The sequence below is a fragment of the Rattus norvegicus genome, chromosome 7, assembly GCF_036323735.1.
Source record: "Rattus norvegicus strain BN/NHsdMcwi chromosome 7, GRCr8, whole genome shotgun sequence".
Lineage (NCBI taxonomy): Eukaryota > Metazoa > Chordata > Mammalia > Rodentia > Muridae > Rattus > Rattus norvegicus.
Window position 1 is genome coordinate 65,900,834 of NC_086025.1, and position 72,089 is coordinate 65,972,922.

Here is a 72,089-nt window from a genome sequence, read left to right on the forward strand (position 1 = left end):
AGCCTTTCACTCTGAGGTAGTGTCTGTCTTTGTCTCTGAGGTGTGTTTCCTGTAGGCAGCAGAATTCAGGGTCCTCGTTGTGTATCCAGTTTGTTAATCTATGTCTCTTTATTGGGGAGTTGAGGCCATTGATGTTGAGAGATATTAAAGAATAGTGATTATTGCTTCCTGTTATATTCATATTTGGATGTGAGGTTATGTTTGTGTGCTTTTCTTCTCTTTGTTTTGTTGCCAAGATGATTAGTTTCTTGCTTCTTCTAGGGTATAGCTTGCCTCCTTATGTTGGGCTTTACCCTTTATTATCCTTTGTAGTGCTGGATTTGTAGAAAGGTATTGTGTAAATTTGTTTTTGTCATGGAATATCTTGGTTTCTCCATCTATGTTAATTGAGAGTTTTGCAGGAAAACTCCTAAGGAAATAGAAGCAGTCATTAAAGGTCTCCCAACCGAAAAGAGCCCAGGTCCAGACGGGTTTGGTGCAGAATTCTATCAGACCTTCATAGAAGACCTCATACCAATATTCTCCAACTATTCCACAAAATTGAAACAGATGGATCACTCCCGAATTCCTTCTATGAAGCCACAATTACTCTTATACCTAAACCACACAAAGACCCAACAAAGAAAGAGAACTTCAGACCAATTTCCCTTATGAATATCGACGCAAAAATACTCAATAAAATTCTGGCAAACCGAATCCAAGAGCACATCAAAACCATCATCCACCATGATCAAGTAAGCTTCATCCCAGGCATGCAGGGATGGTTTAACATACGGAAAACCATTAACGTGATCCATTATATAAACAAACTGAAAGAACAAAACCACATGATCATTTCATTAGATGCTGAGAAAGCATTTGACAAAATTCAACACTCCTTCATGATAAAAGTCCTGGAAAGAATAGGAATTCAAGGCCCATACCTAAACATAGTAAAAGCCATATACAGCAAACCAGTTGCTAACATTAAACTAAATGGAGAGAAACTTGAAGCAATCCCACTAAAATCAGGGACTAGACAAGCCTGCTCACTCTCTCCCTACTTATTCAATATAGTTCTTGAAGTTCTAGCCAGAGCAATCAGACAACAAAAGGAGGTCAAGGGGATACAGATCGGAAAAGAAGAAGTCAAAATATCACTATTTGCAGATGATATGATAGTATATTTAAGTGATCCCAAAAGTTCCACCAGAGAACTACTAAAGCTGATAAACAACTTCAGCAAAGTGGCTGGGTATAAAATTAACTCAAATAAATCAGTAGCCTTCCTCTACACAAAAGAGAAACAAGCCAAGAAAGAAATTAGGGAAACGACACCCTTCATCATAGACCCAAATAATATAAAGTACCTTGGTGTGACTTTAACCAAGCAAGTAAAAGATCTGTACAATAAGAACTTCAAGACACTGAAGAAAGAAATTGAAGAAGACCTTAGAAGATGGAAAGATCTCCTATGCTCATGGATTGGCAGGATCAATATAGTAAAAATGGCCATTTTACCAAAAGCGATCTACAGATTCAATGCAATCCCCATCAAAATACCAATCCAATTCTTCAAAGAGTTAGACAGAACAATTTGCAAATTCATCTGGAATAACAAAAAACCCAGGATAGCTAAAACTATCCTCAACAATAAAAGGACTTCAGGGGGAATCACTATCCCTGAACTCAAGCAGTATTACAGAGCAATAGTGATAAAAACTGCATGGTATTGGTACAGAGACAGACAGATAGACCAATGGAATAGAATTGAAGACCGAGAAATGAACCCACACACCTATGGGCACTTGATTTTTGACAAAGGAGCCAAAACCATCCAATGGAAAAAAGATAGCATTTTCAGCAAATGGTGCTGGTTCAACTGGAGGTCAATATGTAGAAGAATGCAGATTGATCCATGCTTATCACCCTGTACAAAGCTTAAGTCCAAGTGGATCAAGGAGCTCCACATCAAAGCAGACACACTCAAACTAATAGAAGAAAAACTAGGGAAGCATCTGGAACACAGGGGCACTGGAAAAAATTTCCTGAACAAAACACCAATGGCTTATGCTCTAAGATCAAGAATCGACAAATGGGATCTCATAAAACTGCAAAGCTTCTGTAAGGCAAAGGACACTGTGGTTAGGACAAAACGGCAACCAACAGATTGGGAAAAGATCTTTACCAATCCTACAACAGATAGAGGCCTTATATCCAAAATATACAAAGAACTCAAGAAGTTAGACCGCAGGGAAACAAATAACCCTATTAAAAAATGGGGTTCAGAGCTAAACAAAGAATTCACAGCTGAGGAATGCCGAATGGCTGAGAAACACCTAAAGAAATGTTCAACATCTTTAGTCATAAGGGAAATGCAAATCAAAACAACCCTGAGATTTCACCTCACACCAGTGAGAATGGCTAAGATCAAAAACTCAGGTGACAGCAGATGCTGGCGAGGATGTGGAGAAAGAGGAACACTCCTCCATTGTTGGTGGGATTGCAGACTGGTACAACCATTCTGGAAATCAGTCTGGAGGTTCCTCAGAAAATTGGACATTGAACTGCCTGTGGATCCAGCTATACCTCTCTTGGGCATATACCCAAAAGATGCCTCAACATATAAAAGAGACACGTGCTCCACTATGTTCATCGCAGCCTTATTTATAATAGCCAGAAAATGGAAAGAACCCACATGCCCTTCAACAGAGGAATGGATACAGAAAATGTGGTACATCTACACAGTGGAATATTACTCAGCTATCAAAAACAACGAGTTTATGAAATTCGTAGGCAAATGGTTGGAACTGGAAAATATCATCCTGAGTGAGCTAACCCAATCACAGAAAGACATACATGGTATGCACTCATTGATAAGTGGCTATTAGCCCAAATGCTTGAATTACCCTAGATCCCTAGAACAAACGAAACTCAAGATGGATGATCAAAATGTGAATGCTTCACTCCTTCTTTAAATGAGGAAAAAGAATACCCTTGGCAGGGAAGGGAGAGGCAAAGATTAAAACAGAGACTGAAGGAACACCCATTCAGAGCCTGCCCCACATGTGGCCCATACATATAGAGCCACCCAATTAGACAAGATGGATGAAGCAAAGAAGTGCAGACCGACAGGAGCCGGATGTAGATCGCTCCTGAGAGACACAGCCAGAATACAGCAAATACAGAGGCGAATGCCAGCAGCAAACCACTGAACTGAGAATAGGTCCCTCGTTGAAGGAATCAGAGAAAGAACTGGAAGAGCTTGAAGGGGCTCGAGACCCCAAAAGTACAACAATGCCAAGCAACCAGAGCTTCCAGGGACTAAGCCACTACCTAAATACTATACATGGACTGACCCTGGACTCTGACCCCATAGGTAGCAATGAATATCCTAGTAAGAGCACCAGTGGAAGGGGAAGCCCTGGGTCCTGCTAAGACTGAACCCCCAGTGAACTAGACTATGGTGGGAGGGCGGCAATGGGGGTATGGTTGGGAGGGGAACACCCATAAGGAAGGGGAGGGGGGAGGGGGATGTTTGCCCGGAAACCGGGAAAGGGAATAACACTTGAAATGTATATAAGAAATACTCAAGTTAATAAAAAAAAAATGGGTTTCAGAGCTAAACAAACAATTCACAGCTGAGGAATGCCGAATGGCTGAGAAACACCTAAAGAAATGTTCAACATCTTTAGTCATAAGGGAAATGCAAATCAAAACAACCCTGAGATTTCACCTCACACCAGTGAGAATGGCTAAGATTAAAAACTCAGGTGACAGCAGATGCTGGTGAGGATGTGGAGAAAGAGGAAACACTCCTCCATTGTTGGTGGGATTGCAAGCTGGTACAACCACTCTGGAAATCACTCTGGGGCTTCCTCAGAAAATTGGACATAGTACTACCTGAGGACCCAGCTATACCTCTCTTGGGCATATACCCAAAAGACGCCCCAACATATAACAAGGACACATGCTCCACTATGTTCATAGCAACCCTATTTATAATAGTCAGAAGCTGGAAAGAACCTGATGTCCTTCAACAGAGGAATGGATACAGAAAATGTGGTACATCTACACAATGGAGTACTACTCAACTATCAAAAGCAATGACTGCATGGAATTCATAGGCAAATGAATTGAACTAGAAAATATTATCCTGAGTGAGGTCACCCAGTAACAAAAGAACACACATGGTATGCATTCACTCATAAGTGGATATTAGCCCAAAAGCTTGGAATACCCAACAATTCACAGACTATATGAAGCTCAAGAAGAAGGATGACCAAAATGTGGATGCATCAGTCCTTAAACGGGGGAACAAAATACATGAGAGGAAATACAGGGACAATGAGTGGAGCAGAGACTGAAGGAAAGGCTATCCAGAGACTGCCCCACCTAGGAATCCATCCCACATGCAGCCACCAAACCCAGTAACTATTGCTGATGCCAAAAAGTACTTGCTGACAGGAGCCTGATATGGACGTCTCCTGAGAGGCTTTGCCAGAGCCTTACTGATACAGATTAAGATGCTTGCAGCTAACCATCAGACTGAGCACAGGGACCCCAATGGAGGAGTTAGAGAAGGGACTGAAGGAGCTGAAGGGGTTTGAAACTCCATAGGAAAAACAACACTGTCAACAAACCAAACTCCCCAGAGCTTCTAGTGACTAAACCGCCAACCCTAGAGTACACATGGATGGACCTATGGCTCCAGCCACATATGTAGCAGAGGATGGTATAGTCTGCCATCAATAGGAGAAAAAGCCCTTGGTCCTGTGAATTTCTCCCAGGAAAAGTCCTTGGTTCCTCAATTCTCCCTAGAGTGTTGAGGTGGGAGTGGGTGTGTGGGAGTGGGAACATCCCCACAGAAGCAGGGAGAGATGGGATGGGAGAGGGAGGAACCTCTGGGAAGGGGAGGACATTTAAAATGTAAATACATAAACTACCCAATAAAAAAGGAGTCAGGACTAGAAGACAGGGTGCATGTGTACCAACTTTTGGAGCCCTTTGCTGGGAATAAAGAGACCCATGTCTTGGCCTAGATGCCTCTGAGGGGTATTGGAATATATTGTCCTGGGCGTCTTCTACTCAGAGGCAATTAAGGCTGGTGAGAAATAGTGAAAGTTACTCAATGTCTGATCTGGTTAGTCTTTTCCTCACACCTTTGGCAGAAGGAAGGTGAACATGGAAAAAAAATAATGAAACTGGGGGGAGTCCAAGAAACTTCTGTGGGGAGCTCTGGAAGCCTAGGATAGTAGGGATGACATATTTTCCTTTCTTTTTCCCACTCATTCCTCTCCTCTTTGTCCCCCTTGCCTCTATTTCATCTCTCCTGCCTCTCGCCCTTTCTTTCCCTTCTTCTCCATCTATTCCTTACTTTTTCCCCTCGTCTGTCTTCCCACCGCTTCATCCCTCCTTTGACAGCCTCCAATTGCTCTTCCCTGTAAGCACAATAGAAAGCATGGAATGAGATGGGGGAATTTCTTTTTTTTTTGATTTTTTTAATTTATTTAATACTTAATAATAATTCTTTGGTTTCCGGGCAAATATCCCCCTCCCCCCTCCCCTTCCTTATGGGTGTTCCCCTCCCAACCCTCCCCCCATTGCCGCCCTCCCCCAACAGTCTAGTTCACTGGGGGTTCAGTCTTAGCAGGACCCAGGGCTTCCCCTTCCACTGGTGCTCTTACTAGGATATTCATTGCTACCTATGAGGTCAGAGTCCAGGGTCAGTCCATGTATAGTCTTTAGGTAGTGGCTTAGTCCCTGGAAGCTCTGGTTGCTTGGCATTGTTGTACATATGGGGTCTCGAGCCCCTTCAAGCTCTTCCAGTTCTTTCTCTGATTCCTTCAACGGGGGTCCTATTCTCAGTTCAGTGGTTTGCTGCTGGCATTCGCCTCTGTATTTGCTGTATTCTGGCTGTGTCTCTCAGGAGAGATCTACATCTGGCTCCTGTCGGTCTGCACTTCTTTGCTTCATCCATCTTGTCTAATTGGATGGCTGTATATGTATGGGCCACATGTGGGGCAGGCTCTGAATGGGAGTTCCTTCAGTCTCTGTTTTAATCTTTGCCTCTCTCTTCCCTGCCAAGGGTATTCTTGTTCCCCTTTTAGAGAAGGAGTGAAGCATTCACATTTTGATCATCCGTCTTGAGTTTCATTTGTTCTAGGCATCTAGGGTAATTCAAGCATTTGGGCTAATACCACTTATCAGTGAGTGCATACCATGTATGTCTTTCTGTGTTTGGGTTAGCTCACTCAGGATGATATTTTCCAGTTCCAACCATTTGCCTACGAATTTCATAAACTCGTTGTTTTTGATAGCTGAGTAATATTCCACTGTGTAGATGTACCACATTTTCTGTATCCATTCCTCTGTTGAAGGGGATCTGGGTTCTTTCCAGTTTCTGGCTATTATAAATAAGGCTGCGATGAACATAGTGGAGCACGTGTCTCTTTTATATGTTGAGGCATCTTTTGGGTATATGCCCAAGAGAGGTATAGCTGGATCCTCAGGCAGTTCAATGTCCAATTTTCTGAGGAACCTCCAGACTGATTTCCAGAATGGTTGTACCAGTCTGCAATCCCACCAACAATGGAGGAGTGTTCCTCTTTCTCCGCATCCTCGCCAGCATCTGCTGTCACCTGAGTTTTTGATCTTAACCATTCTCACTGGTGTGAGGTGAAAACTCAGGGTTGTTTTGATTTGCATTTCCCTTATGACTAAAGATGTTGAACATTTCTTTATGTGTTTCTCAGCCATTCGGCATTCCACAGCTGTGAATTCTTTGTTTAGCTCTGAACCCCATTTTTTAATAGGGTTATTTGTCTCCCTGCGGTCTAACTTCTTGAGTTCTTTGTATAGTTTGGATATAAGGCCTCTATCTGTTGTAGGATTGGTAAAGATCTTTTCCCAATCTGTTGGTTGCCGATTTGTCCTAACCACAGTGTCCTTTGCCTTACAGAAGCTTTGCAGTTTTATGAGATCCCATTTATCGATTCTTGATCTTAGAGCATAAGCCATTGGTGTTTTGTTCAGGAAATTTTTTCCAGTGCCCATGTGTTCCAGATGCTTCCCTAGTTTTTCTTCTACTAGTTTGAGTGTATCTTGTTTGATGTGGAGGCCCATGATCCACTTGGACTTAAGCTTTGTACAGGGTGATAAGCATGGATCAATCTGCATTCTTCTACATGTTGACCTCCAGTTGAACCAGCACCATTTGCTGAAAATGCTATCTTTATTCCATTGGATGGTTTTGACTCCTTTGTCAAAAATCAAGTGACCATAGGTGTGTGAGTTCATTTCTGGGTCTTCAATTCTATTCCATTGGTCTATCTGTCTGTCTCTGTACCAATACCATGCAGTTTTTATCACTATTGCTCTGTAATACTGCTTGAGTTCAGGGATAGTGATTCCCCCTGAAGTCCTTTTATTGTTGAGGATAGTTTTAGCTATCCTGGGTTTTTTGTTATTCCAGATGAATTTGCAAATTGTTCTGTCTAACTCTTTGAAGAATTGGATTGGTATTTTGATGGGGATTGCATTGAATCTGTAGATCGCTTTTGGTAAAATGGCCATTTTTACTATATTAATCCTGCCAATCCATGAGCATGGGAGATCTTTCCATCTTCTGAGGTCTTCTTCAGTTTCTTTCTTCAGTGTCTTGAAGTTCTTATTGTACTTGCTTGGTTAAAGTCACACCGAGGTACTTTATATTATTTGGGTCTATTATGAAGGGTGTTGTTTCCCTAATTTCTTTCTCGGCTTGTTTCTCTTTTGTGTAGAGGAAGGCTACTGATTTATTTGAGTTAATTTTATACCCAGCCACTGTGCTGAAGTTGTTTATCAGCTTTAGTAGTTCTCTGGTGGAACTTTTGGGATCACTTAAATATACTATCATATCATCTGCAAATAGTGATATTTTGACTTCTTCTTTTCCGATCTGTATCCCCTTGACCTCCTTTTGTTGTCTGATTGCTCTGGCTAGAACTTCAAGAACTATATTGAATAAGTAGGGAGAGAGTGGGCAGCCTTGTCTAGTCCCTGATTTTAGTGGGATTGCTTCAAGTTTCTCTCCATTTAGTTTAATGTTAGCAACTGGTTTGCTGTATATGGCTTTTACTATGTTTAGGCATGGGCCTTGAATTCCTATTCTTTCCAGGACTTTTATCATGAAGGGGTATTGAATTTTGTCAAATGCTTTCTCAGCATCTAATGAAATGATCATGTGGTTTTGTTCTTTCAGTTTGTTTATATAATGGATCACGTTGATGGTTTTCCGTATATTAAACCATCCCTGCATGCCTGGGATGAAGCCTACTTGATCATGGTGGATGATGGTTTTGATATGCTCTTGGATTCGGTTTGCCTGAATTTTATTGAGTATTTTTGCGTCGATATTCATAAGGGAAATTGGTCTGAAGTTCTCTTTCTTTGTTGGGTCTTTGTGTGGTTTAGGTATAAGAGTAATTGTGGCTTCATAGAAGGAATTCGGGAGTGATCCATCTGTTTCAATTTTGTGGAATAGTTTGGAGAATATTGGTATGAGGTCTTCTATGAAGGTTTGATAGAATTCTGCACTAAACCCATCTGGACCTGGGCTCTTTTTGGTTGGGAGACCTTTAATGACTGCTTCTTTTCCTTAGGAGTTATGGGGTTGTTTAACTGGTTTATCTGTTCCTGATTTAACTTCCGTACCTGATATTTGTCTAGGAAATAGTCCATTTCCTGTAGATTTTCAAGTTTTGTTGAATATAGGCTCTTATAGTAAGATCTGATGATTTTTTGAATTTCCTCTGAATCTGTAGTTATGTCTCCCTTTTCATTTCTGATTTTGTTAATTTGGACACACTCTCTGGGTCCTCTCGTTAGTCTGGCTAAGGGTTTATCTATCTTGTTGATTTTCTCAAAGAACCAACTTTTGGTTCTATTGATTCTTTCAATGGTGCTTTTTGTTTCTACTTGGTTGATTTCAGCTCTGAGTTTGATTATTTCCTGCCTTCTACTCCTCCTGGGTGTATTTGCTTCTTTTTGCTCTAGAGCTTTTAGGTGTGCTGTCAAGCTGCTGACATATGCTCTTTCCTGTTTCTTTCTGCAGGCACTCAGCGCTATGAGTTTTCCTCTTAGCACAGCTTTCATTGTGTCCCATAAGTTTGGGTATGTTGTACCTTCATTTTCATTAAATTCTAAAAAGTTTTTAATTTCTTTCTTTATTTCTTCCTTGACCAGGTTATCATTGAGTAGAGCATTGTTCAATTTCCACGTATATGTGGGCATTCTTCCCTTATTGTTATTGAAGACCAGTTTTAGGCCGTGGAGGTCCGATAGCACGCATGGGATTATTTCTATCTTTCTGTACCTGTTGAGGCCCGTTTTTTTGACCAATTATATGGTCAATTTTGGAGAAAGTACCATGAGGAGCTGAGAAGAAGGTATATCCTTTTGCTTTAGGATAGAATGTTCTATAAATATCTGTTAAGTCCATTTGGCTCATGACTTCTCTTAGTCTGTCTACATCTCTGTTAATTTCTGTTTCCATGATCTGTCCATTGATGAGAGTGGGGTGTTGAAATCTCCCACTATTATTGTGTGAGGTGCAATGTGTGTTTTGAGCTTTAGTAAGGTTTCTGTTACGTATGTAGGTGCCCTTGTATTTGGGGCATAGATATTTAGGATTGAGAGTTCATCTTGGTGGATTTTTCCTTTGATGAATATGAAGTGTCCTTCCTTATCTTTTTTGATGACTTTTAATTGAAAATTGATTTTATTTGATATTAGAATGGCTACTCCAGCTTGCTTCTTCTGACCATTTGCTTGGAAAATTGTTTTCCAGCCTTTCACTCTGAGGTAGTGTCTGTCTTTGTCTCTGAGGTGTGTTTCCTGTAGGTAGCAGAATGCAGGATCCTCATTGCGTATCCAGTTTGTTAATCTATGTCTTTTTATTGGGGAGTTGAGGCCATTGATGTTGAGAGATATTAAAGAATAGTGATTATTGCTTCCTGTTATATTCATATTTGGATGTGAGGTTATGTTTGTGTGCTTTTCTTCTCTTTGTTTTGTTGCCAAGACGATTAGTTTCTTGCTTCTTCTAGGGTATAGCTTGCCTCCTTATGTTGGGCTTTACCATTTATTATCCTTTGTAGTGCTGGATTTGTAGAAAGATATTGTGTAAATTTGTTTTTGTCATGGAATATCTTGGTTTCTCCATCTATGTTAATTGAGAGTTTTGCAGGATACAGTAACCTGGGCTGGCACTTGTGTTCTCTTAGGGTCTGTATGACATCTGTCCAGGATCTTCTGGCCTTCATAGTTTCTGGCGAGAAGTCTGGTGTGATTCTGATAGGTCTGCCTTTATATGTTACTTGACCTTTTTCCCTTACTGCTTTTAATATTCTCTCTTTATTTTGTGCGTTTGGTGTTTTGACTATTATGTGACGGGAGGTGTTTCTTTTCTGGTCCAATCTATTTGGAGTTCTGTAGGCTTCTTGTATGCCTATGGGTATCTCTTTTTTTAGGCTAGGGAAGTTTTCTTCTATGATTTTGTTGAAGATATTTACTGGTCCTTTGAGCTGGGAGTCTTCACTCTCTTCTATACCTATTATCCTTAGGTTTGATCTTCTCATTGTGTCCTGGATTTCCTGTATGTTTTGGACCAGTAGCTTTTTCTGCTTTACATTATCTTTGACAGTTGAGTCAATGATTTCTATGGAATCTTCTGCTCCTGAGATTCTCTCTTCCATCTCTTGTATTCTGTTGGTGAGGCTTCTATCTACAGCTCCTTGTCTCTTCTTTTGATTTTCTATATCCAGGGTTGTTTCCATGTGTTCTTTCTTGGTTGCTTCTTTTTCCATTTTTAATTCTTTCAACTGTTTGATTGTATTTTCCTGGAATTCTTTCAGGCATTTTTGCGATTCCTCTCTATAGGCTTCTACTTGTTCTCTAAGGGAGTTCTTCACGTCTTTCTTGAAGTCCTCTAGCATCATGATCAAATATGATTTTGAAACTAGATCTTGCTTTTCTGGTGTGTTTGGACATTTCATGTTTGTTTTGGTGGGAGAATTGGGCTCCGATGATGCCATGTAGTCTTGGTTTCTGTTGCTTGGGTTCCTGCGCTTGCCTCCCGCCATCAGATTATCTCTAGTGTTACTTTGTTCTGCTATTTCTGACAGTGGCTAGACTGTCCTATAAGCCTGTGTGTCAGGAGTGCTGTAGACCTGTTTTCCTATTTTCTTTCAGCCAGTTATGGGGACAGAGTGTTCTGCTTTCGGGCGTGTAGTTTTTCCTCTCTACAGGTCTTCAGCTGTTCCTGTGGGCCTGTGTCTTGAGTTCACCAGGCAGGTCACTTGCAGGGGAAAAGTTGGTCCTACCTGAGGTTCCGAGGCTCAAGTGTGCTCGTGGGGTACTGCCTAAGTCCTCTCCGCGGCGGCAGCAACTGAGGAGATCTGCGCCGCTCTTTCCGGGAGCCTCCGTGCACCAGGGTTCTAGATGGCGTTTGGTGTTTTCCTCTGGCGTCTGGATGTGCACAGAGTTCAGTCTCTTCTGGTTTCTCAGGCGTGTCTGCCTCTCTGTAGTTTTAGCTCTCCCTCCCACGGGATTTGTGTGCAGAGAACTGTTTATCCGGTCTGTTTCCTTCAGGTTCCGGCACTGTCTCAGGCGCAGGGGTCCTGCCGCTCCTGGGCCCTCCCCTACGGGAGCCCAGAGGCCTTATACAGTTTCCTCTTGGGCCAGGGATGTGGGCAGGGGTGGGCAGTGTTGGTGGTCTCCTCCGCTCTGCAGCCTCAGGAGTGCCCACCTGACCAGGCGGTGAGGTCTCTCTTCCACGGGGTTTGGGAGCAGAGAGCTCGTTACAACAGTCTTAAACAAAGACTAAACTGCGAGATGAGGGAATTTCAACATGATGATCACTTTTGTCCATCGATTTGAGAGATGTTCCAGTCCTCATTCTCCCTCAGTTTGTATTGAGTTAAATTTGAAATAGCTAGCACTTTCTGCCTCTCTGTCTACCTGTCCCCATGGGCCAAGATATTACTCATATTTACTTGTCCTCCAGGTTGGTGACAGGAGCCATCATGGAGGGAGGTTTCTATGTGGTTCAGATCCCCTAGCTCAAATTTCCAAGTTGTTCTGTGCCTTGCTCATGGGACACCTACTCCTTTGACTGTGGTCATTTAAACTTACTCCCTCTTGTTTCTCAACAACTGTGTTTGGAATGGGACACTTAGATGTGTTTCCTTCTCTCTAACTGATATAAAATTGTAGAAATGACATGCATTAGCTAGCATATTAGGTGATAGGCCTATAATTTTAGCTCTCAGGAATGTAAGACAAGAAGATGGGAGTTTGAGTCCAGCCTAGGCTACCCATTGAGACCATGGAGAGAGAGAGAAAAGAAAAACTGGGTACATAATTTTGACATTTTACCTCTTTGTCCACGATTTGATCATAGTACTTCTTTTTTTTTTTTTTTTTTTTTTACAATTTCTTTTTTTTTTTTTTTATTAACTTGAGTATTTCTTATATACATTTCAAGTGTTATTCCCTTTCCCGGTTTCCGGGCAAACATCCCCCTCCCCCCTCCCCTTTCTTATAGGTGTTCCCCTCCCAACCCTCCCCCCATTGCCGCCCTCCCCCCATAGTCTAGTTCACTGGGGGTTCAGTCTTAGCAGGACCCAGGGCTTCCCCTTCCACTGGTGCTCTTACTAGGATATTCATTGCTACCTATGAGGTCAGAGTCCAGGGTCAGTCCATGTATAGTCTTTAGGTAGTGGCTTAGTCCCTGGAAGCTCTGGTTGCTTGGCATTGTTGTACATATGGGGACTCGAGCCCCTTCAAGCTCTTCCAGTTCTTTCTCTGATTCCTTCAACGGGGGTCCTATTCTCAGTTCAGTGGTTTGCTGCTGGCATTCGCCTCTGTATTTGCTGTATTCTGGCTGTGTCTCTCAGGAGCGATCTACATCCGGCTCCTGTCGGTCTGCACTTCTTTGCTTCATCCATCTTGTCTAATTTGGTGGCTGTATATGTATGGGCCACATGTGGGGCAGGCTCTGAATGGGTGTTCCTTCAGTCTCTGTTTTAATCTTTGCCTCTCCCTTCCCTGCCAAGGGTATTCTTTTTCCTCATTTAAAGAAGGAGTGAAGCATTCACATTTTGATCATCCGTCTTGAGTTTCGTTTCATAGTACTTCTTTTATCTCACCAGAAATATTTCTTAGGAGAGACTGATACACATGTAGTCTGTGCATAAGAGTTTATGTCTGTTCAAATTCTGCCCCAAACTTCATGAGGTAATGCTAATTCTTATTTTCCACATGAAGGCCAAAAATGGATTGGGGAGCTTAAGTAACCCAGCTCCATCTTGCATGTTGGGCCAGGACTTGCCTTGATCCCTTCTGCCGCATTTGTCCTTCTGCCTCTCTGATCAGAATATAATACTGTGAAGGGCAATGGTAGCTTTCTGCATTCTCCTTTCTGTTCATCCAGCCTTTCAGACTGCACAAAATGCCTTTTAATCCAGGTCCAAGTATATCACATATTCTTAGGGAATGTTAGCTGTTGTTAGTACAAACTACTTACTGACACTGTACCAGTCCATGGAGTCTGGCAAATGATGGGACACAGTGTGTGTTAAGTTCCATGGCACGCAGGATAGAAGAAAGACATTCACCCCTCAGTGAATTACATATGCTCCAGTAATTATTGGGACAGAACAATACTCCTGGGCTGAGATCATGGAGAATTCCTGGAGAAGGGGTGTGGCATAGAGGTTTCAGATAGGGCAAACAAGCTGGCCTTTTACAAGTATGAGAGAGAAGTCATTCTCCCCAAGGGACCTCAAGTTTCAGAATCACAGTGAAACAAAAGCTGAAGTAAGGGCTCCACAGGACAGAAATTTCTGGGGTAATCAGTGTTGGCATTATATATGAGCCCCAGGGAGGCTGTCGAGTTGGTGCCCTATATTTCTGTACCACAGAGAAGCTTCAGGGTCTGTTTACTTGGGGTTCAGGGATGTATGTATTGTCTGGTATTTCATCATGTACAAGTTTTAGAGTTGATTTCACCATTAACTTTATTGGCCTTTTAGTTTGTTTCTCAAGTCTTTTACTATTATGAACAGTATGTTGAGGTAGGGTGGCAGGATATATGGACTTGACTATTGGAGAAGTTTGGGTTTGAATTCTTCCTCTGTCATGGGTGGAAAGTTTTCAACACCTGCAAAGCTCATTTTCATTATCTATAAGTCAAAGGCAGTGTTTTTGGTACAGCTGACTTCATGTGTTGGGAAGGTTTTAAGTCCTTGAGGCATGTCCTTGAAAGGGATTCAAGATCATGTTCTCTTTTTCTTTATTCTTTAGTTTTGTCTTTTCTCATTCTGGCTGTGTGCTGAAAGATTTTGTTCTCCTGTTATGTTCCCACTCTGTTCAGCTACCATAGGCCCCAATACAATAGGACCAACGAACCGCAGACAGAAGTCTTTGTAGTGTGATTGTCCCAAGTATCTGTTGCAACACTGAAAAGCTATCAATATTTGACTGCTATTATGCATTTATAATGTGTCTGGCCCTGTGCAATGTGCACATTTAGACTCTGCCATCCTTATATATACTTTGGTGGGAAAATAGTATTACTTGTATCCTCATGTGTCATTAAAAAAAATACCTCAGGAAGAGCCTAAGGCATGTAGCCAAAACAAGAAAGCACTGAGGCGAGTAGTCTAAGCCCAGAGACACATGGTTCATTTTCCGTTCGCTCATTGCTGAGTGCTTGTTGTCCCTGACATCATTACTACTATGCAGATGTTTCTTAGGCTCAGTAAGATTCATAGCCACTTCTGGGCTTTGAAGCCCCTAGAAATGAGAAAATGTTAAAATTCTGCATTTTTAAAATGTAGTGTTCTTTAAATATTAAACAAGTCTGCACTAGCAAATACTTAGATGTACAAGAATACAATACCTGGAAAAACAATAAACACCAAAGAGAAGTCCCCATGATGTTTCTCTAATAGTATGTCATAAGGTTCTTGATGGCCCCCTTTTGACTGCAAGATTTCACTGACATTCTCAGCGTCAGAGGCTGGAATGAAAGTGAGAAGCACATCTAGGTTCTGACAAGGAGCTTGTCAGTATTTTTGCAGAGCTGACTTAGGGAGAAAAAAAGCATAAATGTGGACAAGAGGGAAATAGCATAAAATAGATGTAATTGTCACAGTGTAAATATTAACATTCCACAGTCCTAAGAACACCACTTTTCCATTCATTCACAGAGTTGGTTATTATTTTGTATTCTTAGAAAACTCTGTTTTCATGGGCACTGGAAAAAATTTCCTGAACAAAACACCAATGGCTTATGCTCTAAGATCAAGAATTGACAAATGGGATCTCATAAAACTGCAAAGCTTCTGTAAGGCAAAGGACACTGTGGTTAGGACAAAACGGCAACCAACAGATTGGGAAAAGATCTTTACCAATCCTACAACAGATAGAGGCCTTATATCCAAAATATACAAAGAACTCAAGAAGTTAGACCGCAGGGAGACAGATAACCCTATTAAAAAATGGGGTTCAGAGCTAAACAAAGAATTCACAGCTGAGGAATGCCGAATGGTTGAGAAACACCTAAAGAAATGTTCAACATCTTTAGTCATAAGGGAAATGCAAATCAAAACAACCCTGAGATTTCACCTCACACCAGTGAGAATGGCTAAGATCAAAAACTCAGGTGACAGCAGATGCTGGCGAGGATGTGGAGAAAGAGGAACACTCCTCCATTGTTGGTGGGATTGCAGACTGGTACAACCATTCTGGAAATCAGTCTGGAGGTTCCTCAGAAAATTGGACATTGAACTGCCTGAGGATCCAGCTATACCTCTCTTGGGCATATACCCAAAAGATGCCCCAACATATAAAAAAGACACGTGCTCCACTATGTTCATCGCAGCCTTATTTATAATAGCCAGAAGCTGGAAAGAACCCAGATGCCCTTCAACAGAGGAATGGATACAGAAAATGTGGTACATCTACACAATGGAATATTACTCAGCTATCAAAAACAATGACTTTATGAAATTCGTAGGCAAATGGTTGGAACTGGAAAATATCATCCTGAGTGAGCTAACCCAATCACAGAAAGACATACATGGTATGCACTCATTGATAAGTGGCTATTAGCCCAAATGCTTGAATTACCCTAGATGCCTAGAACAAATGAAACTCAAGATGGATGATCAAAATGTGAATGCTTCACTCCTTCTTTAAAAGGGGAACAAGAATACCCTTGGCAGGGAAGAGAGAGGCAAAGATTAAAACAGAGACTGAAGGAACACTCATTCAGAGCCTGCCCCACATGTGGCTGATACATATACAGCCACCCAATTAGACAAGATGGATGAAGCAAAGAAGTGCAGACCGACAGGAGCCGGATGTAGATCGCTCCTGAGAGACACAGCCAGAATACAGGAAATACAGAGGCGAATGCCAGCAGCAAACCACTGAACTGAGAATAGGACCCCCGTTGAAGGAATCAGAGAAAGAACTGAAAGAGCTTGAAGGGGCTCGAGACCCCAAAAGTACAACAATGCCAAGCAACCAGAGCTTCCAGGGACTAAGCCACTACCTAAAGACTATACATGGACTGACCCTGGACTCTGACCCCATAGGTAGCAATGAATGGCCTAGTAAGAGCACCAGTGGAAGGGGAAGCCCTGGGTCCTGCTAAGACTGAACCCCCAGTGAACTAGACTGTTGGGGGGAGGGCGGCAATGGGGGGAGGGTTGGGAGGGGAACACCTATAAGGAAGGGGAGGGGTTGGGGGGATGTTTGCCCGGAAACCGGGAAAGGGAATAACACTCGAAATGTATATAAGAAATACTCAAGTCAATAAAAAAAAAAAAAGAAAGAAAGAAAAAAAAAAGAAAACTCTGTTTTGAACAGGTACTATCATTGTACTTGCTGCTATCAATTCAGAAGTCAAGAGATGTGTCCCCCATCTCTTGTGAAATGACAGTGTAGTACAGAACTCAGCAATCACTTCATGGACAACTCCTGGTACAAAGCTCTGTGCCTTGGCCATTCACAAGATCAGTGGCATGGGCAAGGACAGACAATAATAGCCGGTTACTAAGCAGTTGTCTGGTAAGGGGCAGGCTCAGTGCTGGCCCGGCATCATCTTTAGGCAACTCCCTCTGAGGTTTATTATATATGATTGCAACTTCATAGATGAAGAAGTAGAGATTCAAAGATCAGATGTATCAGTTCTGGGTCTGTTGGGAATCTGGTCTCCAGGCCACTAAATGAAGTGATGCTTATTGACCCTTTCTGATTGGGTTTTGTCCACTATAAAAATGTGAGAACTGGACCAGGTTATTTCACAGACTCCACTAAATTTTTAACTTCTTCTCTTCTAAAGTAGGAGACATTCCATATAATGTAGAAATTCATGCTTCAAATTATAATTTCATAAGGGCTTTTATATTTTGATCTTTTTATTGGAAACTTCTAACATGTGTTGAGAAATATGTCTTGGTGAATGAACAGAAAGAGCGCCCACTGTTGAATACACCTAGATTGGAACCATTAGCCTCTATATTTCATTTCAGATGTTTTTCATTAAATAATTAATTCCTTTAATTAATATTCATTGGGCATCTATATTTGGCAAAAAATTATACAGAGTGAAGAGAATAAAGACAGATTATAGAATTTTTTTTGTAAAAAGACCTTTCTGATAAAGGATTTGCAAAGGACTCCTAAAATCCAACAATAAGGCAGTGAATAATACAATTTAAACTGAACCAAAGTTAGGCAGACACCTCAATGAAGAATTATTAATAAAGCGTGTGAAAATATGTTAAACAGTGTATGTCATTAGGTGACCCCATGAGCAAGCACAATACCTCTATCAGAGTGGCAAAAACTGGGCTGTTGAGATGGCGCAACAGGTAATGGTGCTTCCCACCGGGCCCAGCCTCCTAAGGATGATAACTGGAAGCAAGATAGTGGAAAGAAAGGAATGAGTCCCCCAATCTCTCCTCTATTCTCCACATATATGGTGTTACACATGTATCCATACCGCTCCAAATGAATAAATTAATTAATTAGCCTAACAATTGTAGTGATTTGAATAGGAATGGCCTCTCTGAGCTCATAGATTAGAATGCTTGGTCACCAGGAAATGGCACTATTAGGAGGTGTGGCCTTGTTGGAAGAAGTGTATCACTAGGGGTGGGCTTTGAGGTTTCAAATGCTCAAGCCAGCCCTAATGTGTTCTCTCTCTCTCTCTCTCTCTCTCTCTCTCTCTCTCTCTCTCTCTCTCTCTCTCTCTCCTCCTTGATGATCCAAACTTAGAACTCTCAGCTACCTCTCCAACACCATGTCAGCCTGCATGCCTCCATGCTTCCTGCCATGCTGATAACGAAGTAAGTCTCTAAATCTGTAAGCAAATCCAAATTAAATGCTTTCTTTCATGAGAGTTTCCGTGGTCAAGGTGTCTCTTCACAGCAATAGAGCATTGACTAAGACAAAACTTTACAGTAGTAAAAATCAATAACACTAAAAATATCAAAGTTAGCAAGGATATAAAGAAGATATTTTCACTGCTGGAAGAATGGATAGTTTGGCAGTTTCTTTGAGAAATTTTGCCACATAACACAGAAGTCGTATTGGTTGATAACTGCCTGATGGCAGTGGAAGCGTCTCTTCCCAAAAACCCCCTCGTGATGTTTGTAAGAGCTTCGTCATAATAATCCAAACTTAGCAGAAAGTATTATGTCCTTCTGAGGACGAATGGATACATCCATCAACTGTGATTTCTTGGTTTATAAAATACTTCTCAGCAGCGAAAGGAAACAAGATATTGAGCTACGGAAAGACTCTGAGGAGAGTTAAATGTGTATTAGGCAATCTGAAAAGGCTCCACTGTACAATTCCAACTACATGAAAGGGCGAACGATGGAGGCAGTTAAAAGTATAGTGGTTGCCAAGAGTGGGAGGAGGGTGGGTGAAGACAGAGTACAGGGAATTTTCTTTTCTTTACCATATAAAGCTTCTCTGCACAACACTATAACAGTAGACACGTGTCCTCTGGTCACATGTGTCCAAGCCTAAAGACTGTATTTTGCAACAGCATCAGGCAACTCTAATGTAATCTAGTCCCACTGGGTGTCACTAATTGATTCATATAGGTTTATCGACTGTGTGAATGAACCTGTCCTTGACAGACATTGCTAGCGGAAGAGTCTGGTGGTTTGAATAAGAATGGCGTTCCCATAAGCTCAGATATTTGAATAGTCACTAGGGAGTGAACTGTTTGAAAGGCTATAAGGGTTAGGACATGCTGGAGGAAGTCACTGGAGGTGAGCTTTGAGGTTTCGAAAGCCCATGACAGGCCTAGTAGGCCTCTCTTCCTGTTGCCTGTAGATCAGGATGTAGTTTCAGCTACTTCTCCAGGACTGTGTCTACCTGCTTGCTGCCATGTACCCTGCAGCGCTGTTAATGGACTAGACCTCTAAACTGTAATCAAGACTTCAATTAAGTCCTTTGGTCATGGTCTCTCCTCGTAGAAATAGAATAAGTACTAAAAGAGGGAGGTTTTGCTGTGAAGGCAAAGAATACACAGAGGATCTGAACTGCTCCATTTTTACGGAAACTAAAAGTTCTCTAAAAATAAAGTCTATCTGTTAAAGAAAATAACAAGGTGGAAAATGTCATTAAGAAATGTTAATACGAGCCTCATGACTCTAAGAGCTGGTACAAGTTACTTAATCCTTTCTGAGAATTGATCAGAATCCCTATGTTAACTTCAGATCTGGGGTGATAAAAATTTTATCCAGGAACTTAAATTATTCCACAAAGCATTTTGTCTTTGCCCAACTGAGCCCTGTTCATTTTTAATTTTCCCCTGTAACAATGACAAGAAAAGTTAATCAATTTATAATCACATTATATGACCTTTCTAAAATTGTGACTAGTACGTGGAATACAAACGTCAACAAAGTCAGGAAGGAAAAAGAGCCTCTTATCCCACCAAACCTCCTTTCCTTACACAATCTATGTCTCCCTGGAACCCAGGATCTTCACGTTCTTCTCTTCTTCTTTACAAGGACTTGCTGTCAGGAGGGCATCTCTGTTTCTTTCAGACACACTTCCTTCCTTCACTTCTGGGAAGAATGAACATGGTTCCCAGCTTTTCCCCATTGGTCTGACATGATGATCGGCCAGCTATGGAGAGGTATCTACGGTTCTGGCATGTTTGTCCACACCCCACCTCTGAGTCAGGTTCCAAGCTCCTTGAATGTCAGGACCATCGTTCATTCGGAGGCTGTGAGCCTCACACCTGCACCTTGCCTTCCTCCCAGCAAGGTACCAGGGCTGCTGGTCAGGGCCAACAAATCATCAATGTCTAAACTTCTGTCTCAGGGTTTTACTTCTGTGAACAGACACCATGACCAAGGCAAGTCTTATAAAGGACAACATTTAATTGGGACTGGTTTACAGGTTCAGAGGTTTAATTCAGTATCATTAAGGGAGGAACATGGTAGTGTCCGGGCAGGCATGGTGCAGCAGGAACTGGGACTTCTTCACCTGAAGACTGCTAGCAGAATACTGACTTCTGGGCAGCTAGGATGAGGGTCTTAAAGCCACAGTGACATACCTACTCCAACAAAACCAAACCTACTCAACAGGGCCATACCTTCTAATAGTGCCACTTGGGCTGAGGATATACAAACTATCCCAGCATCTTTAATCAGAGACACCCAGGAAGTGAGGTTTCTTATTGCTCAAATGTTGGGACCAGAGTGGGGAGAACCTAACCTTGCATTTCTCCTGGGATCACTATGAGGCTCATAGTCCTCTCATTCACTGTTTATAGAGATATCCAGATCATTGCTAACAAAAATGTGAGACTCTAGAGAATATGTAGGTTTTGCCAGGAGAAAAGGCCTAGTTCTCCACAGAGACCCTCTATGTGATCTTTATAAAGTCAGGCAAGGCCAGTGGCATGCCTTTGTAGTCACAATCCACCCCAACTCCATGCCTTAGAACATTCTAGACAGTTGTCCTAGAAAAGTGGAAGATAGGTGTGCGGCAGTGGACCAGGCCATCAGACTGAAGAACTGGTAAGTTTGTAGCAAGTTCAGGACCCCAATAAATCACATAATTGAGAAGGGCAGGAGTTCGAACCAGTTCCCAATCAGGTCCCACTAGGAGGACATGACAATAAGTCACACAGGGACAACACCTGAAGTCCTTCCCCATGCAAATAGAGGATTCCCTAACATCTTAAAGTGAGTCAATGGGAAGATCTACTCCTAGATTTCACCTGACCTAAAAAATGTTCATAAGGTCCCTTTCACCAAAGATCATCTGAGAATGCCTACTTTAGCAGTCCAGGAAAGAGTCATCATTAATGGATGATGATGATGATGATGATGATGATGATGATGATGATGATGATGTGTATGATTAAACAACTTACTTTAAGAAAAATAAAATAGATTTTTAACCTACCCTTCAGATCTACAATATTCTACATCCTTATTCTTTACTAAGGATCAAAATAGAGATAAGCATTAGAATTTGAACTTATACCAAAGTTCCATAAAACTCATGAGAAGATTAATATTAAGCAAAATGGTTCTTCATTGCTTGGTAAATACAAATAAAAGGCTACAAAATTTGCTACTGATAACTTCAATCAAAGCTTTCTTAATTTTACATAATATTTACCTCAATAGAATCAGGAAAATAAGAGAAACTACATTACAAGCAAAGAACAATAATTAAACAGTTATTATGGCCACAGTAATAATTTCAACAAATAGTTAAGTGATATATTAGTTTCCTGTGGCCTCTATAACAAATCCCCATAGCTTGGTTCCTTTTAAACAAGACAAAGGTAGTTCCTCCAGGTTCTTCAGGCTTGGAGCCCAGACTTACTCTGACTTGAGGAAGAACCCCTTCCTCCAGAGACTGTAGAAAGACCATATTCCTGTTTCTCCCAGTTTCCAGTAGCTGGTGGTATTCTTTGCTTGCAACCACAACCCTATTTCCAATCTCTCTTGGTACAAAGTTTTGCTCTCCCTACCTCCTCTGAGGGTTTTTATGATACCTTGGAGGGCCCAGTTTACTAATCCAAGATCATCTCTCCTTACTGCAATCATATTTGTGGTATTTATTTTGCTTCGTAAGTAAATCTCTGTAGGTTTCTGTGAGTAGGTCATGAATTTCTTTGGGACGAAAAGAGGGAGTTATTTTCCTACTAGAAGTGGCAAAACCAATATTAAATACATCTGCTCATCAATGACCTAGGGCAATGAAAACTGAGGCATATGCCTGGTAGAAAACTTCCTCTGATTCCGATCCTCATACACTGTGGCAAGTTGGGACTCTCAAAGCCACAGTAAGGATTGGAATTAATTTTGTCCCAGTGCCTACTGTGTGCCTGCTCCTGTCCTAGGCTCCTATATTTTACTTCAAGGTCCTGAAAGTCTCCCAGGAGACATATGAGTTCCCAAACTTAACACATGTGGCAATGGAAGATGCTAAATCTGTGCCCATGGATGGCATCACTAGGATTCACTGCTGGTAGGTGTATCACCTCACCCTTCCTCTGGCTAAGATATACTCTGCTTTCAGAAGAAGAATCCCAGTAGGCAAGGATATCATTAATATCGACAGATAGTATCTAAAATGCTAAACCAAGAGACTGACATTGTCACTTGATGCCACAATGGTACAGCTTTTCTGGAGGTCATTTTCAGGATATGGAGCCCAGACAGAGTTTACTTTTCTACAGCTCAAAGAATTGTGTCTAATGTACAACCTTCCATCTTTCCTCTCAGACTTCTAGGCATAGCCAGGGTCTTGACACAGGGTCAAGGGCTGCACAAGCAGCAGCTTCTGTTACAATGTGCTTGAGCAGGACAGGAGTCAGCAAATCTAGAAAACACTGCTAAAAAGTGTCAGACGCACCACTGAAATTGATTAAATGTGCTGAAAAATCATTTTTTTTCTGATCCAAAATGCCCATTCAATATCCTAAAACATGGGGTCTCTATATATGCACACACCCAGTCTTCTTCTTACCAATTTCCCCGTTCTTTGAAGCTTACCAACATCACACATTGAACCCATAATGCATGGTAGGATGTTCCTGGGCTAGCACTGCTCAGAGTAAAGCAATTAATTAGGAGTCTGCCCAAGAGTTATATCGCAGAGGAAAAGAGGCAAGCAATTTATTCCAACACTCTTACCCTGCTAAGAGTTACTCTTCCATTCAGAAAATTATTAGAGCCATCCACAATTTATCCGGTAAATAAAGAAATAAAAATGGAAATAGAAACTTCATCCAGGTTAAGAAAAAGGGAGCCAGTACTTTCCAGAGGGCTGCAGATTTCCCTTGATATGAAAGGCATACGGGAATCATCTAGACCCATTTAGAGGATTTCCCAGATAGCAGAGTAACCCCAAAGGCTACTCAAAGGACCTGCTAGGATTAGCCTGACAGGGCAAGAGCTTGTGGGACATCAATAGCAGGTAGAGAATTCCAACTTACACTAATGGGAAAAGAAATCTTAAAAAGTTTGAACTTTTAATCAAATTTATTTTATTCACAAGAAGCAGTTAGATATACCACATACTACCTATGAACAGAAGTTGGAAAAATGTATTATTCATTTTATATTGAAGCTTCACCATATAATTATTGCTGCTTTATAAATTTTAAACACCCACAGGAACCAGGGAAGCAGGAACCCCCACCCAGCCAGAAGCATGGGTTCCATATGGCTTGTACCTGTGGCCAGAGCAGACCCAGGGCTCTGGATCCTCACCCACTCCTGCAACACCCAGAGAAAATTTGACTCCCAAGAGCTCTGACACACCAGCATCTCAGGATCCCTGAGGCAGCTTGACTTCCAGGAATTCTGCCACACCCAAGATCTTAGGATCATAGTTATCTCAGAATAACAGGATCACAGAGACAGCTAGATTCCCAGTAGTTCTGACACAACCAAGATCTGAGCAGTGACAGGTTCTAGTCAGAGGCAGCAAGGGTAGTTAGCACTAGAGATAATCAGATGTCCAGAGGCAAACACAACACCATAAGGAACAGAAACCAATGTTACTTGATAACATCAGAGCCCAGTTCTTTCATCACACCAAGCCCAAGATACCTGAACAGACCTAAAAAGCAAGATTCAGATCTAAAATCCCATCTCATGAATATGATAAAGGAATTTAAGAAGGACATAAATAACTCCCTTAAAGAAACACAGAACACAGATAAACGAGTAGAAGCCCTTAAAAAGGAAACAAATAAATCTTTTAAAGAAAATAGAAAAATGGAAATAGAAACATTAAAACACACACACACACACACACACACACACACACACACACACACACACGCACGCACACACACAAAGGGAGACAATCCTGGAGAAAGAAAACATAGGAAAGAGAACAATAGTCACAAATGCAAGCATCACCAACAGAATACAAGAGATAGAAGAGAGAATCTCAGGCATAGTAGATACTTTAGAAGACACTGACACAGTCAAAGAAAAGACAAAAATCAAAAAGCTCCTAACTCAAAATATTCAAGAAATCCAGGACACAAGAGAAAGAACAAACCTAAGAATAATAGCTATAGAAGAGCATGAAGATTCCCAACTCAAAGGGCCAGCAAACATCTTCAACATAATTACAGAAGAAAACTTCCCTAACATAAAGACAGAGATGTCCATAAACCTACAAGAAGCCTACAGAGCAGCAAAATGGACCCAGAAAAGAAATTCCTCCCGTTACATAATAATTAAAACACCAAATGCACAAAACAAAGAATATTGAAAGCAGTAACGAAAAAGGTATACCAGACTTCTCAACAGAAAATCTAAACACCAGAAGATCTTGGGCAGATGTCATACAGACCCTAAGAGAACAAAAATGCCAGGCCAAGCTACTATACCCAGCAAAACTCTCAATTACATAGAGGGAGAAACCAAAGTATTCCATGACAAAACCAAAAGTAAACAATATCTTTCTACGAATCCAACTCTACAGAGAATAATAGAAGGAAAACTCCAAGGAGGGAAATTACACCCAAGAAAAAGCAAGAAACTAGTCTCACAACAAACCCAAAAGAAAAGAACCACACAACATAATTCAACTTCTAACAACAAAAATAACAGGAAGCAACAACCATTGGCCCTTAACATCTCTAAATATCAGTGGACTCAATTCCCCAATAAAAAGACATAGACTAACAGGCTCGATAGATAAACAGGAGCCAGCATTTTGCTGCATACTGGAAACACACCTCAGTGACAAAGACAGTCTCTACCTCAGAGTAAAAGGCTGGAGAACAATTTTCCAAGCAAATGGTCCCAAGAAACAAGCTGGAGTAGCCATTAAAATATCGAATAAAATCGACTTTCAACCAAAAGTTATCAACCCAAGACGGGGAAGAACACTACATACTCATGAAAGGAAAAATCTACCAAGAGAAACTTTCAATTCTGAACATCTCTGTTCCAAATGCAAGGACACCCACCTTTGTAGAAGAAACATAAATGAAGCTCAAAGCATGCATTTAATATCACACAATAATAATAGTAGAAAACATTAATAGACCACTCTTACCAATAGACACGTCATAGAAACAGAAACTGAACAGAGACACAGTGAAACAAACAGAAGTTATGAACCAAATGGATTTAACAGATATCTATAGAACATTTCATCATAAAACAAAAGAATATAGTTTCTTCTCAGCACCTCATGGTACCTTCTCCAAAGTTAACCATATAATCAGACAAAAAACAAGCCTCAACCAATACTAGAAGATTGAAATAACTCCATGCATCCTATGAGATCATCACAGACTAAGGCTGGTTTTTAACAACAACAAAAATGACAGGAAGTCCACGTACACATTGGAGCTGAACAACTATCTATTCAATGATGACTTAGGGAATAAATAAAGAAATTAAAGACTTTTTAGTATTTAACAAAAATGAAGGGAGACCATACCCAATCTTATGGAATACAATGAAATCACTGCTAAGAGGAAAACTCATAGCTCTGAATGCTTCCATAAAGAAATTGGGAGAGAGCATACACTAGCAGCTTAACAGCACTCTGAAAGCTTTAGAACAAAAACAAGCAAATGCAACCAAGATGTTAGAAGAAGGGTTTAAATCAAACAAGTAGAAACAAAGAGAACTATACAAAGAATCAACAAAACCAGGAGCTGGTTCTTTGAGAAAATCACAAGATAAATATACCCTCAGCCAGACTAACCAGAGAGCACAGAGGCAGTATCCAAATTAACAAAATCAGAAACAAAAAAGTAAACTTAATAACAGAAAGTGAAGAAATTAAAAAAATTATCAGATCTTACTGGAAAAGTTTATACTCAACAAAACTGAAAAATCTAGAGTGATACCAGGTACCACTAAAGCTAAATCAGGATTAGATAAATCATCTAAGCAGTCCCATAACCCCTAAGGAAATAGAAGCAGTCATTAAAAGTTTCCCAACCAAAAAATCCCCAGACCCAGATAGTTTAGTACAGAATTTTATCAGACCTTCAAAGAAGACCTAATACCAATACTTCTCAAACTATTTCATGAAATAGAAATAGAAGGAACACTACCCAATACATTCTATGAAGCCACACTTAACACTTATACCTAAACCACACAAAGACCCAACAAAGAGAGAATTTCAGACCAATTTCCCTTATGAATATTGATGCAAAAAAACTCAATAAAATTCTTGCAAACCAAATCCGAGAACACATCAAAATGATCATTCACCATGATCAAGCAGTATTTATCTCAGGGACACAGGGATGGTTCAATACATGGGAATCCATCAACTTAATCCACTATGAAAACAAACTCAAAGAAAAAAAACCCAAATGATCATCTCATTCAATGCTGAAAAAGCCTTTGACAAAATACAACACCCCTTCATGCTAAAAATATTGGAGAGATCAGGAATTCAAGGTCCATAACTAAATATAATAAAAGCAATATACAGCAAGCCAATAGCCAACATCAAACTAAATAGAAATTTGAATCAACCCCACTAAAATCAGGGACAAGTCAAAGCTGTTCACTCTTCCCCTATCTATCCAATATAGTACTTGAAATTCTAGCCAGAGCAATTAGGAAACAAATGGAGATCAAATGCATACAAATTGGAAAGGAGGAAGTCAAGATATCAGTATTTGCTTATGATATGATAAGTGAGCCAAAAACATCCACCAGAGAACTTCTATAGCTGATAAACAACTTCAGCAAAGTGGCTGGATATAAAATTAACTCAAACAAATCAGTAGCTTCTCTCTATTCAAAGGATCAATAGGCTGAGAAAGAAATTAGGGAAATAATACCCTTTACAATAGTCACAAATAATATGAACTATTTTGGTGTGCTGCTAACCAAGCAAGTGAAAGATCTCTATGAGAACAACTTCACTTCTCTGAAGAAAGAAATTGAAGAAGACCTCAGATGAAGGAAAGATCTCCCACCCTCCTGGATCTTCAGGATTAACATAATAAAATGGCCATTTTACCAAAAACAATCTATAGATTCAATGCAATTCCCATCAAAATTCCAACTCAATTCTTCACAGAGATAGAAGAACAATTCTCAAATTTATCTGGATTAACAAAACTCCAGGATATAAAAAACCATTCTCAACAATAAGAGGACTTCTGGGGGAATCACCATTCCTGACCTCAAGCTATACTACCAAGCAATAGTGATTAAAGACTGTATGGTTTTGGTAGAAAAACAGGCACCTAGATCAATGGACTAGAATCGAAGACCCAGAAATGAACTCACACAACTTTGGTCACTTGATCTTTGACAAAGGTGCCAAAGTTATCCTTTGGAAAAAAGACAGCATTTTCAAAAAATGGTCCTGGTTCAACTGGAGGTCAGCATGTAGAAGAATGCAAATTGATCCATTCTTGTCTCCTTGTACAAAGCTCAAGTTCAAGTAGATCAAGGACCTCCACATAAAACCAGATATACTGAAACTAATAGAAGAGAAAGTGGGAAAGAACCTCCAACTCATTGGCACAGGGGAAAATTTCCTGAACAGAACACCAATGGCTTATGCTCTAAGTTCAAGAATCAACAAATGGGACCTCATAAAATTGCAAAGCTTTTGTAAGGCAATGGATACAGTCTCATTTATAATAGCCAGAAGCTGTAAAGAACCCATATGTCCCTCAATGGAGGAATGGATACAGAAAATGTGCTACATTTACACAGTGGAATACTACTCAGCTATTAAAAACAATGATTTCATGAAATTTTCAGGTGAAAGGATGGAACTGGACAATATCATCCTGGTTGAGATAACCCAGTCTCAAAAGAACACACATGGTATCTACTCACTGGTAAGTGGATATTAACCAGAAAGAAGCTTGGAATACTGTCAATACAACTCACAGACCATATGAAACCCAAGAAGAAAAAAGATCACACCAAAGTGTGGATGCTATAGTCCTACTCAGAAGGGGGAAGAAAAAAATCTCTGGGAAGTAGAGGGAGAGAGGGAGCTGGGAGGAAAAAGAGGAGGGGAGGAAAGGGGGAACAGTTCAGATATGGGAGGAGATGGGGGACAAGTACAGAGGGCCATGATTTTGAATGGAGGGGTATAGCAGTGGGGAAAGGGGAACTGAGGGTATCCACTAAATTGTCCCAGATGCCAGGGACATAGGAGGTTCCTAGGACTCAATAGGCAGGACATTAGCCATAATACCCAACAAAGAGGAGAAAGAACCTGTAGAGACCACATCCAGTGGATAGGTTTGGCTCCCAGTTGAGGGGTGAGGTCACCCACCCACCTCAAAAATATTAATCCAGAATTACTCTTGTCGAGAGGAAATATAGGGACAAAGATTGAAGCAGAGCCTGGATGGCAAAGGCCTTCCAGAAGCTGTTCCACCTAGGGATCCATCCCACCTGCTGACACCAAACCCAGACACTTTTGCTGATGTCAAGAAGTGCTTACTGACAGGAGCTTGGTATAGTTGTCCCCTGAGAGGCTCTACTAGAGCCTGACTAATACAGATGCAGATGTATGCAGCTAAACGTTGGACTTAGCAATGGGGACCCCAATGGAGAATTTAGGGCAAGGACTGTAAAAATAAATAAATATTATATTTAAAATCTTATAGTATATTATCTATTATATTGTATAAATATATTATAAATTTATGTATTATAAACTGTATAATATATAAAACGTATATGATATTCAGATATGTATGAAGGCCAGTACAAGTTTTTGAGTTACCATACTTTTTAAGTTTTATCCATGTGACTTTTGGCTATGATGCTGTAGTATGGACGCTTAAGATGCTGCCATTTGGGTAACAGGTAGAGAATATTGTTGCTATTTTTGTGTAACTACATGGGAATTATGACTATCTCAGAAACAAATGTATTGTTTTTGTTACATGAATGCAAGAATATATTAAGTCTACACCATAAGAGAAAATAGATAATGTGGTGCAGCACAGTAGGACCTCCTGGGAACCTTGGCAGCGTAAGAGCAGCTCATTGATATGACTGAATGCATCATACTCTGCAATCTTCAATTTCCTGAAAAACAGGTTTAAGAGATAGAGAGGTGATTCAGTACAATCATGCAGACCTGAGTTTGGATCCCCAGCACCCATGTTAAAGCTAGGCATGGCAAGTTGCAACTGTAACTCCAGTGTTCAACATGGTGGAGAAGAGAAACAAATTACTGGTTTGTTGGCCAGACAATCTAGCTGAGGTGCAAGTTAAGTGAGAAACATTGTTTCATAAATATAAAATAGAGAGGAAGTCACCCAACATCTACCTCTGACCTCCATACATATGCACACACACACACACACACACACACACACACACACACACACACACGCACACGCACACACGCACACGTACACACACACACACACACAAACACAGAGCAAGAGGGGATGAGTATGCAGGGCTGACACAGGTGGTGGCTGAAGAACCCTACTAATGGGTGAAAACGTATGATGCAAGAAAAGCTGCTGCTATGGTTCAGAGGTGAGACCTAGACTCACCCATGCTCATCTTATATGAATGAAAACATAGCTTTCTGCTAGCTATGGTGAGCTGTCATGTCAGCCTGGAGGACCATCAACATTATTTCTAGAAAATGTTCTTGACATACTTCTGAATATTTTAAAAACTGCATGGCAGAAAAGGCACAGATATGAAGCAAACCTTGTCTTAATAATTCATATGACAAAGTGGCCAACCACAAACTGTAGAGTTTGAATTCACTGAAATGATGGTGGGAGTGATATGCCTGTCTTAGTCAGGGTTCCTATTCCTGCACAAACGTCATGACCAAGAAGCGAGTTGGGGAAGAAAGGGTTTATTCAGCTTACACTTCCACATTGCTGTTCATCACCAAAGGAAGTCAGGACAGGAACTGGGTCATGGAGCTCTGGAGAATTGGGGAAGAGACTACTAGACATGTGCTCCTATGGGAATTTGCCAAAGAGGCAGGGGCCTGAAGTCCTCTCTTTCCTGCTGCCTAGGAAGCAGAGGTGAGCACAGGGTAACCCAAGGTGTCATGGTTCTGGTCTTTAGCCAGCCGAGGCACTCCCAGGTTTGCAGCTGAGCCTGTTTACTGGGTGTGGGAAGAAGATGGGGGAATTACTGGTCTGTCCAGGCTTACTTCACCTCCAGAGATCCCTTTAGGTGTTCAGAATGCCAGGAATCCCTCACCACTTGGCACTATGAGAAGGACGTACTGCCACAAAGACTACTGGGCCAAGTTTGGAGAATTCTGCCATGGGTACTCCCTACTGATGACAGGGTCAGTCATGGTGACTGGGGAGTTTAAGTGCCACCCAGAGTGTTTTGCCTGTATCAGTTGCAAGGTGATCATTAAGGATGGGGATGCATAATCCCTGGCACAGCATGATGCACTCTACTACAGAAGTGCCACGATTAGGTGGTGCTGGCACCTATATTTGAAAGACTGTCTTCGGAATCTGTACAGGACCAGGGCCCTACTCTGTCACGCTCATCTCCATGCCTGCCACCATCGAGCGTAGACATGGCTTCTCTTTGTCTGTGGAAAGTGCTTCTTCTAACTATGCCACCACCATGAAAGTGAAAGGTCAACCAGATGCACACCAGTCCCAACAACAGAAATGCCATCCATCCTGGGGACCTCATCTTGGAGATGAACGGGGACCCTTGTTTGCACTCTCCGAGTAGAGGAGGTGGAGGATTCAATTAGCCAGACAATCCAGACATTTCAGCTGCTGATTGAACATGACCCTGTCCCCCAGCACCTGGACCAGTTATGGCTAGATACCCAGCTTTCTCCCCACATGCAGAGTACTGGACACTCTCTCACAATCAGCACCTTAGAAACCAAGGAGAAACAGGAGGGGACATTCTCTGAGGCACAGTAACAGTACCTCTAAGTGTCCTGGTCCTAGCTTCCCCATGGAGCCCCTGCACCTCAGCCGAGAGACATCAGCTGCTCATTATCCCTATCCTGCTTCAGCAAGCTACTCACAGTAGATCTTCCCTCTCTGTGACCTGATCCATGTGTAGATTGCTGTCTTTATGCAGGTGAAGGCAGGCACAAGACAAGGAAAGTCCTGTGATTGGGCAGTGAAAAGGTAAGGCGGGCACAGAGTTTTGAAGGGAGAAGAGGAGAGAGGGAAGGAGGGAGGGAGGAAGAGAGAGAGACAGAGACAGAGAGAGAGACAGAGAGACAGAGAGAGAGATACAGGGAGGGAGGAAGGGAGGGAGGGAAGGAGAGAGAGAGATACAGGGAGGGAGGGAGGGAGAGAGAGAGAGAGAGAGAGAGAGAGAGAGAGAGAGAGAGAGAGAACACACCAAGAGAGAGGAAGAAAAGGACAACGTGGATCTGTGTGGCATTAAATGGCCACAGGGAGTTATGAATATTTCATACGGGATTAATTTTTATAGGTGGCCAGTTTATATCATTATCAATTGATATGATATGAGTTTATTGTGCGGACATTACTGGGAGTTGTGACTGTAACCACAGGGGGTGGATGTAATCAAAGTCCACAGCAAGAGAGTTGCCAGGTGTCCAGGGACTCTGTAGCTTACCAAGATTTGTCATATCCTAAGTGGGATCTCACACAATATTTAACAAATTGGGAATGAGTTTGGCTATAAATACGTATGATGAGTTGTACTGGTGGGGGGATCGAGGAAGAGTGGTTGCTGTCATCAGCTTTTATCTATGCGGTGATATATGAAATATTTTGTACATAGACAAGATGAGTTATGGGACAGGAACTCTTTGGTCACTTGTGTGTGGACTTTGCAAACTTGCTGCAGGGAGAATCTTGAACTCCCAAGAGAAAAATGGTTTAGCATCTAGTTATGCAGCCATGCTAGGTTCCTGTCTGTAAGCACACCACAGCATTAGTTATAGTGTCAGGCCTTGGAGCCTCCTCTTGAGATGGATCCCAAGTTGGGCTGGGGATTTCCATTCCCTCAGTCTCTTCTCCATTTTTGTCCCTATAGTTCTTTTAGACAGGAACAATTCTGGAGCAGAGTTTTTAACTGTGGAATGACAATCCCATCTCTCAACTTGCTATCCTGTCTTTCTATTGGTGGTGGATGATATTTTCTAGTTCTATCCAATTGTCTGCAAACTCATGATGTCCTCATTTTTAATAGCTGAGTAGTATTCCATTGTGTAAATGAACCACATTTTCTGTATCTATTCTTCCATTGTGAGACATCTGTGTTGTTTCCAGCTTCTGGCTATCACAAATAAGGCCTCTATGAACATAGTGGAGCATATGCCCCTGTGGCATGGTGGGGCATCTTTTGAGTATATGCCCAAAAGTGGTATAGCTTGGTCTTCAGGTAGATTTATTTCCAATTTACTGAAGAACCTTCAGATTGATTTCCAGATTGGTTGTACCAGTTTGCAATCCCACCAACAACATAGGAGTGTTTGTCTTTCTCCACATCCTCGCCAACATGTGTTGTCACTTGACTTTTTATCTTAGCCATTCTGATTGGTATAAAATGGCATCTCAGGGTCATATTGATTTGCTAACTTATTACATTATCACTAAGGACTTTGAACATTTCTTTTAGTGCTCCTCAGTTATTTAAGATTCCTCTGTTGTGAATTCTCTATTTAGTTCTATACCCCATTTTTTTGAGTGGGTTGTTTGATTTTTTGGAGGCTAGCTGCTTGAGTTATTTATATATTTTGGATATTAGCCCTCTATTGGATGTGGGATTAGTGAAGAGTTTTTCCCCAAACTGTAGGTTGTCGATTTGTCCTATTGGCTATGTCCTTTGCCTTACAGAAGCTTTCCAGTTTCATGAGGTCCAATTTGTCAATTCTTGATCTTAGAGCCTGAGCCATTGGAGTTCTGGTTAGGAAATCCTACCCCCTTCACACCTCCCCTCTACCTCCATGAGTTCAAGGCTTTTTCCTACTATCACTTACATTAGTTTCATTGTATCTGATTTTATGTGGGGTCTTGATCCACTTGGACTTGAGCTTTTTGCAAGGTGACAAATATGGACCTATTTTCATTTTTCTACATACAGACTGCCAGTTAGACCAGCACCATTTATTGAAGATGCTTTCTTTTTGCCATTGTACATTTTTGGCTACTTTGTCAAAGATCAAAAGTCCCTAAGTGTATGGTTTTATTTCTGTGTCTTCAATTCTATTCTATTGATCAATGTGTCTGTTTCTGTACAAATACCATGCAGCTTTTAGCACTATTGCTCTGTAGTATAGCTTGAGATCAGGGATTGTGAATCCCCAACAGTTCTTTTCTTGTTAAGAATTGTTTTTGCTATTCTTGGTATTTTGTTTTTACAGATGAATTTGAGAATTTCTCTTTTATGTCTTTGGAAAATTGAGTTGGAATTTTGATGGGGATTGTGTTGAATCTGTAGATTGCTTTTGGTAGGATGACCATTTTTACTATATTATCAAACCATGAGCATGGGACATCTCTCCATTTTTTGAGGTCTTCTTCAATTTTTTTGAGAGTCTTCAAGTTCTTGTTATACAGATCTTTCACTTATTTAGTTAGAATTATCCCAATGTATTTTATATTATTTGTGAATATTGTGAAGGGTGTTGTTTCCCTATTTTCTTTCTCAGTCTATTTATCATTTGTCTAAAGGAAGGCTACTGATATATTTGAGTTAATTTTATATCTGTCTACTTTGCTAACGTTGTTTTTCAGCTGTAGAAGCTCTCTGGTAGGAATTTTGGGGTTCCTTCTGTATTCTATCATATCATCTGCAAATAGTGATACTTTGATTCTTCTTTGCTAATTTGTATCTCCTTGATCTCCTTTTGTTGTCTTATTCTGGCTCCAACTTCAAGTATTATATTGAATAGATATGGGGAGTGTGGGCATCCTTGTCTTGTCCCTAATTTTAGTGGGTTGATTCAATGTCTTTCATTTTATTTGATATTGGCTATTGGTTTGCTATATATTGCTTTTTATTATGTTTAGGTATGGGCCTTGAATTCCTGATCTCTCTAATATTTTTAACATGAATGGCTGTCGTGTTTTATCAAATGCATTTTCTGTATCTAATGAGATAGTCATGCAATTGTTTTTCTTTGAGTTTGTTTATAGAGTGGATTATGTTAATGGATTTTTGTATATTGCATGAACCTTGCATCCCTGGGATGAAGCCTACTTGTTCATGGTGAATGATGGTTTTGATGTGTTCTTGGATCTGGTCAGCTAGAATTTTATTGAGTATTTTTTGCACCGATATTCATAAGAAGAATTGTTCTGATGTTCTCTTTCTTTGTTGGGTCTTTTGTGTGGTTTAGGTGTCAGAGTAATTTTGGCTTTGTAGAGTGAATTCAGTAGTGTTCTTTTGTTTCTATTTTATGGAATAGTTTGAAGACTTAGCTCTTCATTGAAGGTCTGGTAAAATTCTGAACCAAAGCTATCTGACTTTTTTTTTTTGGTTAGGTGGTTTTTAATGACTTGTATTTATTTAGGGAATATCAGTCTGTTTAGATAGTTTACCTTCTCTTGATTTAAGTTTGATATGTGGTATATATGTAGAAAATCATCTATTTCATCTAGATAGCTCCTCATGCTGTGGTAAACCCCAACCATAAAATTATTTTTGTTGCTACCACATAAATGTAACTTTACTATCATTATGAATTATAATGTATCTGTGTTTTCCAATGGTCTTAAGCAACCCTGTATAATGGTAGTTTGACCCCAAAAGGGTCTCAACCCACAGGTTGAGAACCACTGATTTAGGTGTTGTACTTCATTGGATATTGGTTCTGGTATAGTTTAGAATAATGAACTGAGAACGACACAACCTAACTAACCATGGGGCTAGAAAATACACTATGGTAAAGCCACACAGTAAAACTGTTCAGCCATTAAAATTCAAATTTCCAAAGAAAGGTCAGGGATAATTCAACATATTTAGACAAGGCCAAGTGGAAATAGCAAGGTGTAAAACTGAATCAATTATATGATCTCAACTTTGTGGAAAGTACACAGACGAAGTAGACTGGAAGAAAGTATATCAAAAGTGTGTCAATCATTGCCTCAGGGAGGTGAGGTATTAGTTAATTTTTTCCTTCTTTGTCAGCTTTGTATTTTCTAAGGATTCCATAATCCAGATGTTCCCCACCACCACTACATTTACTCCACAGCAAGTTCCAAGAACACAGGCCTGGACAAAGAAGGACTGCATACTACTGCAACCGTGCATACTACTGCAACCATGGTCCCAAGCTCCCCTGAACTGCTTCCATCCTGCATCCTAATCATCAACCGCTTCCATTTGATTTTCTTGTCTCCACCTATCAATTTTCCTGTGTGCTTAATAGGAGAGAGATGGCTTATAAATAAGAAAAAGTAATTAGTACTAAATCATAATTGCTTCAGACACATATGTTTTTATATCCTCCACAAAATAGCAAGCCCGCTGATTGATGCTCAAGGATTGTGTCTTTTTCTTTATTCTACAACTGCTGGTGAATAAACTAAGCCTGTTCTTTACCATAGGAATTCAAGTACTGTGGATTTCTCTCCCCTAGGCCAGCAGTTCAAGAAACACATAGCAAATGTCTTGTGAAAGAACGCAGGGCATGGAGTGGCCTGGAATAAGGAGAAGTTGGAACAAAGTGCAGGGTAAAACCATTTAATTAACCACAGAGGGTTCAACCAGGGCTTTGTGAAAGCTGAGTTTGCTTTCAAAAGGCAGAAAAGCCACTGAGTGCTCATCTGATTAGGAAGGGAGTCTCCACTGCAAGTCACTGGCCAGCAGGCACACTCCCCATGAAGCAGGGCACTGGCAGACGGGGCCCTGAAGCAGACTCCAGCTGCCTAATGAATCATAATTGAAGCTGGGTGCCACATAAAAAAAGGACACTTTCAGGGGCATTGCTGAAGTCAGAAAATGCCAGCTCCCCCTCTGGCATGCTGAAACTTAGCCCAGATTTCCTTCTTTTTGCTTTTTCTTTCTATTTATTTTTGATGTGTGTGTGTGTGTGTGTGTGTGTGTGTGTGTGTGTGTGTGTGTGTGTGTGTTGAAACAATACCAAATGTGTTGAACTGAAATTATTGTGTTTTGAAATTATTGTGTTTTGGAAGCATTATGCAACTTCTGCAACATCCCTCATAGAATGAATGTCTTAGGGTTTTACTGCTGTGAGCACACACCAGGACCAAGGTAACTCTTATAAGGGCAACATTTAATTGGGACTGGCTTAGAGGTTCAGAGGTTCAGTCTATTATCATCAGGGTGGGAACATAGCAGCACCCTGGCAGCATGGTACAAGAGGAGCTGATAGTTCTACATCTTCATCTAAAGGCTGCTCGCAGAATATTGACTTCCAGATAGCTAAGATGAGGTCTTAAGCCCATGCCCATATTGACTCACCTACTCCAACAAGGCCACATCTTTTAATAGTACTGGGCCAAACATATACAAACCATCACATTCCCCTTCCTGGCCCCCAATAGGCTTGTTTAAGCATATGCATCTATGAGGCCATATCTAGCCATAGCATAATAAAAAAAAAGTACATTTGGTCAAACTTCAAAAGTCCCCATAGTCTATAGCAGTCTTAATAATCTTAAAAGTCCAAAGTTCAGTCTATTCTGAGATTCATCTAATCACTTAACTACAATCCCCAAAGCAGTCTATTCTGAGATTCATCTAATCACTTAACTACAATCCCCAACAGGAAATAAGTTGGGCAAACTCCAAACTCTGTATCTCTGTACCTGATGTCGCAGTGGTCTTCAGATCTCCAACTCTGTCTTCATCTTTGTTGACTGCAACAAACTTCTTTTCCTAGGCTGCTTCCACACCTGGTTAACAGCATTCTTCAGCAGCTATCCTATGGCTCTGGAGAAGCCAAGATTACCTCATTGTTACATCATCATGTTTCAATGTCTGGAATGCACACATGATCTTCTGGGCTCTTCCAAAGGGCTGATGTTACTTCTCTAGCTCTGCCCTGTAGCACTCTAAGCTCTGGTTGATCCACTCCACTGCCACTGCTGATCATCCCATGGTACTGTCAACGCCAATATACTGGGGTCTTCTGCAACAACTAGACTTCACCAATAGCCTCTCATAGGCTCTCTTCAGGGTGCCATGCCTCAACTTCTTTGCCTGACTTTTTCAGTCCTGGGCCGCCAACCACAACTGAGGCTATACCTTCCATGGCCTCTCACATGCCAAGCCACAGGCACAAGGCACATGATCCCTTTGTGCCTTCAAAACCAGTACCATCTGGGTGACTCTTACACACTACCAAGTACACCTGTAGCACGAGGTACAACTTTGGCTATCTCTGGAACATAGCTTCTATGTGCTCTTGGACAACACTTCCCAGAAGATTTCACCTAAGTGATGCTGCTCTCTTCTTAATCCCTGCTAATTTCTTGGCTCTAGCTAACCAGCATCAATTGTCCCAGTAGTCGCTTCTATTTTTCACTCTAAAGCCAGAGACACATGACTGAAGCTGCCAAGTCCTACTGCTTGTACGATCTTTGTTCTATTACATTATGTCTAGTTTTCTGTTTTCCAACTCCTTCATTGCCTAAGCTTGGCTGTCCTGGATCTTGGTCTGTAGATTGACCTTGAAATCAGAGATCTGCATGCCTGGGATTAAAGGTGTGCGCTACCATGCCTAGATCTAAAGGTAGCTGGGTAAGATCTTGCCCCAAAGTCTCACTCCCTTAATCTGCTATCCCCTAGAACACAGGATTCAGCTCCATTTCACTTCCTGGTGCTCCTTTAAACTCAAACCATGTATTTTATATTTGCTTTCTAAGCTTGCTATGCTTGTTCACAGAGAACAAAGTCTCTGCTGGGCTCTATTGAGACTTCCTTTGTTGTAAATCTGTTTACCTTAACCTCATGTAGCGTCTTCAGACAAGGGAAAAAAGCAGCCACATTCTTCACCAAAATACCACAAAACAGCCTCTAGGCCACATACTGAAATTCTTCTCCACTGAAACATCTTAGGCCGGGTCTTCACATTTCAAATCACTCTCAGCAAAAAATCTTCCATATTTATACTAGGATAGCCAATGAAGCCCCACTTAAAGCATTCCACTGCTGTCCAAGTCTAAAGACCTTAAACCCACATTCTTTCAAGCAAAAGCATAGTCATGCCTAACACAGCAATACTCCACTTCTGGTACCAACTTCTGTCTTAGTTAGGGCTTTACTGCTGTGAACCAACACCATGCCCAAGGCAACTCTTATAACTCTTATATGGACAACATTTAATTGGGTCTGGCTTAGAGGTTCAGAAGTTTAGTCCATTATCTTCAAGGCAGGAATACAGCAGCATCAAGGCAGGCATGGTGCAGGAGGAGCTGAGAGTTCTACATCTTCATCTGAAGGCTGCTCAGAATATTGACTTCCAGGTAGCTAGGATGAGGGTCTTAAGCCCATGCTCATAGTGACACCTACTCAAACGAGGCCACACCTTCTAATAGTGCCACTCTCTGGGACAAGCATACACAAACCATCACAGTAACCAAAGATACAGAATCAGAGATGAACTTCAATGTCTCTGTCCTGAGCTCAGCGATCTGTCCCTTGGTTTAAGGCTCTGTCTCCTGGAGGCTCTGACTTCTTGGTCACCAACTCCTTTCTTAGGTTTAGGTACTGCTCACATGACCAAGAGTGACAATGACTATTTCCTCCATCGTGTATTTTTGTTTAACTGCCATCTAGAAGGCATAAAATCGACCTTCAGTCTGTTTTTCTTGTCTTCTGCTTCTGTACCTCATTGCATTTCTCACATAGGATAAAAAAATCTGTAATAGTCTTCCCACTAAACTGCAATTTGTGGGAGGCCAGTGATAGACCTTGCTCTTGTGTATTTAACTTTCAGCAATGTAATCTTCAGCAATGTTCTGTTTATAGACAACATCGTATACTCCAAGACTACATCAGGGATGAGATAGAGACTTGCTCTCTGTTTACAGAATTACTAGCATGCTTGGAAGACAGATGCAAATCATTCCTGTGAGTGATATTCAAATACTGCCAAATGTTTACTATCACACCAAGCTTTATTTCAAATGATTGGAACACAATAGTGGAGCTTCTTTCCTTTAAGTATGCCTCTCAGTGGATTGTGGTTAGCATGTAATAGAGAGGGACTATTATGTCAGGGACTCAGAATTATCTGGATGGTGCACTGAGAAAGCTATTTCAAACTCAAAAGACAAAATATTCAGCCTGGGATCAGCAGTGTGTGAATATGAATGTTGTGTATGTGTATAGCTATAGTAATTATACATCTTCATCCAGCTAAAAAGCTACATCCAGAAACAATTGTGGGAGACAGCTTGCTGGAAGTTCTGTGTGCTGGAGGCCCTACCTTGGTTGGCTCAGACAGCAATAGGATATGGGGAGAGCTGGGTGGCTGATTGGCTGCAGAATAACTGGGACTGAAGACAGGCTTTCTCCCAGCGGGTTCTGGGGACAGAGAGCTGTGTCACAGGGTCAGATCTGGGTGCAGGCAGATACTGCACTATTTTAGACTGCTCCTCAGTTCCTGTGTCCAGAGTTCTCCAGGCAGGTGGCTCTTGGGCCAGGAATGTAAGTAGATGTGGTGTTCTCACCTGTGCTCTCAGGATTGTCAGCACTTCTGAGAGTTCATTTTTCTCCTGACAGGATCTGGGTACAGGGAACTATGGTTCTGCTCTAGGCTCAGGCTGAAATTGCAGGTATCCTGTCCCAGATTGCTCCTTGGTTCCTTTGTCCTGAGGGTTCCAGACTGGTCCCTCAGAGCAGAAGTGTGGTTTTACCTCTGCTCTCAGGTGTGTCAGTGCTCCTGGAGACAGGCTTTCAGCTTTGCTGACAGGTGGAAACCTCCTAAATCCCCCTTTTTTGTAACTAAAATTTTCTGTCTTCAAGCCAAGGAATCATGGTACATGCAGCACCCAAGAAGCTGATGTCAGAGGACTGTGAGCTCATGTGCAGCCTAGGGTAGGAAGAGAGACCACATATCACAAAAAGAAAATCAAATGTGAAATAAGCCAAAAATCACAAATATATTCTCTCACATGTGGAATATAGATGTGTTAAGATGTGTGTGTGTGTGTGTGTGTGTGTGTGTGTGTGTGTGTGTGTGTGTGTGTGTTTAGGGTATAAAAATAGAAAGAGGATCATGAGAGGGGAGGAAGAGATTTAGAGATTTTAAGGTAGAGAGAAACAATAATGAAACACATGGCATGAAGGCATAAAATGGGACGGTTTAGAAGGAAGAGGATCAGTAGGAAGGAAGTAGAGGGAAGGGCAAAATGGCTGAATAAGAAGAAAATGTCATGACACGTATGTATGAAACAACCATAATAAAACCTACAGGCCTGTGTGCTAACTTTAAGAATCAAGCTAAAATTGAGTTCTCAATTAGAGCATGATGGTGAATTTTTAATGCCATCAGTTCAGTAACTGAGGCAGGAGGGCTGCCATGAATTTGAGGTCAGTCAGTGCTGGGTAATGAGAACTGGTCTCAAGCCCACCCACTGACAGCCTAGCTAAAGCTTCGTGATCTAAAGCTGAGAAAGGAAATTGGATGATTTAACAAATTTCTCAAACCAGAGAGCTAGACTTTTTTTAAAAGTTCTCTTTCATAGATCAAATTGGTCTGCATGCTGAAGTAGGTTCTAGATACCATTTTCTCTTTTATCTGAGCCTCTGGTAGATAGTGTGATTCATATTTCATCAGGCATATGATACTCTCTCCTTATCTATTTTGACACCCAGGAACACAGCGAAAGAAGAAACAGCAAGACTTCTGCAAAAAGACTAAAAGACTGGAGGGACACAGGAACAAAATTACGTGTCGAAATACCCATCAATCAGAAGAAATAAGCAGAAATGAATGAATTTTGGCTATTATCTTTGGGAAAAACAGATGGCATGTTTCAACTAGAGATAAACCACTCCTGGGGAACATTGATCAAGTGAGAGCTGGACAAAGATGAGATGGCTTTCATCTAGAATGGGTTTAAGAACAGAGTCAGGAAAATAATAGGTATTGGAAATCAAGGAATGAAGACATTGATTGATGATGGGAAAGAGTGTGACTTACCCAAGTTGGGTAGTTGGCCATCTATAGATTTCCTGTGAGGCGCCTTGAGTCTTCAGGAAATTATTTGGTAATTAGATGGCAGACTAAAATAGAACCACTGAATAGGCTGACATGTTCACATCTTCATTAAACAACAACAGCAACAATAAAAATTCCCTATTTTCTGGTCACAAGGTAGAATACAGACATGAAAGTATAGAGAAAAAAATGGCCTAATTATATCACCAGAGATAGACTTCAGTAGTTTTATCCATGTATATACAAGCATACTCAACCTTTGCCCACTTAGGAAATTATCTGAAGTATTCCATGTTATAACTAGCCTTTCTCATTGAAAAATAGTGATGATAATCTGTAACTTTGTATCCAGTAACTAAATAACATTCAAATATGCAGATTCAAAATAATTTACTTACTCTTCTATAAATTAGAAATTTGCCTTTTTGTCTTTGAAAATCTTTATAAACAATGTTACAATGAATCCTTTGCCAATAGGACCAGATACCTAACCAGGATGATTGTCTTAAGATAAATGCCTAGAGTAAACAGCATGCATGCTTTTAAGGAATTTGAATAGGATTCAAGCTCCCATTATAAAGGTCATGTCAATTTATATTCCTAGATCATGCTGACTGCATAGAAGCCTTCCCAGTGTGTCAAGAAAGAGTACTTTTAAAGATATTAATTCAGGGGAAGCCGGGCCATGCTAATCAGGCACATTTGAGGATGGCAAATTTTTGCATTCAAGTTTCTGTAACTTAGCTTTCCCCCACACTATTCTCTCCTCCCCCTCTGTTTTCTCTTTAGCATTATTTGGGTGCCCATCCTACGTGGAATTCCAGCTAGTTTTTTGAGGTAAGAAATGACTTTTAATTCATATTTTTCTTTACCCACTAAAAACTAGCAAAGATTTGAGTGTGTGTGTTAGATAAGCTAAATATTTGTTAAAATAAATTAAATAAATTCAAGTGTTAATTTGGAACCAAAGTAACACAAGAGATAGAAAGTGATTCAATACACAAAAAAAGCATCCTAAAAATTATAACAAGAGGAGAAGCCAAAAAGTAACTTGGGAAGAATCCCGGCCTGGAACTGAGGAGATAGTGTTTAAGAATGTGAGCTCTTCTCATAGATGACAGGAGTGTGGTTCCAGCACTCACACTAGGTTAAACTACAGCCTCAGAGGCTCTGAAATCCTCTTTGGTCTCAGTGATCACTTACTTTAATGTGCAAATACTACTTACCAACACACCTATAAAAATTTTAAAATAAAATAATCTAAAAACAAACAACAGGGGGAAAAAACCCTCTGTCCTTATCTGTCCTTTGGTTTCTAACACAGTCCTTATTGGTGTTGCCCCTGTTACTAATAGGCTTTTTTGATCCCTTGGTGACAACCCAGATTAGACCAGATTAAAAGTAGTTAAAGGCATGTTTTTAGGGAGCATCTCAGGTGGGTTCACAGACCTCACAGGTGGAGGTCAGTGGAGTCATACATCCAGGCTAAAACAAGGGCATTTTATGGGTCTTGGGCTGGGGTGATGCCATGCAAGCTAAGAGCTGAGATTGTGTCCAACATGGTCAAAAACTGAGCCCCTGGGTGGGCATTCATGGGTGGGTGACCAGAAATGGGGATGCAAAGAGTGATGACATGTTAGCCTGAGTTTTCTTCAAGCAGGCAGGGAAGGGGTTAGGGGAAGGAGGGCGGATGAAATTTCCCAGTTTGTGCAGAGATAAGAATTTCCAGCCTAATAGTTATACGGTCAACATATTCAGTGGGCCTTGCTTTCTTCTTTTCCCTCCCTTCTTCTTTCCAGTCTTTCTTTCTGGTTTAAATTAGGAAGCCTATTGAACACTGAGCACATCAGTAAAATAACCCAGGTGCAACAGTCAAGAGCTCATGACAAATCAGGTCCCAAACCTACAGAAATCAATCATGCCCACTCTGTGCTTTGTTGGAAGTTATAGCCCCATGTAGAAGACACACCATAGACAAATAATTCTACCGCCACATGGCCCATGCTGTGCATTCCACAGTCTTAGGCAAGTAGATGAGCACTAGGTTTTGAGTGTGTGTGTGTGTGTGTGTGTGTGTGTGTGTGTGTGTGTGTGTGTGTTGGAGATCAGACAGGTTTTAATCTATGGTTCTTTCTAGTACCACAAGACCTATATGACCCTGAGTCACATTGTATTTCTGTATATCAAATTAATGTACAGGAAAAAGTGAGCTTCAGTACACAAAGGGCTCTCTTCATATTTTAAAGAACACCAGTTGCTACTAGCAAGGAGAAGGTTCATAGAAAATAAATGGGTAGAAAGAAGGTGTAATATAACTGGACAAAAAAAGGAGAGAAAAGAAATTTCATAGTTGTGGAACAGCACACACAACCTGGAAATAGGACAGATCCTTGTCTTATTTGGAAAATTTAGAGGGGATTGCATTGTGGTGCCAAGGAATTGTGGAAGAAGCAGGGAAGAAAAGCAAGAAGTGGGCAATTTACAAGTCCTAAAGTCCTAAAGGCGAACATGCTGTTATCTATTACTGTTGTTCAGATTATAATTATCAGCTTCCCCACACATTCCCCACAGTTCATATGCTCAGTGGCCATAAGCACTGCATACTGTACAGACAGAAATCATTCCTATCAACATAAAGAATTCTATTAGGCAATATAGCCCAAGAACCTGTGTGTCATATATGTATACATATATATATATATATATATATGTATATACACACATACACACACACACACACACACACACACACACACACACACACACATATATATATATGCTCATTTTCACACTGGGAGCTAGTGTTGTGATAAAACTTTTTCTGTAGAGATGTAACACAAATCTACTCACTCCCAAGATAGGAAGTCTCTGACCTACCAAAGAACAAATACTACTAAAATCCAACTTGGTGAACAAATGTGTATTTGGAGTTACCTACAGAAGTATGGGAAAGGGGTAACTTACAGGAGAAGAAATAACTCAAAGGCAGTTGCATCTAAATATGGATGACATCTTATAAACCTGGTGTCCTGGAGCATACTCTGAAGGGCCTGCTTAACATTACAAATGCCACTTTACTTTTTGACTCCATTTTATGTTTAACTTGCCCTTAGTTTGAATTCAGTTACTAACTTGTTCCAGGAACCAAGATACCCCTAACAACAATCACAACTCCCCGGAAAGGGAGCCACTCCTTGTAACAGCCAATCAGCTCTTAAAGGGAAAGCACCTATGTCTTAAAATAGAATGCTTAAACTGGCCACTATTTTTCATACATTACTAGCCAATAGAAATGTACCAAGCTGCAGTTTTCAAATGTCAACCAATCATGTAACTGCAACGTTAGAAAGCTCCTTACCCTGCTGTCACTGTAATATAAAGGTAAGGCTTCACCAGCTTGGAGCCTTCCACACCTATCCACTTTGTTACAGAGGTGGGATGGTCTGAGCTCAAGCTTGAATAAAGACTCTTTGCTTTTGCATGGGAGTTGGATTCCTAGTAGTCTGTGGTGGTCTATGGGGGATCTTACAATACGGGCATAACATTTGGGGGCTTGTCCAGGATCCTCCAGACAAGGTCCCCAGACTTGTGGAGTCAAAGATCTCCATAAATGGGCCTTGGTTGATGTCTGTCTGACATCAGACAGAAAATATTCAGCCATTTTCTTTTTAGTAACTTTGTATACTGGTAATTTAGTAACTGCCACACAGGATCCCAACAGACATATTGGACCTCCCCTCCCAAGGCAGCCAGGCCCAGGGAACCTCCCTGACTAATTAATAGGGAACCAAATCCTCTTGGTTTCTTAGGAGAGACATTCCAGGTCATGCCCACCCCACTGACACTCAGCTGTTGTCTCACTTTGGCTTTTGGTTTCTCACACAAAAAAGGCATTAATGTGTCTGTGTTTCTCTCATCTTTACTGTGTTTCATCTTTTTTGAATTTAAGATAATAGAATAGACTCAGACAATCTTCTTAATTCTTTTTTCAGACACATTTAAGGACTTTAGGACTAGAACTAGAGACTTAGGACTGGAAGTTAGGAAGGATAGATTAACTACTTTTTGCAGGTCAGAGTGGTCAACTTTCCATGTTGGATGGCCACCTGAGGGGATCTAGGACCCCCTCATAGTATGGAGAGTCAAGAATGTCATCTATAGTTGGCCTGGTCACCCAGACCAGGTCTCTTATATCTCCACTTGGAACAACCTCATGGACAACTCATCAGACTGGCTGAAGCTGCTACTCCCTCTGAGACACATCCTCTCAGTGAAAGAAGACAAGACAGAGAAACTTAAACCCCTTTACCCTGTTTTGTAGGATAATGAGGATGCACATTTCATTCTCCCCCCTACCAGTGCAAGCTGCTGGCATCTGTTGCCCAACAACCTGTGCTGGAAGGAGTTGAAGCAGGACAGCACCAGCAGGTGGAGGAGGAGTGGCTGCACTCATAATTAGCCCTCCACATACCATAGGAAGGGTTCCTAGGGAACAGGCCAGGCATGAGACACAGTGTCCCCCTCCCTTAGTGCCATGGGCCCTCAGATGACCAGAGGAACCAATGCATGCAATACAGGCCTTTCTCTACTAGTGATTTGTATAATTGGAAGATTCAAAACTCCAAATTTTTGGAGAGGCAAGGGGCTCTTGTAGATCTCCTGGATTCAGTAATCTTTATCTACCACATACTTGTGATCATTGTCAGCCACTGCTACAGAGTCTCTGCACCATAGAAGAGAGGGGAAGAATCACAAATGAGGCTCCAGAATTAGTCTGTATGAGAACAGGGCTCCTACTCCTAACCAGTTGATTACTAACACCTCTTTTCCTTTGGCCAGGTACAACTGGGACTTCAACATGGCTATAGGTAATGAGAGGCTCAAGATCTACTGCTAGACTTTAATGGAGGGCCTCCAGGTGGTCACTTTCTCTCCCAATGATTTGGCTAGAATAGGTAATGTTAGACAAGAAGATAGGAAGTCTTCTGCAGATTTTCTAGAGAGAATTGTGACAGCATTCTGGACCTATATTCTGATGGACCTGGAATCACCAGGGAACAAGTCGGCAGTGATGATAACTTTTGTCAATCAAGCAACACCAGACATAAAGCATATGTTGCAAAGAGTAGATAAGATGCAGGAAAAGTTCATACAGGAGATATTGGTGGTTGCAGAGAAAGTATATAATAACCGAGCATCCCCTGAGGGGCAAAGAGGCCTGCTCCAATGCCCAACACATTCGGAATTTGGCCAAAATTTTGCTGGCAGCCAGAGAAACAACAACTTCGACATCCAGTGGGTGACAAAGGTAAGAGACCATTGACAAGGTATAAACGCTGACTCCAAAAGAACCAATGAGTGTATTGTAAGAAATAGGGCAGTAGATCAAAGATTGCCCTAAGCAACCTCCTGAAAAACCAGAAGATGGTCAAACAAAAGTGTTGGAAAAAGAATTGAGAAATTAGGGAAGACAGGGTTCAGATCCCCTCCCCAAACCTAGAGTAATCATTAGTGTGTGTGTGTGTGTGTGTGTGTGTGTGTGTGTGTGTGTGTGTGTATGTCGGGGACCTATTGAATTTTTAGTGGATACAGGAATCCAACATTCAGTCATCACAGAGGCTCACAAGAAATTGTCAAACAAAAATTCCTGGGAACAGGAACAACAAGCATAAATCAATATATATGGACTACTTGAAGATCAGTGGACCTTGGAACAGGCCAAGTATTCCATTCCTTTCTACTCATGCCCGAATACCCCAACACCCTATTAGGAAAGGACTTGTTCCCCAAAATTGGGGCCCAGATTACTTTCGACACCAAAGAATCTCCATCATAACTCAGAATGGGTGGCCAATATAGTTCCTCTCTTTATCTTTAAAAGATGAATATAGATTACATCAAAAAGTAAAAATCCCTAAGGAATTCTCCATATGGCTATCAGGATTCCCCTCAGCATTGACAGAGACTGAGCCAATGCTCCTAAAGGCTCATTGAGCCTCTATTTGAATAGAATTAAAACCAGTGGCCACCTGAGCTGGGGTAGACCATATCTAATGCCACAGGAGGCTAAGAAGGGGATCACTTGCATATTAGAAGATTTGGAGATTCTTATACCTTGCCAGTCCCCATGGAGCACCCCAGTCCTGATAGTTAAAAAGCCTAACTCCAATGGCTATTGGCCTGTGTAGAACCTTTGAGAAGTCAATAAGCTAGTCATGGACATTCACCCCATGGTGCCTAACCCATATATCTTATTGAGTTCTCTGGGACTGTCCAAAGTTTGGTATACTGTATTAGATCTAAAAGAGGCTTTCTGCAGTCTACTCCTAGCACCTAAGAGCCAGCTGCCGTTGAATGGCATGATTCTGATGAAGGATTCAATGGGCAACTTACCTGGACCCAGATACCCCACCATTTTCAATGAGGCCCTAAATAAGGGCCTGGGTGAGTATCTTTGAGAATAGCCCAGATCACCCTACAACAATATGTAGATGACCTCTTGGTGGCATCAGAGATGCTGGAAGAATGCCAGCAAAGAACAGAAGATATACTGGTAGCTCTAGGTGACCAGGGGTATGGTGCATCAGCCAAAAAGTCCCATCTATGTCAACAGAAAGTAACGTTCTTGGGCTACATTTTGAAACAGAGCCAGTGCTGGCTGTCAAAGACCCAAAAAAAAGACTATCCTGAAAATCTGACCTCAAGACTGGAGGTCCAGGAGTACCTCAGTTCAGCAGGGTTCTACTGATATGGATTCTCAATTTTTCATTTGGGAACTTTGGCCCAAAGAGCATGAATAATTGCCCTGACAAAGCCCTTCAACTTTGGCAAAGACAAGTGAGTTAATGTTTATGCTGATAGCAGGTATGCTTTTGACATTGCTCATGTTCATGGGCTATTTATTAAGAAAGGGGACTGCCTATGGCAGAGGGAAAGACTATCAAAGCCAAGCAAGAAATTTTAGACTTATTGTAAGCTCTCTGGCTTCCCAAGAAGTTAGCAATTGTTCATTGCCCAAGCCACAATAGGCAACTACCATTGAGGCCAAAGGCAATCAAAAGACAGATGATCCCATGCCAATCTTGGCCTTTGGCTGCTAGATCTTGGACCATCCACTTTGCCAGATAGACGTAAATATTCTAAGGAAGACATTGCTTACATCAGAAATAATATCTCACAAGCCTAGAGATTGGTGGCTCACTGCAGATGATAAATTAATCTTGCCTGAGGATCTCATTAGGAAATTGCTCCAATGTATCCACCAGCCTACCAACCTGGGTATCAGGAAAATGGAGGACCTCATTCAGCGTGCAGACTTGGAGATTATTCATTTAAAATCTTTTTTTTTTTGGTTTCAGACCTTCAGTTTTAAGGTATAGATTTATTACATACCTGACAAGATTCCAGATGATATCCTTTCTGCATACCAAAATAGCTTGCATCCCTCAGAGTAGTCCATATGCAAATATGAATGATTTTATGAAAGAAAACAAACCCAAGGCATTCTATGCCCTCACTGCCTGGGGTTGCATCTAGCTTTCTTATTCACTGTCATAAAAGTCATCATAAAGAGGGATATTCTCTGTCTTGGTCCTCACCAGTGCTTGTGGTCTCCTCTGACTTTCCACAAGATCAGAGTCAGAGCTATGAAACAAATTGCCTCCCAATCCCTCACCTGTAAACTCACCAAAGTATACCACAAACACAAAGACAGAGGCTCTCAACAGAGAAGTCTCAGATCTGGTGCCCATTGGGAAATGGACTTCACCTAAAGTAAAGCCAGGCAAATATCAATACAGGTATTTATTAGTATTTGTATATACTTTTTTCAGTATTGACTGAGGCCTTTCCTACCAAACATGATAATAGACCTGCTTTTTCCACTCAGGGAATGTCCAAGGGCTTGGGGCTGATTGGAAATTACATTGTGCTCATTTGGCCCCAAAATTCAGGAAAGGCAGAAAGAATAAATAGAATTCTAAAAAAGACCTCTACCAAATTAACCATGGAGACTAGAGGGGATTGGGTGGCTCTCCTCCCCTTCACCCTATATAGGGTCTGGAACACTATATTAGATTAACCCCCTTTGAGAATATGTGCAGGAGACCTCCACCCATACTTCCTAACTTAAAAGGTGAAATGCTTACTGAATTTGCTGATAAACATGCTCTTGATTCTCTTGAGACTTTTGCCCACACTCAAAAGAAGCTTTGGCCCCAGCTAAAGGCAGTCTACAAGGCTGCTCCTCTACCTATACTGCACAGCTACTGGCCTGGTACTTGGTGTTCATTAAAAGGCATAAGAAGCAATCCCTGGGACTGGAGAGATAGCTCAGTGGTTAAGAGCACTGATTGTTCTTCCAGAGGTCCTGAGTTCAACCATCTATAATGGACTCTAATGCCCTCTTCTGGTGTACAGTGTACTCATATAAATAAAAAAAATAAATCTTTTAAAAAAAGCAATCCCTGAATCTTCTGCTGGAAAAGACCACATAGTTGTGCTGACCACTGCCACTTCTTTCAAATCAATGTGACTGATACATGAATTCATCAACCCATACTCACCTAGTCAACCATCATTCAGATCCAGAGGACATTGCACCCAAATGGTGGACCCTCGAAGACAAATACAATCCCTTAAAACTTAAGTGGTAACACTTATAATTCTTATAAACTAACTTCTAATTACTGGCGCTTTCTTCAAAAATAACCCCACACCAGCCTTACAACCTGACTTGGGTTCCTAACCATGCTTCCACAGGAGATATACTCCAGCACCAGCACAAATTACTCCTGTAGACATATGGTTCCCCAATTAATTTTTGACTTGCAGAACCTGTTGTCAATCCCTGGGGCTGGCAAACTTATAAGGCAACACCACTTTTATGTCTGCCTGGGGCACAGAAATGCAGTTAAAAATTGGAGGCAAAATATGGGAACACTAACTACCATTTCTGTGGTTCATGAGATTGTGTGAGTAACAGAAACATTTGGTAGGTAGCCCCTACAAAAGATGGTCTCATTTAGGTAAACCAGGATTAAAAACTAAGAAGACAGAAAGGGATCCTCCTGCAGGCAGGAGCACGAAAGGCCATAGAATTCTATATTCGTTCAGTTCACTCAGAAAGGAAAGAAGATCACTTCAGTATGGGAAATAGGGTAAACTTGGGGTTCTTAAGATTTATGACAGTTGGGGGGATGCATAGCCAGGGGTGCTTCTTACCATCCATTTTGTCAGAGAAGCATGGGTTCCCACTGTGCCATTAGAGCCAAATCCAGTGTTGGCTCCACCTAGAATCTTTCCAATCCACACTCCAAAGCCCGCCATTACTATAAGGCCAACCCAGAGCTCCAATAAAATTATGTCCCCTGTGGACTCAACACAGGAGGCTTTTCAAACTGATGAGAACTCTAATCTCCTTCACCTACTAAAAGTCACCTATGAGGTCCTAAATATCCCATAGGACATTACCTCTGATTGTTGGCTTTGCCTAAATGTCAAACCCTCTTAACTACAATGGTATTGCTTATAATGCCTCAGTCACAGAATCTGCAGAGGGAAGGCACTCCAACACACAGACCCTAGTCAATTCACTTTGAAATCAGTTAAAGGACAAGGGTTATGCACAGGCCAAATAGTGCTCAAGAGTATTACCACTTTTGTATTCCTTGGGATTATTGCAAGCAGTCCTACTTAGTCCCAGATAATGCCTAGTGGGCCTGTTCAACTGACCGAACTCCATGTATCCACATGAAAGCACTTAATACATTTTCTGTCTTTTGTGTTGTGGACCAGTTGGTTCCAAGGGTGACTTGCTATTCAGATGATGTTCTTAATCACATTGTTTCTAACTCTCATAATAGACTTAAAAAGGAACCCATTACAACTATTGTTTTGTTTACCCTTCTAGGTGTTTGTATAACAGGAGATATAAGAACAGATACAATGGAGATGAAAGCTGGTCTCCAAGGTCACATACATGCCTGAAAGTAGAGATAAGACTATCACTTCTGCTCTGAGGGACCCACCTGGAGCAATCAGGACACAGGAAATGGGGAGAAGATTGGGACAGAATCCTACCAGTTTCTGCCTGCACCCAGAGCTGACACAGTACCACAGCTCTCTGTACCCAGATCCCGTGGGAAGAGAGCAGGACTCTGAGAAGTGTGGGAAATCCTGAGAGCACAGGGGAGATCACCGCTTCTGCTCACATTCCTGACCCGAGGAACGCACTTGGAGCCATCTGGACACAGGAAGTGAGGAGCAGTCTGGGACAGGATCCTTCCAGTTTCTGCATGCACTCAGAGCTGACCCCCAGACACAGCTTTTGGTACCTAGATCCTGCTGGGAGAAAGCTGGTCTCTAGGAGTGGTGACACACAGGCTTACAAGAAGGTCAAGCCAATGTCAGAGACAGCAAGAACAGCTAACACAAGAGATAACCAGATGGTGAGAGGCAAGCACAGGACCCTAAGCAACAGAAACCAAGACTACTTGGCATTATCAGAGCCCAGTTCTCCCACCAAAGCAAATACTGGATATGCCAATATAAAAGAAAAGCAAGATTTTGATTTAAAAATCACATCTCATGATGATGATAGAGAACTTTAAGAAGAACAAAAATAATTCCCTTAAAGAAATCCAGAACAACACAGGTAAACAAGTAGAAGCCCTTAAAGAGGGAACACAAAAATCCCTTAAAGAATTACAGGAAAATACAACCAAACAGGTGAAGGAATTGAACGAAACCATCAAGGATCTAAAACTGAAAATATAAACAATAAAGAAATCACAAAGGGTGACAGCCCTGGAGATAAAAAACCTAGGGAAAGAGATATGAGTCATAGACGCAAGCATCACCAGCAGTATACAAGAGATTGAAGAGAATATCAGAGCAGAAGATACCATAGAAAGCATGGACACAACCATCAAAGAAATGCAAAAAGCTCCTAATACAAAATATCTAGGAAATCCAGGACCCAGTGAGAAGATCAAACCTAAGGATAATAGGCATAGAAGAGAGTGAAGACTTCCAACTTAAAGGTCCAGTCAATATCTTTAACACGATTATAGAAGAAAACTTCTCTAACCTAAAGAAAGAGATGCCCATAAAAATATAAGAAGCATACAGAACTCCAAATAGATTGGATCAGAAAAGAAATTCCTTCCTTCACATAATAGTCAAAACACCAAATGTACAAAACAAAGAAAGAATACTAACAGTAGTATGGGAAAAAGGTCAAGTAACATATAAAGGCAGACCTATCAGAATTTCACCAGACTTCTCATCAGAGACTATGAAAGTCAGAAGATCTTGGACAGATATCATACAGACCCTAAGAGAATACAAATGCCAGCCCAGGCTACTATATCCAGCAAAACTATCAGTTAACGTAGATGGAGAAACCAAGATATTCCATGACAAAACAAAATTCAAACAATATCTTTCCACAAATTCAGCTCTACAAAGGATAATGGAGATGGAAAACTCCAACACAAGAAGAGAAACTACACCCTAGAAAAAACAAGAAAGTAATCTTCTTGCAACAAACCTAAAAGAAGAGAGCCCCACAAACATAATTCCATCTCTAACAACAAAAATAACAGGAAACCACATCACTGGACTCAATTCCCCCAATAAAAAGACATAGACTAATAGACTGCACATATAATAAAACACAGCATTTTGCTGCATATAGAAAACACACCTCAGTGACAAAGACAGACACTACCTCAGAGCAAAAGGCTGGAAAACAATTTTTCAAGCAAATGGTCCCAAGAAACAAGCTGGAGTAGCCATTGTAATATTGAATAAAATCAACTTTCAAAGTTATAAAAGAAGATAAGGAAGGACATTTCATATACATCAAGGCAAAAATCCATCAAGATTAACTCTCAATCCTGAACTCTCTATGTTCCTAATGCAAGGGCACCTACATTCATAAAAGACCTCACACTAAAGCTCAAAGCACACATTGCATCTCACACAATAATAGTGGAAGACTTCAACATGCTACTCTCATCACTGGACAGATCATGGAAACAGAAACTAAACATAGACACAGAGAAACTAAGAGAAGTTATGAATCAAATGAATTTAATGTATCTATAGAACATTTCATCCTAAAACAAAAGAATATAACTTCTTTTCAGCACCTCATGGTACCTTTTCCAAAACTGACCACACAATCCAACACAAAACAGGCCTCAACAGGTACAAGACAATTGAAGTAATCTCATGCATCCCATCAGAGAACCACAGACTAAGGCTGCTCTCCAATAACAACAGCAGCAGCAGCAGCAACAACAACAACAACAAGAACAACAACAACAAGAACAAACCAACTTACATACATATGGAAACTAAAAAATTCTCTACTCAATGATAACTTGGTCAAGAAAGAAATAAAGAAATAAAAAGCTTTTTAGAAGTTAATGAAAATGAAGGCACAACATTCCCAAACTTATGGGACACAATGAAAGCCGTGCTAAGAGGAAAACTCATAGCTCTGACTGACTCCAAAAAGAAACTGGAGAAAGCATATACTAGAAGCTTGGCAGCACACCTGAAAGTTCTAGAGCAAAAAGAAGCAAATTCGCCCAAGATGAGTAGACAGCAGGAAATAATCAAACTCAGGGCTGAAATCAACCAAGTACAAACTATACAAAAAATAAACAAAACCAGGAGCTGATTCTTGAGAAAATCAACAGGATAAATAAACCCCAAGCCAGACTAACCACCAGGCACAGAGACAGTATCTAAATTAATAAAATCAGAAATGAAAAGGGAGACATAACAACAGAATCTGAGGAAATTCAAAAAATAATCAGATCCTACTACAAAAGCCTATACTCAAGAAAACTGGAAAATCTCGATGAAATGAACAATTTTCTAGACAGATACCAGGTACCAAAGTTAAATCCAGATCAGATAAACCATCTAAACAGACCCATAACCCCCCACCCCCAAATGAAAACACTCATTAAAAGTCTCCCAACCAAAAAAAGCCCAGGACCAGATAGGTTTAGTGCAGAATTCTATCAGACCTTCATAGCAGACCTCATACCAATACTGTCCAAACTATTCTGCAAAATAGAAGCAGAAGGAGCACTACCCAATTCCTTCTATGACGGCATTATTATGCTTATGCCTAAACAACACAAAAACCCAGCAAAGAAAGAGAACTTCAGAACAATGTCCCTTATGAATATGGAAGCAAAAATACTCAATAAAATTCTTGCAAATCTAATTCAAGAACACATCAAAATTGTCATTCACCATCATCAAGTAGGCTTCATCCCAGGGATGCAGGAATAGTTCAATATAAAGAAATCCATTAATGTTATTCACTATGTAAACAAATTAAAAAAATAAAGAACACATGACCATCTCATTAGATGCTGAGAAACATTTGACAAAATTCAATACCCCTTCATGGTAAAAGTCTTGGAAAGATCAGGAATTCATGGCCCACATCAAAACATAGTAAAAGCAGTATACAGCAAACCAGTAACCAACGTTAAACAAAATAGACCGAAATGTGAAGCAATCCTACTAAAATCAGGAACTAGACAAAGGTGCCCACTCTCTCCCTACCTATTAAATATAGTACTTAAATCCTAGCCAGAGCAATCAGACAACAAAAGTAGGTCAAAGGGATACAAAGAGGAAAGGAAGAAATAAAAAAAAAAACCACTGTTTGCAGATGATATGATAGTATGCTTAAGTGACTCCAAAAGTTCTACCAGAGAACTACTAAAGGTGATAAACAACTTCAACAACATGGCTGGATATAAAATTAACTCAAACAAATCACTAGCCTTTCTCTATGCAAAGGATAAATGGGCTGAGAAAGAAATTACTGAAATGACATCCTTAATAATAGTCACAAATAATACCTCTGTGTGACTGTAACAAATCAAGTGAAAGATCTATATGACAAGAACTTCAACTCTGAAGAAAAAATTGAAGATCTCAGAAGATGGAAAGATCTTCCATGGTCAGAGATTGGCAGGATTAATACTGTAAAAAAAATGTCCATTTTGCCAAAAGCAAGCGCCCATGTCCCGCATGCTCCTGGTGGGTCTTTTCTTGGACAGTCAGTGAAGCGAAAATAGGCTATCACCTATGGGCTTAGAAGGGAGTGCACTCCTTGCAGACCAGATCTCTGTGGACAGGTTTGGGGTTCAAAAGCTGCGGAACAGTCCCAGATCTGGATGCAGATAGAGACCAGAAGGGTCCTTCCTAGGCTGCACTGCAGCTCCTGTGCCCAGTGGTCCCCAATGGGTCTCTTCTTGGACTATCAGTGGAGAGAAAGTGGGGTCCTACCTTTGGGCTTAGGAGTGATATTGGGCCCTACCTTGGGGTGTTTCCCTTCCCCCTCACTGAGCCTTTTAGCCTGCTATAGCAAGAAGTTGTTTACATCCTAGGCAGCTGCTCTTGGCCCCTGATTTGGGGCCAGGACTTTCCATGGCACCATTCACCCCCACGAGCCTTCCAGCTTGTTGTTGTTAAGAAGTTGTTTATGCCCCTGACTGGACCTGGAACTTTCCACCACACAGACTTTTCCGGTTTTCCTGGTTGGGGATTTTCACCTGCCTTGTTGTTTTCCACAGCTTTTGCCTCGGGTATATAAGAAGATCTCAATAAAGCCTTAGTGGCACTCTGTGAAAATGGGTGACCCTTGTAAGTGTTTTCTTTCAATCCTGCAGACCTATGCCCGATATTCACACACTGGCGGCACAGGCATCATCATCGTGAGAGCGCTTCTAGCAAACCACCTCTTTGCAGGCAGGTTTTGTGTCTGAGGGTAGTGGGACAGCCCTAGCTCTGAGCACATATGGAGACTGGAAGAGTCCCTGCATCCCTAATAGACTGGCCAAGTTTGTCAATTCTGTACAACTCTTGGTCCTTAGGTCTCAATATCAACCATTAGACCTTGAGACCATGGAAGCTGAGGTCTCATGATTGGGCCCTCTTAGGCACGTGTAAAGCATGGAACAGTGGGCCATGCTTAACATTATAAACTCCATTTTAGGGCGCAGATCTTCCTGGTTGCTGCCGCCGCGCAGAGTTCTTAGGCAGCACCCCACGAGCAAACTTGAGCCTCGGGACCACAGGTAAGACCAACTTTTCTGCTGCAAGAGACCTGCCTGGTGAACTCAGGACACACAGAGGCAAAATTCCTCTGGGACCGGGCACTTCCTGTGTTTACCAGGAGTCCCAAACCCGCGGATCCCGGCCCGCAGCAGCTCTCTGCTCCCAAACCCCGTGGGAGAGAGACCTCACCGCCTGGTCAGGTGGGCACTCCTGAGGCTGCAGAGCAGAAGAAACCACCAACACTGCCCACCCCTGCCCACATCCCTGGCCCAAGAGGAAACTGTATAAGGCCTCTGGGTTCCCGTGGGGGAGGGCCCAGGAGCGGCAGGACCCCTGCACCTGAGACACCGCCGGAACCTGAAGGGACCAACAGGATAAACAGTTCTCTGCACCAAAAACCCATGGGAGGGAGAGCTAAACCTTCAGAGAGGCAGACACGCCTGGGAAACCAGAAGAGAATGCACTCTGCACACATCTCTGACGCCAGAGGAAAACACCAAATGCCATCTGGAACCCTGGTGCACTGAAGCACCCGGAAAGGGCGGCGCAGATCTTCCTAGTTGCTGCTGCCACAGAGAGCTCGTAGGCAGCACCCCACAAGCAAACTTGAGCCTCGGAACCACAGGTAAGACCAACTTTTCTGCTGCAAGTGACCTGCCTGGTGAACTCAAGACACAGGCCCACAGGAACAGCTGAAGACCTGTAGAGAGGAAAAACTACACGCCCGAAAGCAGAACACTCTGTCCCCATAACTGGCTGAAAGAAAACAGGAAAACAGGTCTACAGCACCCCTGACACACAGGCTTATAGGACAGTCTACCCACTGTCAGCAATAGCAGAACAAAGTAACACTAGAGATAATCTGATGGCTAGAGGCAAGAGCAGGAACCCAAGCAACAGAAACCAAGACTACATGGCATAATCAGAGCCCAATTCTCCCACCAAAGCAAACACGGAATATCTGAACACACCAGAAAAGCAAGATCTAGTTTCAAAATCATATTTGATCAGGATGCTGGAGGACTTCAAGAAAGACGTGAAGAACTCCCTTAGAGAACAAGTAGAAGCCTACAGAGAGGAATCGCAAAAATCCCTGAAAGAATTCCAGGAAATCATAAATAAACAAGTAGAAGCCCATAGAGAGGAGTCACAAAAATCCCTGAAAGAATTCCAGGAAAGCATAAATAAACAAGTAGAAGCCCATAGAGAGGAGTCACAAAAATCCCTGAAAGAATTCCAGGAAAACACAATCAAACAGTTGAAGGAATTAAAAATGGAAATAGAAGCAATCAAGAAAGAACACATGGAAACAACCCTGGATATAGAAAACCAAAAGAAGAGACAAGGAGCTGTAGATACGAGCTTCACCAACAGAATACAAGAGATGGAAGAGAGAATCTCAGGAGCAGAAGATTCCATAGAAATCATTGACTCAACTGTCAAAGATAATGTAAAGCGGAAAAAGCTACTGGTCCAAAACATACAGGAAATCCAGGACTCAATGAGAAGATCAAACCTAAGGATAATAAGTATAGAAGAGAGTGAAGACTCCCAGTTCAAAGGACCAGTAAATATCTTCAACAAAATCATAGAAGAAAACTTCCCTAACCTAAAGAAAGAGATACCTATAGGCATACAAGAAGCCTACAGAACTTCAAATAGATTGGACCAGAAAAGAAACACCTCCCGTCACATAATAGTCAAAACACCAAACGCACAAAATAAAGAGAGAATATTAAAAGCAGTGAGGGAAAAAGGTCAAGTAACATATAAAGGCAGACCTATCAGAATCACACCAGACTTCTCGCCAGAAACTATGAAGGCCAGAAGATCCTGGACAGATGTCATACAGACCCTAAGAGAACACAAATGCCAGCCCAGGTTACTGTATCCTGCAAAACTCTCAATTAACATAGATGGAGAAACCAAGATATTCCATGACAAAACCAAATTAACACAATATCTTTCTACAAATCCAGCACTACAAAGGATAATAAATGGTAAAGCCCAACATAAGGAGGCAAGCTATACCCTAGAAGAAGCAAGAAACTAATCGTCTTGGCAACAAAACAAAGAGAAGAAAAGCACACAAACATAACCTCACATCCAAATATGAATATAACAGGAAGCAATAATCACTATTCCTTAATATCTCTCAACATCAATGGCCTCAACTCCCCAATAAAAAGACATAGATTAACAAACTGTATACGCAACGAGGACCCTGCATTCTGCTGCCTACAGGAAACACACCTCAGAGACAAAGACAGACACTACCTCAGAGTGAAAGGCTGGAAAACAACTTTCCAAGCAAATGGTCAGAAGAAGCAAGCTGGAGTAGCCATTCTAATATCAAATAAAATCAATTTTCAACTAAAATTCATCAAAAAAGATAAGGAAGGACACTTCATATTCATCAAAGGAAAAATCCACCAAGATGAACTCTCAATCCTAAATATCTATGCCCCAAATACAAGGGCACCTACATAAGTAAAAGAAACCTTACTAAAGCTCAAAACACACATTGCACCTCACACAATAATAGTAGGAGACTTTAACACCCCACTCTCATCAATGGACAGATCATGGAAACAGAAATTAAACAGCGACATAGACAGACTAAGAGAAGTCATGAGCCAAATGGACTTAACAGATATTTATAGAACATTCTACCCTAAAGCAAAAGGATATACCTTCTTCTATTGACCACATAATTGGTCAAAAAACGGGCCTCAACAGGTACAGAAAGATAGAAATAATCCCATGCGTGCTATTGGACCACCACGGCCTAAAACTGGTCTTCAATAACAATAAGGGAAGAACGCCTACATATACGTGGAAGTTGAACAATGCTCTACTCAATGATAATCTGGTCAAGGAAGAAATAAAGAAAGAAATTAAAGACTTTTTAGAATTTAATGAAAATGAAGGTACAACATACCCAAACTTATGGGACACAATGAAAGCTGTGCTAAGAGGAAAACTCATAGCGCTGAGTGCCTGCAGAAAGAAACAGGAAAGAGCATATGTCAGCAGCTTGACAGCACACCTAAAATCTCTAGAACAAAAAGAAGCAAACACACCCAGGAGGAGTAGAAGGCAGGAAATAATCAAACTCAGAGCTGAAATCAACCAAGTAGAAACAAAAAGGACCATAGAAAGAATCAACAGAACCAAAAGTTGGTTCTTTGAGAAAATCAACAAGATAGATAAACCCTTAGCCAGACTAACAAGAGGACACAGAGTGTGTATCCAAACTAACAAAATCAGAAATGAAAAGGGAGACATAACTACAGATTCAGAGGAAATTCAAAAAATCATCAGATCTTACTACAAAAGCCTATATTCAACAAAACTTGAAAATCTGCAGGAAATGGACAATTTCCTAGACAGATATGAGGTACCGAAGTTAAATCAGGAACAGATAAACCAGTTAAACAAACCCATAACTCCTAAGGAAATAGAAGCAGTCATTAAAGGTCTCCCAACCAAAAAGAGCCCAGGTCCAGATGGGTTTAGTGCAGAATTCTATCAGACCTTCATAGAAGACCTCATACCAATATTATCCAAACTATTCCACAAAATTGAAACAGATGGAGCACTATCGAATTCCTTCTATGAAGCCACAATTACTCTTATACCTAAACCACACAAAGACCCAACAAAGAAAGAGAACTTCAGACCAATTTCCCTTATGAATATCGACGCAAAAATACTCAATAAAATTCTGGCAAACCGAATCCAAGAGCACATCAAAACAATCATCCACCATGATCAAGTAGGCTTCATCCCAGGCATGCAGGGATGGTTTAATATATGGAAAACCATCAACGTGATCCATTATATAAACAAATTGAAAGAACAAAACCACATGATCATTTCATTAGATGCTGAGAAAGCATTTGACAAAATTCAACACCCCTTCATGATAAAAAGTCCTGGAAAGAATAGGAATTCAAGGCCCATACCTAAACATAGTAAAAGCCATATACAGCAAACCAGTTGCTAACATTAAACTAAATGGAGAGAAACTTGAAGCAATCCCACTAAAGTCAGGGAATAGACAAGGCTGTGCACTCTCTCCCTACTTATTCAATATAGTTCTTGAAGTTCTAGCCAGAGCAATCAGACAATTAAACGAGGTCAAGGGGATACAGATCAGAAAAGAAGAAGTCAAAATATCACTATTTGCAGATGATATGATAGTATATTTAAGTGATCCCAAAAGTTCCACCAGAGAACTACTAAAGCTGATAAACAACTTCAGCAAAGTGACTGGGTATAAAATTAACTCAAATAAATCAGTAGCCTTCCTCTACACAAAAGAGAAACAAGCTGAGAAAGAAATTAGGGAAACGACACCCTTCATAATAGACCCAAATAATATAAAGTACCTCGGTGTGACTTTAACCAAGCAAGTAAAAGATTTGTACAATAAGAACTTCGAGACTCTGAAGAAAGAAATTGAAGAAGTCCTCAGAAGATGGAAAGATCTCTCATGCTCATGAATTGGCAGGATTCATATAGTAAAAATGGCCATTTTACCAAAAGCGATCTACAGATTCAATGCAATCCCCATCAAAATACCAATCCAATTCTTCAAAGAGTTAGACAGAACAATTTGCAAATTCATCTGGAATAACAAAAAACCCAGGATATCTAAAACTATCCTCAACAATAAAAGGACTTCAGGGGGAATCACTATCCCTGAACTCAAGCAGTATTACAGAGCAATAGTGATAAAAACTGCATGGTATTGGTACAGAGACAGACAGATAGACCAATGGAACAGAATTGAAGACCCAGAAATGAACCCCCACACCTATGGTCACTTGATTTTTGATAAAGGAGCCAAAACCATCCAATGGAAAAAAAGATAGCATTTTCAGCAAATGGTGCTGGTTCAACTGGAGGTCAACATGTAGAAGAATGCAGATTGATCCATGCTTATCACCCTGTACAAAGCTTAAGTCCAAGTGGATCAAGGACCTCCACATCAAACCAGATACACTCAAACTAATAGAAGAAAAACTAGGGAAGCATCTGGAACACATGGGCACTGGAAAAAAATTCCTGCACAAAACACCAATGGCTTATGCTCTAAGATGAAGAATCGACAAATGGGATCTCATAAAACTGCAAAGCTTCTGTAAGGCAAAGGACACTGTGGTTAGGACAAAACGGCAACCAACAGATTGGGCAAAGATTTTTACCAATCCTTATATCCAAAATATACAAAGAACTCAAGAAGTTAGACCGCTGGGAGACAAATAACTCTATTAAAAAATGGGGTTCAGAGCTAAACAAAGAATTCACAGCTGAGGAATGCCGAATGGCTGAGAAACACCTAAAGAAATGTTCAACATCTTTAGTCATAAGGGAAATGCAAATCAAAACAACCCTGAGATTTCACCTCACACCAGTGCGATTGGCTAAGATCAAAAACTCAGGTGACAGCAGATGCTGGCGAGGATGTGGAGAAAGAGGAACACCCCTCCATTGTTGGTGGGATTGCAGACTGGTACAACCATTCTGGAAATCAGTCTGGAGGTTCCTCAGAAAATTGGACATTGAACTGCCTGAGGATCCAGCTATACCTCTCTTGGGCATATACCCAAAAGAGGCCCCAACATATAAAAGAGACACGTGCTCCACTATATTCATCGCATCCTTATTTATAATAGCCAGAAGCTGGAAAGAACCCAGATGCCCTTCAACAGAGGAATGGATACAGAAAATGTGGTACATCTACACAATGGAATATTACTCAGCTATCAAAAACAATGACTTTATGAAATTCGTAGGCAAATGGTTGGAACTGGAAAATATCATCCTGAGTGAGGTAACCCAATCACAGAAAAACACACATTGTATGCACTCATTGATAAGTGGCTATTAGCCCAAATGCTTGAATTACCCTAGATGCCTAGAAAAAATGAAACTCAAGACGGTTGATCAAAATGTGAATGCTTCACTCCTTCTTTAAAAGGGGAACAAGAATACCCTTGGCAGGGAATAGAGAGGCAAAGATTAAAACAGACACAGAAGGAACACCCATTCAGAGCCTGCCCCACATGTGGCCCATACATATAGAGCCACCCAATTAGACAAGATGGATGAAGCAAAGAAGTGCAGGCAGACAGGAGCCGGATGTAGATCGCTCCTGAGAGACACAGCCAGAATACAGCAAATACAGAGGCGAATGCCAGCAGCAAACCACTGAACTGAGAATAGGACACCTGTTGAAGGAATCAGAGAAAGAACTCGAAGAGCTTGAAGGAGCTTGAGACCCCATATGTACAACAATGCTAAGCAACCAGAGCTTCCAGGGACTAAGCCACTACCTAAAGACTATACATGGACTGACCCTGGAGTCTGACCTCATAGGTAGCAATAAATATCCTAGTAAGAGCAGGAGTGGAAGGGGAAGCCCTAGTTCCTGCTAAGACTGAACCCCCAGTGAACTAGATTGTTGGGGGGAGGGCGGCAAGGGGGGGAGGATGGGGAGGGGAACGCCCATAAAGAAGGGGAGGGGGGAGGGGGATGTTTGCCCGGAAACCGGGAAAGGGAATAACACTTGAAATGTATCTAAGAAATTCTCAAGTTAATAAAAAAAAATAAACTCCATTTTACTTTTAGACTCTATTTTATATTTAACTTGCCCTTAGATTGAATTCAGTTACTGGAAAACTCCAATTCCAGGAACCAAAACACCCCTAGCAGCAACCACAGCTATCCTAACAAAGAACCAGTCCACCCTTAATAACAGCCAATCAGCTCTTAGGGGGAAAGCACATATTTCTTAAAATAGATTGCTTAAGTTAGCCACTATTTTTCATACCAAGTTGAAATCATCACTAGCCAATAGAAGTACACCAAGGTGCAATTTTCGAATTCAACAAATCATGTAACTATAAAGTTAGAAAGCCCCTTACCCTGCTGAAACTGTAGTAAAAGGCAAGGCTTCACCAGCTTGTGGCCATCCCTACCTGTCAACTGCATTGGAGAGTTGTGGGGGGCGGGGGGGAGGTCTAAGCTTGAGCTTGAATAAAGGCTCTGTTTTTGCATAGGGGTTGGATGTCTGGTGGTCTCTGGTAGTCTGTGTTACAGCTCTTAGGACAGAAGCTCTCAGACAATAAAACAATTCCTGCACACCTTTAATTCTGAACAGGCCACTTAAATACAGTTTTGGGATGTGTCAGACCTCAATTACATATTTAGGGGCATGGTCCTGTCTCTACAACTGATCTGTCTTGAGCCTATATGACCTGTGGTCATGTCCTTACCTGTGGAGGAGGGGCTTGGGGCACTGCTCTACATGACTTGGTCTGTCTCAAAACCTCTCTACAGGGGTTTGTGGGGGGCTGCAACTAGTGACACCCTGATTTGGGAGACTGGAAATGTGCCTGCTGTCCCTTTTAGGGTCCCCCGGGGATTCAACATCTCTCAACCAGGAATCAGGGTACCTTTCCCTGTTCGCCACCCCACACTTTTGAGTTGTTTATTATTCTGGTTGTGGAGCTTCCTGGAAGGATGGAATGCTTCAGTCTCAGAGGAAACTGTTACACAACTGGTGAGACAAGCAACATCTCAGTCCTTTCTCAAGCTCTACAGTTACTGTCTTCATTTTAACCAAATGTCTGCCTCTCATTTGGATGAGTCTAGTAAATGCATAAGCTTGATAAATGAGTGTGAAGCCATGGACTGGGTTAAGCAGAAACATCACGGTCACACTCATACCTCAGAAGTTTGTTCCATAGGAGAATGAGTGGTGGGCAGGCCAGACCAAAGGAAGGGAGACTAAGCAGAAAATGATGTATGTCTGAAGAGCTGTGTACGCTAGAACATTTCTGTTAGCCTAACATTTGGGAGGCTAAGAACACCATTGGCTACAAAATGAGAGGGGGGAGAGAAAGAGGGGAGGAGAGAGAGAGAGGGGGGGGGGGAATTTAAAGATTTATTAGAATGGCTTAGAAGCTGTAGTCCAGCTAGTCCAACAATGGCTGTCTACCAAAGGGAAGTCCACGAATCAAGTAGTTCATTTTATAAGCTTGGTGTTCTATATATGCTCTCATGGCAGTGAAGTAATGGTCCAGCAAAAGTGAGGGTTGAGAGTAAGAGCAAAGTTTTCCTTCCTCCTCTGGGCCAGATTGAAGAAGTATCTACTCATCTCAAAAGATATGGATTAAATGTTGATCTTCCTACTCAAAAAATCCTGGTTAAAAGACAGTCTTCCCACTTCAAATGATTTAATTAAGAAAACATATCCCTCACAGATGTAACCAACCACTTCAGTTTTATTCAATTCCAGATTTAGTCAGGTCTACCCTTTGTCAACTTGATACACAATAATATTTCCTTATGTCATACTTCATTTCCAAATGCAAACAATAACTAGGTCATAATTATGTCTAATATGACAGAATTACCTCTCACAATAAAAAACATTATATATTTAACCAGGTCATAGGTAGCAATGTCTTTTGCTCTTCTCAAAACTTAAATATGACAACCAGTGATACACTTTCAGTTAGTGTTGAATTACATGATAAAGAAATTGAGAAAAGAAAACATAGTATCTGTGCAAATACATCTTTAGCAAAATAGTACAGAAATACTCATGTCAATTATAACTGGTTACATGGCCTTAACTGGTATTTATAACTACCTTCCTCCATTATGTATTGTGTATTTTCTGTACCCTCACCAAGCACTTCAACAGGTCTTGGTTCTTTATCTGGAGGGATGACCAAGAAAAGCTATCAAACCTCCGGCTTCTGACCCAAGGACTTTCAAAAGACAAATAATGTGATTGAGTGTACAAGGTAACAGTAGTATTACCAGAATGAGTGGTGGGAAAGACCTGCATTGTACAGTTTAAGGGTACCATCTAAAGACATTAAGTCACCACCTAGAGGAGGTTTGACTTGCAAAACACTGTAAGCTTTAAAAGGAAAAGGCAGAAAGTGACTGGCACAAGAGAGTGAAGACTTGCCCTGTAAGGGCCAACAAGGCGTGCTGGCCTCACCTCATGTGCTAACAGGTAGTCTGCTTGGTGCAGTCCCTGCTTCATTTCCCATCAGGAAAGTCATTAAACTAATTGCCTCAACCAGGGCTGTATTTCATGTGTATAATACCCATAATTTGGGGTTTGAATACAATTGCAGTAAATTATACTAATCACAGGAAAACTTCATTAAACCAATATAAATTTATTCAAAGAGTGTAGTTTAAGTAATCAACATTCCCTAAATGAAATGATGCCTTCTCATTTTTATAATAAAAGTTATTACATACTTCAAAACTCAACTAATTGATATCACACACACACCCCAAATCATGGGCATTTTTAAGTAAACTTTCATTCATTTTGGAGATTTAATCATCTTTCAAACCATGATCATAATTTCTGAAGCAGAAAAACATGGAAGCATTGTTTTATAGGGATTCTTCAAACTCAGTTCTCCCTATTCTGGATACTTCTGCTTAGGTAGGAGGGATGCAAGCATCATGCACACCAAATTGCTTAAAATAGCATGGATAAGGCAGAAAAATACCTACAAAGTTGTATACACACAGACATGGGGAGGGAGGGAAATAGAATATCGATCTACTGTGTAGGGAATGGGTGATTCTCAGCAGAGTCACTGAGGATGCTTTAATAAAAGCATCATGGGTGTCTCAGTTAAGGTAAAAGGAAACCAACAAGGACAAGTGTATTGAGCCCTAGCAGGTATTTTTTATGTTTACTGAATGAATCAATGAAATATGGGATGACTTCTAGAAGCTGCCTTTCTGTGACCCATTGAAGTACAATAGTCAGGACAGAGAAAATATAGAAAAATGGAAGACCACAAAGGAGGTGGGACAAGACAGTGGGAAAATTGTGCAGTGAACGTTAAGAAGCAGGCTGTGATGGCATATACCTTTAATCCACTTGGGAGGCAGAGGCAGGGAGATCTCTGAGTTTAAGACCAGCCTGGGCTGGAGAGGTGGCTCAGCCCTTCCAGAGGTTCTGAGTTCAAATCCCAGCAACTACATGATGGCTCACAACCATCTGTAATGGGATCCGATACCTTCTTCTGGTGTGTCAGAAGACAGTCACAGTGTACTTATATACAAAGACCAGCCTGGTTTATAGAGGAAGTTTGAGGACAGACAGCAATTCAGAGAAAAACAAACTCACCTACCTAGCCCCAGAAAGGATAGAAAAAAGAAAATGTAGGAAGAACAAAGTCAGAACTTAGAGCCACATGGCTCTAAGACTCCAAGCTATGGGGTTCATGGAAGTGGAGGCCTCATTCAACAAATAGGCAATTCTCTGAATGGGGCTGCCAATTGAGCACTCAAGAGCAAGTTACTACACAAGAAGAAAATCTGCAGATAAAACTAATAGAGATCCATACAAGTGTTTGGAAATGTTACTACTAAAATAAATAAGTGACTTCAGGCCAGATATGAACAAGAAGATCAATTCAATGCAAATCTTGAAGATGAATGTCAACAGAAAAAAATAAGAAAACTAGACAAGAACAGGATGCAAATACCACTCAGTAGTTTAGAAAACCCAGGTTGGTTTTCCAGCCTCTACATGGTGACTCACGCCCATCTACAACTCCATTTCCAGGGCACTGGACATCCTCTTCTGACATCTTTGGGCATCAGGCATGCACATGGTATACATATTTACATACAGACAAAACATATACATAAAATAAATAAATACCAAATAAAAATTAAAATAAACAAGAAAACCAGAGATACCAATGAGAACCTAAGCAATATTGAAGAAAATGAGCAAGGAAGTTGAGATTTTTTAAAGAAAAATGTTATAAATGAAAAGTCTTATGAATAAAACAGAACCCACCCACTGGGATAAGCTTCAGCCATAAGGAAAAGAGTCATCAAAGAGAAAGGGGGATGACAAAGTCTAGAAATACTGCAGTCAAGCACAATCAGTAGCAGCAAATACAGGAACGAAGAGGTATGACCACAATATTTGTGAATTCTGGAATCAAGAGAACAAGTACAAGAGCTCAAAGGGCCCAAGGAAGAGCCCAGAGAAAAACCAAAGGCACTGAGAGAGAATCTGTTTACTGAGAGAGAATCTGTTCACTGAGACTACAGTGGATATCCCAATGCAACAAGCAAATAGAAAGAGCTAGAGAAGAAGCTCTCCGTGAAATATTATAGGCAAGATGTCAAAATACAAAGAAACAAACAATATTAAGAGCTGAAATGAAAACTGAAAAGCCACCCTCAAAAGCTCAGAACAGCATCAGATTTCTCCCCAGCAGCTCTAAGAGACAGAATCGTCCACAATTCAATATCACTTGATGTATATTTGATACTGTATAACACTGAGGCAGGACAACTTTATTTTTAGAGTAACAAATGTGGGTTTTGTTTGAAGAGTTGGGAAACATGAACAATGTACTGTAGTGTAACAATCTCCCTAATACTCATGATTTAAACATTCAATGTGATTTTAAGACTTGAACCAGGTGAGGGATTACCTAGAATTAACTAAATACAGCAAATGGTTCAAATACAAAGCCTATGTATTTGAGAAAATTGCTTCATGTTTGCTATCTTGGTAGATTAAATTGACCAGATCAATTTTCCTCTTCAGTCTTGCTGTAGAAATACTAACCCTTCAGCACAATATCCTTTTCCTTTCCCAATGATATGACCATTTTTTAACTACTAAACTCTGCCAATAAAGCCAAAATGAATTATTTTCAAAGAGTTCTGAGCAAACAATTTCACAGCTTTCACCAGCCTGATAATGGCAGACAGGAGGTCCAGCTTTTAGTCTGCCTTTGTTAGATGTATGCTTGTAGGCCTCCTTGATCTTTATGAGGAAGAGCTAGCCTTTGATCTCCTATCCCCTAGCAGTCCCAACTTTCCCTATGACTCTGGGCTCTGCATGCTAACCTCCCAAATTTCCACTGGAAAATGTTCTTGTTCTAAGTCCATCAGACATGTAGACATACTGTGTTTAGTCCTTTTATGAAACAGTGTGGCATTTGATCCCTTCAATGAACAGTGGTTGCAGAAGACAAGATTTTGTGCATATTATTGGGGACAGGATTCACAGTTGGGGATGCAGTGAAGCCAGATCAATTGACTAACATGTTTTTGGTTGGTTTTAATGATATGGAGAAGTAAATTCTGACCTCTTGTTGGCAATGCAATTTTCCCTACAGAGCTGACTGACTGGCACTGAGCCATTCGTAGTCTCCCACCTGGTCTCCTTGGTAACCACAGGCTTATATCTGTGGGATATTTGCAGGACATCTGGCTGGATTAAGGTTCAGGCTACAGCTATCAAAGATCAAGCCCATAGCTTTGATCTCCAGCTAATTAAAAACTAAGCTGCCACTGGCAGGGATATGGAATGTCCCACCACTCCTGGTGGTCAGGTGAGCAGAGTGGTTGACTGTATCAGAATCCGACTACTTGAACCTGTTTTCAAACAGTGACTTGTCCCTTGCTAATGGCTGGATTTGGCGCAACTTAATGGGTCTCTCTGGGCCTAAATTTTCTCATTTGAAAGGTGATTTTTAATGAAGTACCTTTCTAATGGAAAGAAAAGGCACACAAAGCCATACATTTCAAGGAGGGCTTCCAAATGATCCAGAAGTGCTAACAATGTTATAACATGACATCAATAACAAGACTATCATATGTTCTCATATTGAATATGCAAGGTTAAACTATCTGAGTAGGGATCTGAACACAGCACATACTAAAATCATAAGTTTTGGTTATAGATAGGCCAGAGCTGGTATCTTATCGTTACAGATCAGCAGCTATGGAAACCTAAGTTAATCTAAGTGAGGTGGAATAAGATCAGAACTTACCTCAGAATGTTTTGTGAATAAATAGATAATGCATCAACAGACCCTATATTCTTCTGGAGTTAGCAAGAAGTCAGTAAATATTAATGACTACTTTTCCTGCATTCAGTGCCCCACATCACCCCAGTTTTCTCCCACATCCCTAAGTTCATGAATCTCTTTTACATTTCATGTTTGTCAGTTGTTGTGTTTTATCAAAATGATACCAAGAAACTCGTAAGTAAAGAAAAGAGAAGGTTTGTGCTGCTAAATATCTCAGAGTAGCCGAGAAGTGAATAACAAAGACATCAGAGGCACTGAGATGACACGACCTGAGTGACACGTGCATAAGTGCTAGTTTCTAGCAGTAACTGCTATAGTGGGATCCTGGTCAAGATGTCTTTGCAGGTCATCATGACAGCTCAGTAGTGTGGCCTTATCATGAGGGGTACGGACCACAGACTAAGACCTCCAAAGTCCACAGTCCAAGCTCTGCCACCATGAGCTCATATGACTCTAGGTAAGTCACTCATGCCTCAGTATCCTCAATGGCAATGTGATGGAATGATTATAGTACAGCATGAAGTGATTTAAAGCATGGGAGGTGCTTAATGGTAGCTATCATGGAAACAAAAGTTATGTTTATGTCATGGATGATAAAAAACAATATCCACAAAGTTAAGTTCTCTGGAATCCAGGCAGTTTCAATTTATTAGTCTCTGGGTTCCACCTCCCAAGTCCTGGGATTACAAATGTGAGTCATCACAACTGACCTTTCCTCACCATAAACTAGATATAAGCCTGTATCTCCACCACAGTGCACCTTGAAATCTGGAAAGGCAGATGTATCTTTCAGATAAGGAAGCACTGGTACCCTCCAAAAACTGGCACAAATATTAAATTTCCTTCAGGCACTTTTCAGTATTGCACCCCAGTGTTGCATGGGAAAGGAGAGGTGGCTTCTCTCTGTTCTCCAAACTTCCCTCTTTCTCCACCCCCAGGGTCTAGCCTGCACCTGTCATTGCCCTAAAATAGAGCTGATATCAGAGCTTGATGTTTCCTATGAGTCCTCAATGGTTCAATATGTCTGTTTCAAATGTGGCAGGTACCTCTGCTACACAAGCCAGGTATCCCATAACAAGAGCAGGGCTTTCTCTATTCTTTTTTTTTTTTTTTTTTTTTTTTTGGAGCTGGGGATCGAACCCAGGGCCTTGCGCTAAGCGCTCTACCACTGAGCCAAATCCCCAACCCCAGAGCAGGGCTTTCTCATGCTAAATCAATAATTCTCCAAAGAATAATGTGTAGGTATTTTGTGCCAAAACAATTCTCCCCACTGCCAGAGAATAGAGAGAGATGATGGAAATGAATATAGCACTGAGTTAACAGACAATATATGAAGAAATTTCCTACTGAGATCTGGTATTGAAAATAGTTTGTAGCTTTCTTTATAAGGTCACCCCATGCAAGCTGAAGATCCTGAGGTCTCATTTAGAGGTTAAAGATTTAACAGAAGATTCAAGTTGCCTACCAGGAGCTGGGCAGAAATGCCATTTCTTAAGTCCCACTAGGACGGTCCTACCAGCAGCATGGGCATCTTATTATTGCATATTCACCATGACTCAGTGAATGACCTAGCCAAATGTGTCACCATGACACCAATCAGAGGAGGCAATGGTTTCACATATATGATTTAGAAAACCTCTTTTGCAGTCTGATGATCTGGAAATAACGGAGGCTCTCTTTCTACTCGTTTGTTTCCAGTTGGAAGAATGAATGTTGACATTGCTGACTCTGCCCTTGACATTGTGGAAGGAAGCCTCAGGAACTGAGTTGTTTTTATGTGTGTATTACTCAAGCTGGGACATCTTAACTTGAGAAGTCAAATGGATAAAGAGGTTTCGAAGTACTTATCAGCAAACAGCCTTCTGGATCATGTGCCAGACAGGGGTAAACAAGATGGATATAGAGAGAAATAGGACAAATAGCTAAGTCAAGTGGAGCAGAGAGAAGAGAAAAATGGTGATCAAGGTAAAGTTGAAAAAAAAGCATAGGAGAGTGGATTTGTAGGAACTATGCATACCCAAAGAAGCCAAAGTTTGAGTTGAGAAAAGAAAAGAAAGTGAAAAGGGAGAGTGGTTGAATAATATAGAGAGCATGAAGATGGCTTAGTGAGTAACAGTGCTGGCTGCACACACGAAGAGTACGTGGGCTTGAATTCCAAGTGCTCACGTAAAAGGGCCAGTGTAGCTGCATATACAAGCTTAGCGCTGGAGGCAGGTTCAGGGAGTGGCCAAGCAGGCAAGCCAAATGTTAAGGTGGTTCAGTGAGAGATCCTGTCTCAAAGCAATAAGGCAGAGCGATAGAAGACAGCCTTTGCACATGTACACCTGGGAGAACACACACACACACACACACACACACACACACACACACACACACACACACACACCATACATACATTGCTGGCTCAACACTTATTAAGCCTGCTTTGATTCATTTTCTCAC

At 41.1% G+C, this 72,089-nt stretch overlaps 1 long non-coding RNA gene and 1 pseudogene across 1 annotated transcript; both read left to right on the plus strand.

Annotated features, from left to right (window-relative positions):
* Nucleotides 1-30,491: 30,491 nt before the first annotated feature.
* Nucleotides 30,492-31,589, plus strand: Limk2-ps1 (LIM domain kinase 2, pseudogene 1; annotated as a pseudogene).
* Nucleotides 31,590-39,387: 7,798 nt separating this feature from the next.
* LOC134479601 (uncharacterized) lies at nucleotides 39,388-41,730 on the plus strand. Its single transcript, XR_010053141.1, has 2 exons — nucleotides 39,388-39,548; nucleotides 41,298-41,730. It is a non-coding gene; the product is annotated as an uncharacterized LOC134479601 (long non-coding RNA).
* The last annotated feature ends 30,359 nt before the right edge of the window (nucleotides 41,731-72,089 follow it).